This window comes from Nicotiana sylvestris, chromosome 1 (assembly GCF_000393655.2).
Source record: "Nicotiana sylvestris chromosome 1, ASM39365v2, whole genome shotgun sequence".
In the NCBI taxonomy this organism is placed as follows: Eukaryota; Viridiplantae; Streptophyta; class Magnoliopsida; order Solanales; family Solanaceae; genus Nicotiana; species Nicotiana sylvestris.
The window spans coordinates 157,915,189-157,987,277 of NC_091057.1; the positions used below are offsets into that span (position 1 = coordinate 157,915,189).

Here is a 72,089-nt window from a genome sequence, read left to right on the forward strand (position 1 = left end):
TCAACCTCTCCCAACACCCAATATTCCCATTTTTGTGGGACCAACATCAGCCCCTTTGCAAAGAACGACCAGTGAGCCATTGTTTCAGGCTCACGATACACAATACTATCCCCCGAGCCTACATTTCATGCTCCCGAGCCACAGACTTACAATCCACACTTGGAAGTGCCGGCAGAGATTGAGAAGCCGGTCAAGGCCCCTGAACAGGATGAGGTATTGAGAAAGTTCAAAAGCCTGGAGCAGTCTTTCAGGAACCTGCACGGTTTGGGCAACCAGGTCAGCGTAGCATACAAAGATCTATGCCCTTTCCCAGACGTCCAACTCCCGGCTGGGTTCAAGATGCCTAAATTTGATCTATATGAAGGGCACGGTGATCCCATGGCACATTTGCGGGGATTCTGTAGCAAAATGAGAGGGGCAGGCGGCAAGGATGAGCTGCTGATAGCTTATTTCGGCCAAAGTCTGAGCGGATCTGCACTAGAATGGTATACCAGGCAGGATTCCAGTAGGTGGTATACTTGGGACGATCTGGCGCAGGCTTTTGCAGGTCATTTCCAGTACAATCTCGAGATAGTCCCTGACTGTCTCACATTATTAAGAACTGGGAAGAAACCCGGGGAAAGTTTTCGCGAGTTCGGGTTCCGCTGGAGAGAACAAGCAGCTAGAGTCGATCCTCCCATGAGAGAGGGAGAGATGGTGGACTATTTCTTGCAAACATTGGATCCAACCTACTTTGGTCACTTGGTGACAACAGTTGGAAAATCTTTCAACGAGGTGGTCAAGATAGGGGTCATGATAGAAGAGGGTCTGAGGTCTGACAAAATCTTGAACTATTCGGCACTCAAAGCCACAACCCAGGCTATTCAAAGCGGCACGGGAGGTGCGCTGAGAAGAAAGAAAGAAGAGGTTGCCACGATCGAGGCAGGCAGTTGGTCCAGGGCTGGCAGGCCACACTACAACCAACCCAGACCTCACAGGTCAAACTACCCATACAACCCACCACAAAATTTCTATCCACCTCGAGAACCACATTATTCCGTACACCAGGCCCAAGCATACACTCAGCCTCCGGTTCGCCCGCAATGGCGCGCGTCGGCTCCCCAGAACATACATGCACCACCACAAAACACCTGCCCTCCACCGAGGGCGTATAGAAACCCTTCAGGGGCAGGCTTTCGGGGAAATCCAGATGCTAGGAATGACAGGTTGCGGAAACAGAGAACTTTCACGGAGTTGGGAGAAACCTACACCGCTTTGTTCCACAAGCTGAGGCAATTGGGTTTGGTTAGTCCTGTCCAGACTCGAGAACCAAATCCCCCACCTCAGAATTTGGATCGATCAATAAGTTGTGAATACTGCTCAGGGATGCTCGGGCATGACACCGAGAAGTGTTGGAAGTTAAGGCATGCCATACAGGATCTTATCGACACCAATAAGATCGAGGTCCAGACACCGGAAGCTCCTAACATCAACTAAAACCCACTGCCAGCGCACCACGAGACTCACATGATTGAGTTGGTGTATGAGGGAGGAGAATTGAGAAAACCCTCACAAACAGTAATGATGATCTAAGCCGCCCCGAAAGAAGTCTCAACCAGTGGGGGAACGAGGGTACAGTCCCAGGGAGAAAGCGTCAAGCCAGTAGTGATATTGGGAAAGAGCCCGTCCGCCATGACAAGCAAACCCGAGCCAAACAAGTTGGTATTATCAGGGGTTCCGCCCGCACCTGCTGTTGTGTTGAAGGGGGCATATAGAGAACTGGTCACCATAAAGCCGGTAGTCCAGCTGCCGATGATTGATAGCAAGGCTGTGCCTTGGAAATATGAAAAGGCGGTGGTGATGTACAAAGGAAAACAGGTGGAAGAAGTTAGTTGTGAAGCGCAAGGGCTGACTCGATCAGGTCGATGTTTTGCTCCGGTGGAGCTAAGAAGAACCAACCCAGTTGCAACCAAGAAACCTGTGTCCGAAGAAGAGGCTGAGGAGTTCCTGAGGAAGATGAAAGTGCAGGACTACTCCGTGGTCGAACAGCTGAGAAAAACACCGGCCCAGATCTCGTTGCTGTCATTACTGATCCATTCTGAGGAGCATCGACGGGCTTTGATGAAGATATTGAACGAAGCTCATGTACCCAATGAGATTTCTGTAAACCACCTGGAAACCATTGCCAGCAAGATTTTCGAGGTGAACAGGGTAACATTCTCAGATGATGACCTGCCAATGGAAGGTACGGAGCATAATAAAGCTTTGTACCTAGCTGTCAAATGTGAAGACTCGGTGGTAACTCGAGTACTGGTGGATAATGGCTCAAGTGCCAATATTTGCCCACTATCTACCCTGAATCAACTAAAGATTGACCACGGAAGGATCCACAAGAACAGTATCTGTGTCCGAGGGTTCGACGGAAACGGAACAGCCACTGTGGGGGATGTTGTACTTGAACTAACCATCGGTCCAGTCCTGTTTGCCATGGAATTCCAGGTGTTAGACGCCACAGTATCTTACAACCTGCTGTTAGGACGACCATGGATTCATGCAGCCAAGGCGGTGCCCTCCACCCTACATCAGATGGTGAAGTTCGAGTGGGAAAGACAAGAGGTCGTGTTACACGGCGAGGATACAACGTGCACCATGGGCGGAGCCATTATACCTTTCATAGAGACCGCTGATGACAAAGGTCCTTGGGTCTACCAGATTTTCGATACAGGGTCGGCCAACAAAATTTCTGAAGGAGAAATCATCCCGCACCCTAGGGTAGCTGCCGCAACAGTCATGATGGTCTCAGAAATGCTGGGTAATGGATTTGTGCCAGGAAAAGGCCTGGGAGTCGAGCTTCAAGGGATTGTCCAACCTGTCTCCCTTCCTAAAAATCTGGAAACTTTCGGATTGGGGTTCAAACCAACCGCAGCAGATAGGAAGCAAGCGCGAAAAATGAAGAAGAGGGTCTGGTTTCTGCCTAAGCCGGTGCCACGTCTCTCAAGGTCTTTTGTCAAAGCAAGTGCCAGGGGGTCACCGGTCCCGAAGATTCTAGGACCAGTGATCGGTATAAATGAGGACCTAAATCAGAGTTTTGAGAGGCTATTCGATGATGTCAGTGTGGTAGAAGCTGGAGAAGGTTCCAGCAGAACAGAGATACAGTTTGTGGGGCCGGAGGCCAAGACCAACAATTGGACAGTTACTCATCTTCCTGTCCGAGGGGAGTCTTGGTAGTAGGCTTTGATTTATGTTTTGTGTGTTTTGTTTTGTTCGGATTATTCCAGGGTGTAATCCAAATTTTACTTTTGTTTTGTAAAAGTGTGAACCCTTTTATCCCGTAAGTTTAATAAAGTTCTCTCTTTTTGTCCTATTTTAATTTTTGTTTTGTTCTTTTTCTTTCTGAACAGTTCTCTTTTTACTGGTTCTAATAACATAGCATGCACAGCGGATCTTCGGCCTAGTCTAATAAATCAATCTGAATCCGACTCAATGACGCAAGAGTTCGTTTGTGACGATGAATCTGAATGTGACGAAGGTGAAGCCTTCGAAGAGATAAACCGAGAACTGCGCCAATTTGAGGAAAAACCCAAACCCAACTTAAATGACACTGAGGCTGTGAATCTAGGAGACGTTGATAACATCCAAGAAACCAAAATCAGCATCCACATTGAGCCGAATGTCCGGGAAGAATTGATCAAAACCCTCATGGAATTCAAAGATGTTTTTGCATGGTCATATGATGATATGCCTGGATTAAGCACCAATTTAGTGGTTCACAAATTGCCCACTGACCCGGCATACCCTCCGGTCAAGCAAAAACTAAGGAAATTTAAAACAGAAATGAGTGTAAAGATCAAAGAAGAGGTGATTAAGCAGCTGCAGGCGAAGGTCATTCGGGTCACTCGATACCCCGAGTGGTTGGCCAATGTGGTACCAGTCCCAAAGAAGGATGGAAAAATCAGGGTGTGCGTCGACTACCGCAACCTCAACAAAGCAAGTCCCAAGGACAATTTTCCATTGCCCAACATCCATATCTTGATCGATAATTGCGCTGGGCGCGAGATCGGATCCTTTGTAGATTGCTATGCGGGTTATCATCAGATCCTAATGGACGAGGAGGATGCGGAAAAGACAGCGTTTATTACGCCATGGGGAACCTACTGCTATCGGGTAATGCCGTTCGGATTGAAGAACGTCGGGGCAACGTACATGCGAGCAATGACTGCTGTGTTTCATGACATGATACACAAAGAAATCGAAGTGTACGTCGATGATGTGATCATCAAATCTTGGCGTCAGGGAGGACCATGTAGCAGACCTAAGGAGATTTTTCCAAAGACTCCGAAGGTATGATATCAAGCTTAACCCGGCCAAATGCGCATTCGGGGTTCCATCAGGAAAGTTGCTAGGATTCATCGTCAGTCGACGGGGGATTGAGTTAGACCCATCCAAAATTGAATCCATCCGAGATTTGCCACCGCCAAGGAACAAAACAGAGGTAATGAGTTTGCTGGGTAGACTCAATTACATCAGCAGGTTCATCGCTCAACTCACAGCAACTTGTGAGCCCATATTTCGGCTACTGAGAAAGGATGCTGCAGTAGGTTGGACGGCAGAGTGTCAGGAGGCTTTCGACCAAATCAAAGGGTATCTGTCTAATCCACCCGTATTGGTCCCGCCTAAGCCCGGGAAACCCCTAATCCTTTACCTGACGGTCTTGGAAAATTCATTTGGTTGTGTACTGGGGCAACATGATGACACAGGAAGGAAGGAGCAGGCCATCTACTATCTTAGCAAGAAATTCACAGTACATGAGGTCAAGTACACTCAACTCGAGAAAACATGTTGCGCCCTAACTTGGGTAGCTCAGAAGTTGAAGCACTACCTGTCTTCATATACTACTTATCTCATATCCCGTTTGGACCCATTGAAGTATATCTTTCAGAAACCTATGCCCACGGGAAGGTTAGCAAAATGGCAAATTCTTCTCACAGAGTTTGATATCGTCTATGTGACGAGGACAGCCATGAAAGCCCAGGCGCTGGCCGATCATTTGGTAGAGAATCCCGTTGATGAAAAGTACGAGCCCTTAAGAACGTACTTTCCCAACGAGGAGGTAATGCATACAAATGAGATGGAATTAACTGAGGAACCGGGCTAGAAGCTTTTCTTCGATGGAGCTGCAAACGCAAAAGGGGTTGGAATAGGAGCAGTACTCATTTCTGAAACAGGACGCCATTATCCTGTTACGGCTCAACTACGCTTCTATTGCACCAATAATATGGCCGAGTATGAAGCTTGCATTTTGGGTCTGCGCTTAGCTGCGGACATGGATGTCCAAGACATCTTGGTCTTGGGAGACTCGGACCTCTTGGTACATCAAATTCAGGGTGAATGGGAAACACGATATCTAAAGTTCATACCATACCGACAATGCTTGCATGATCTGAGCAAGCGATTTCGATCGGTGAAGTTCAAACACATCCCGAGAGTTCACAATGAGGTTGCGGATGCCCTGGACACCTTTGCATCAATGTTGCACCACCCTGACAAAATGTATGTTGATCCTCTGCACATCCAGGTCCGTGATCAGCACGCTTATTGCAACGCCGTAGAAGAGGAACCAGATGGCGAACCCTGGTTTCATGATATCAAGGAATACCTCAGAATGAGGACATATCCGGAACAGGCCATTGGAGACCAAAAAGAGCCCTTCGGCGTTTGTCGAATGGTTTCTTCCTCAGCGGAGGAGTGTTGTACTAAAGAACCCCGGATTTGGGATTGTTGAGATGCATAGATGCCAGTCAAGCCACAACGGTTATGGCAGAGGTACATGCTGGAGTTTGTGGACCACACATGAGCGGGTATGTGTTGGCAAGAAAGATCCTTCGAACAGGGTGTTATTGGCTCACCATGGAACACGACTGTATCACTTTCGTGAGGAAATGCCATCAGTGCCAGATACATGGAGATTTGATTCATTCTCCGCCAACAGAGTTACATACGATGTCAGCACCCTGGCCGTTTGTGGCATGGGGCATGGATGTCATTGGGCCCATCGAGCCGGCAGCATCCAACGGTCATAGGTTCATTCTAGTGACCATTGATTACTTCACCAAATGGGTTGAGGCTAAAACCTTCAAGTCGGTAACCAAAAAGGCAGTAGTGGACTTTGTTCACTCCCATATCATCTGCAGATTTGGAATCCCAAAAGTGATCATCACGGATAACGGGGCGAATCTTAACAGCAGCCTGATGAGGGAGGTATGCCAACAATTCAAGATTGCCCACCGCAATTCCACCCCATATCGTCCCAAGGCGAATGGAGCGGTCGAAGCAGCCAATAAGAACATCAAGAAGATACTGCGAAAGATGGTGGAAGGATCCAGACAATGGCACGAGAGATTACCCTTCGCTTTGTTGGGTTACCGCACTACTGTCCGGACTTCCATAGGTACAACTCCTTATTGTTGGTGTACGGAACTGAAGCTGTAATACCGGTGGAGGTCGAAATTCCATCCCTCCGGATTATCGCTGAAGCCGGGATTGATGATGAGGAATGGGTCAAAGCTCGATTGGAACAGTTGAGCTTGATAGATGAGAAAAGATTAGCAGCAGTGTGCCATGGTCAGCTATACCAGAAGAGAATGGCGAGAACATATAATAAAAAGGTACGCCCCAGGAAGTTTGAAGTAGGGCAGCAGGTATTGAAGAAAATCCTCCGACATCAGGTCGAGGCAAAAGGCAAATTCGCCCCAAATTGGCAAGGGACTTATATCGTGACCAGAGTGTTGTCCAATGGTGCTTTGTGTTTGACAGATATCGAGGGAAGATGTGTCAACATGGCTATCAATTCTGATGCAGTCAAGAGATATTATGCGTAATTTCTTTAATTATGGCAATTTTTGGTTCATTTGTTTGTATCTGGTATTTATTGGATAATGAGATGACGGAGGCAATTCTTTCTTCTATCCAAACACTTTAACCCTTGTTTCCCCCTTCGAGCCTTAAGTTATTCTTTCATACCCCTCTTTTGGAATCACTAATGGAAAAGACATGAAAAGAAAAAAAAAAGAAAAAAAAAGAAAAGAAAAGAAAAAGAAAAAAATGAAAAGAAGGAAAAAGAAAAAGAAGATAAAATCATAAGAAATACAAAACCGTGGGAACTACGTTTGACCTGATTCCTCAAAGAGGATACGTAGGCGCCTCACGGCTCGGTCATAGTGTGCATCATAGTGTATATAGGATGCATAATGTACATAGTGTTGCATAATAGGCACAGTGTGCGTAACGCACGTAGCTCAACCTAAGTGTAAAAATAAGATTCCCCAAGCAAGAAAACTGGGGCAGAGGTTATGTTTTAAGTTCCAACAAAGGTTTGATTCCAAAAGTTGTAGCACATCACCCATCAAATTATTTTCATTTTTATAGCCTTTCTTTAGCCCCACACCAAAACCAACATCAACGTCCAAAAGACCTCCCGATCAATGTCCAAGAGATGCCAAGTCAGGCAAATAAGGCCGAGAATAATACACCGATCACCAGCAAAGAAGAGGATCGTAAGACTGGGAATGAATTGATGGTCAAAGGAATCTCCAGAAGAGAGGGTCGTATCAACAACACCCCGATTCCTCGAAAGAAATAAAATGAGAGAGTCTTATCGGTGAAAACCTTCACAGGCACCGAAAGGCGACGTAAGATGAGGGATATAAAATGAGAGAGTCTTATCGGTGAAAACCTTCACAGGCACCGAAAGGCGACGTAAGATGAGGGATATAAAATGAGAGAGTCTTATTGGTGAAAACCTTCACAGGCACCATAAGGCGCCGGGAGATGAGAGAAAGAGAGAGTCTCATTAGTGAAAACCCCTCGAAGGGCACTATGAGGCGACAAGACAGATCAACAAAAAGCGACCACATTCGCAACGAAATGGACACTCATTTATCATCCCCAGCAAGTCAGACCGATATGAATAGACTGGGTCGGGAATCTATGGTGCACGTCATGATCACGGGGACCAGTCATGTCCTCCAGATAAGTTCTTCTGAGTTTCTTCTCCCACCAAATATTGGTTCAGAAAGATTTTCTCCTTTTTCTATCTTTTATTTCTCTTCCTAAAAATTTGTCTTAAAAGGGATTTTTTTTTCAAAGCTTACTACCAGAGACCGAAGGGGAATTCATCCAATGCAGGATAACACAAACAGTCTTAAAGGCCGGCCCCAGGCAATGCAATGATCGTGCCTCGTAGTTTTTGGAGGAAGTAAGCTCCAAAGGGAATGGTTTCGGGAGTAAAAGCAGATTCCCACAGCATGTGCTTAAAGAGAAAGCAGAAAAGGGAACAAATTGAAAACCAGCCCCAGCAGGCTAGAGACCCCCAGCAGGCAATTTTGTCCACTAACCAATTATGGGGACATAGAGCAAGAAAAGGGGAAGAGAGGAAAAATCATCCGCCGGAAAGGCACCCTCTACCACCACGATTAAAACTAATTAAATCCTTTTGTCTGCTGCAGGAAAACAAAGGATTGATGATGGCAGCGAGATGCAACGCCAGGGAAATCACCAAAAACCGGGGCAGAAAATTTTCTGCCGATTGTCAAAAATTTTCTCGGAAGAACGGGGAAACAATTTCAAATACATTTAAGTTCTAGGTCGCCCACCAGTATAATGCGGGAATACTTTTAAGTTCTAGGTCACCCACCAGTATAATGCGGGAATACATTTAAGTTCTAGGTCGCCCACCAGTATAATGCGGGAATACATTTAAGTTCTAGGTCGCCCACCAGTATAATGCGGGAATACATTTAAGTTCTAGGTCGCCCACCAGTAAAATGCGGGAATACTTTTAAGTTCTAGGTCGCCCACCAGTATAATGCGGGAATACATTTAAGTTCTAGGTCGCCCACCAGTATAATGCGGGAATACATTTAAGTTCTAGGTCGCCCACCAGTATAATGCGGGAATACATTTAAGTTCTAGGTCGCCCACCAGTAAAATGCGGGAATACTTTTAAGTTCTAGGTCGCCCACCAGTAAAATGCGGGAATACATTTAAGTTCTAGGTCGCCCACCAGTAAAATGCGGGAATACATTTAAGTTCTAGGTCGCCCACCAGTATAATGCGGGAATACTTTTAAGTTCTAGGTCGCCCACCAGTAAAATGCGGGAATACATTTAAGTTCTAGGTCGCCCACCAGTATAATGCGGGAATACATTTAAGTTCTAGGTCGCCCACCAGTATAATGCAGGAATACATTTAAGTTCTAGGTCGCCCACCAGTAAAATACGGGAATACATTTAAGTTCTAGGTCGCCCACCAGTATAATGCGGGAATACATTTAAGTTCTAGGTCGCCCACCAGTATAATGCGGGAATACATTTAAGTTCTAGATCGCCCACCAGTAAAATGCGGGAATACTTTTCAGCTCTAGATTTTGGAATCAGTAACCCCACCTGAAGGCGGAAGGTTACAACAGAGATCCCCAAGCAGGATACAATAAAATCCCCAGCACCAAGAAGCAGAAGGCTGCAAAGGCAAGCGCGCAATTCAAAAGGAAGAAGGAACGCGTCTCAAAAGAAGCAGTTTGGAAACGCTATAGCATGCCCAACATAACAATTTTGATGAAGAAAGTCATACCACTGAAGAAACCATTGAAAGGCTTAAAGAAGAGGGCCATGTTCCCAGCAGATCAAGCGAAGTGATGAAAACTGGCATTCAGAAAAGGCAAAGGACCAATATCATCCCCCAAGTTCACAAAATAAAGGCACCGGAGGAAAGCGTTAGCCAACAAGAAAGCAAGGCAACAAGAACAAGTTGAAGATAGATGATATCTCATACTCTAGCTTAGCTTCTTGTTTTTCCTTTCAGAACAATGTAACAAGGAGATCAGTGAGCGGTAGCATCCTACAGCAGCATGCAACAGCGCACAATAGCAGCGAGCACTACAATCACACGGTAGTCCCAGCTACCAAAATTTTCCGAACTACATTGACCTGATTCCTGCTCAGCCCAGGATATGTAGGAAACCTCTGAAGCAAAGGTTCGGTCAAATATTTTTCAAAAATGCTTCACACGGAGTACTCGGACGAGCAAAAATTGCCCGCTTTATCTTTGCGCGAAAACCCTTCGTGTCTTCGTGCAAAGAGGGGCAGCTGTAAGCACGTGATTTTTGCTTCACGGACAATCGCTCCAAAAGAAAACAAAAATAGTGACCAATGACCTCGCTGTACAAATTTTCATTTTTATGACATGTACTGCTGGTCATTTGTGGTTTGGCCCATGTTGCATTTGATCTTACCAATCAAAATACAAAGTATGTCTGTCATGGTAATCAAACCGTAATTCTGTCGTTAAAAGAAAATTCAAAATATATGTGCATTGCCCGTTCTAGGTTGTGATTTAACTTGCTTAAACATTTTAATTTGGCGTGATAATGGTGTTGAAGTGTTACATTGTTGTTTGTTTTAATTTCATTTGTTTGATCATTTATTTGTTATTTTTCATTTTTTGTTTAAAAATAGAAAACAAAAGAAAAGAGTGAATGAAAATCAGTTTGGGCCCAAGAAAAAAAACAAAAATAGGCCCAAACCAGCACAAGTCCAGTCCAGATTAGGCCTGCCCTGACCACCTCCCGAAACGACGCCGCATCATGCGTCTGATCTGAGCCGTTCAAACACACCGATCCAATGGCCCACCTCAGCACCCGTAACCCGACCTGTTTAGCCGGTCCAACCCAACCCATCACTTAAACCCAAACGACCCTGTTTTAATGCCAAACGACCTCGTCTCACCCCTCACCATCAGATCCCAGCCGTTGAGATCAGATGATCTAACGGCCTGGATCCAATCCTCTACGCCATATATAAGCCTTCCCTCACACCCTACGCCCCCTATCCGAACCCCACCTTTCCCCATTTTCCTCACCAAGCCCTGAAACCCCCCGAAACCCTAGCAACCGCCCTAGTTTCCCTTTCACCAGAACCCGGCGGCATGAACGCCGGTGACCACCTCCTGAACACCCTAGGACCCCCTCACTCTCCTGAACATGGATCTATTACCCCCTAGCCTCGAATCTCCTTCCTTCATCTCGAATCTTCATTTGAAGATTCGAGTCGAACCCGGACCTATACCAAACCTCACCATCTTCATACCAGACACTCCCCTGACCCCACTCGCGACCAAACCAGGCTTGGTTTGGTCCGAATCTACCCACAACTCTTAGAATCTCAAATCTAAGAATCCAAATCCTAGAACAGGAATAGCCTTGGAAACCGGCCAGTCTTATCAGAGTTTGAGGTCTAATAGACCTTAATCAAGGTGTTCTCGTGTGAGAACACCCTGATTAAGGTTTGTTCGGCCTCAAGGGTTCAAAGTTGAGTCAGATTTGGGTCAATTTGGTTTGGACATTTTTCGGTAAGTTTTTCTTTTCCTTTTTGTTTTATTCAACTGCTAATTAAGTTGTCAGCATGTTTCGTTGTGTTTGTTTGTTATTTTTGTTATTTTTCATTCGGATTTCTTCCATCTCTGTCAAAGACCTTTTATTTGGTCGGTTGATTTTCTATGTGTGTTCTGAATGTACTCTGAGATATACATGTTCGATTAGGATAGTCGTCGCATAAATAATTCATATAGGTTCCCAGTGATTGACCAAAGTTGTCCGAAGCCCTTTAGGTCCCTATATGTATTTGTTTATATGAACGACTGATTGTTACCTGTTATAATTAGTATAGTCGACTTGATAAATGTCGTCGATTAACCTCCTACGACTGAATGTTCAAATATTCTAATTCGTACAACTTCACGTAAGTGAATGAACCTGTTGATTGTTAATTGGATGCTTGACATTAGCTGTGACTACTAGCTCATAACTGCATTGTAAACAAATTAAAAGAATCAGGTTAGGGCAGTCTTGAATTGAGCTTTCAGAAGTTCAAAATGCCCTGATGCTGCAATGGATTTAAGGCAGTAATAATCAAGGTTAACAAGGGTAGTCTGGGGTTCGAGAAAAGCAGGAAAAGCTTATTTTAAGTGAGCTGACAAGTAGGGTACTAATTTAGGATTAAACTAATGCAAATGGGGAACAAGACACAAGAGTATGGGGGTTTAAAATGAATACTTAAATGAACCCATAACTCTTGATTAAAGAATAAGGCCAAGCGTGGGGAACAAAATGGCTGGCATCAAAAGATGCTTAGGCATGGGATTTAATAGGGATGGGCAGTCTGCAATTGGGAGGATCCAGGCAGCTTGACTGCACTGATTGTTTGGCTTATAAATAGGCTATTTCAGAACTTAGAAGGGGCTGGAAATTTTAGTCTTGAGGAGAGGTCTTGTGAGTTGAAGAAAACTGGAAAAAAACAGAAGGAAATTTCCAGAAATATTGTAATTGAACACTGTCCAAAAACTGCACAAAGAAACCAAGTTGGTTATCCTAACTGGGATTGTTATTTGTTCCATTAAAAGAAGTCTGTGTTCTTCTGTTGTGATTGTTACTACACTGAGCTTTCTGTGTACTGTTGGTTTGAGTTTTGACTATCGGAACTGTAGTGGTTATTTGTTGAGCTTTTGGGGTTATTGGGATCACTGGATTGCTGTTACATTCAACATTCTGGGCTGTTGTTTCCTGCTCTGTTTTTCTGGGATTGTCTGTCCATTGCTCGATCACTTGTTGAGCTTCTCCATTGTGGCTGTTTTGGTTGTTGTTGTGTTGTGTTGTTTACCTGCTGTTGTGCTTGTTGTGTACCACTCAGCTGATCATCTTTCTTCTTCTTTTGCTCCTCTATACTAGGTACACAAATATACTACCACTGTAACTTGAAAGGTTTGAGCATGAATGTAAAAGAGAAGATCTGTAGATGCTTATATATGCATAGACTATTATGTTAGGCCTCATATAATGTATAATAGTTTACATTCTTGTTTTGGATACTGGAGATAGTCCTCATGCCTAATAAATGTCAATGTATGGTAGTTGAATGTTAGACTGTGTATATAGGTTGGTGATAAAAGTATGCCCAATGCATTAGGTTGTATCTTAGATTTAGCTTACTGGTGTAGTATAATTCTGTAATGTATGCCAAGCATTAAAATCGTACACTACTAGTTAAGTTCTTTCCCTTCTGATAAACTGCTTCATATAACTGGTAAACCATGTTTTAAGATAAAGAACACAGAGCTTGCAATCTCAACCTCACGAAGGTCGAACCCAGGTCGAAACAGACCAAGCAGGCCCGCATCGAACAAACAATGGCCCAGGTCTGGTCCATCACGCATGGGCTGGATTTGGGCCCTTAATTTTTGCTCGGCTGACTGTGTACGTGGCCGTGCTTCTGATCTTGCACAAGCACTCGGAATTCTGTTATAGATAACTTGCAAGCATGTTTAACTAGGGCTATCTACTATTTTCAATTAGTAGAGACAAGCGCGACAAGAAACGTAGTTGCTATAGGATATCCCTTTAAAAACAAGGATGAGACGAGCCTCGTCGAACAAAATGTACAAAAGTTGCGGGGCCCTCTATTGTATGTATATATCAAAGTATTTAGAATTCGGGACGTGCCGTTTAGCGAATTTCACGGCCCTCCCAAAATAATAACACGATAGTTTCTTTAGGTGCGTATTTAATAATCTATTTTCTTAAACTTGGGTGTGCATTTCATGCGACCCAAATCCAAATCCCAAAACGTCAAATAAAATATGTTCCGGATTGTGGGTGCATTTCATGTGACGCAGTTCAAAGACATGTTTTTTTTAGCGATGTTCGCATTCCTAAAAAATAATGATAATAAAGCGGTAAAAGATAAAATTTGCACATGGTTCATAATTGTATTTAAAATCAGATAAATAAGCCGAGTATAACAGTTGAGCGACCGTGCTAGAACCACAGAACTCGGGAATGCCTAACACCTTCTCCCGGGTTAACAGAATTCCTTGTCCGGATTTCTGGTACGCAGACTGTAATATGGAGTCATTCTTTTCCTCGGTTCGGGATTAAAATTGGTGACTTGGGACACCCTAAAACTCTCAAGTGGCGACTCTGAAATAAATAAACCAATCCCGTTTCGATTGTCCTTTAATTGGAAAAAACTCACTTGTGCCCGCGCGGGTATGAAAAAGGAGGTGTGACACACCCCAAGCCAATCGTTCTTGGATTTTGTCATCAAAGGCTTGGATATGCGGTCTTTTTATGGGCCTTCTGGGATCGGGTTCTGGTGCATCATCCACACGAGATCTTTTCTCAAACCACCTAGCATAACCTGGATCTATCTCACCTCTTGCAGGATCTGGAACTTGGGTATTATCTTTCAAGTATCGACAACCATTCCAAATCCGCTTGATTAAAGCCTCAGGGAGTGTGGCTTCGGGGTGTATCTCAATCACTTGCACACTCAAATATTTATCATCAGGCACCACTTGGTATCTCCCTAGCTGTCTTAAAACTCTTTGTGGCGCATACGGCTGGACACTCTTCAAACCCAACAGCAACAAATAACTCTTTTAGGCCAACATGTGTATTACCTCTTTTACTGGGAGCCATCCCAAAGTCCACTCAATTTGATTTGCAATTAAGATCTTAGGTGGGATATCCAGGCTTCCACCCCTTCTGGAGATTTATAATCTTTTGTTCTTTCTTCATAACTCTCAATTAAATTATCCCTGCTCAGACCATATTGCATGAGCTTGGGGTGATGTCGAAGATGTTTAGTCAACCACATTTGCAACAAAATATTGCACCCTTCGAAGAATTTTGCTCTGGACTTACACAAAGTCAATGCCCGATAAATGTCTGAGAGAATTATCGGGGCAAGAGTGTGATGCTCTTTGGTAGTGAGGACTTGTACGACTCTGGCTATGCGAATATCAATCGTCCGCTCTTTGTTTGGGAAGACCATGATTCCCAGAAAAGCCACTATGAAAGCAAAACGACGGTGAATCTGCCAGGTGTCCTTGCTTTGTTTGTTATTAAGGCCCTTTTCATGAATTTCAAATCCATCCGGCTTTCCGAACCTTGAATATAGGAAGTTGAAAGAACAACACCCTTTAATAACGTTGCTTTTTCTGATTTGATTACTGATATTCAGAAGACCAAAGAATCGGTGTACAGAGGGAGCCTTTGGAAATATGAGATTCTGGTTTCTCAAATCTCCGTCAAAACCGGAATATCCAGCTATTTCTTCTAAAGTGGGAGTAAGCTCAAAATCAGAGAAGCGAAAGACATTGTGAACAGGGTCCCAAAAAGTCACTAGTGCCGCAATCAAATCATCGCGTGGTTTAACTTTCATAATATCTGTGAGAGCTCCCAAATACTTAGTGACCCATTCCTGACCATCTCCTCCTAATTCATACCACCACATCTGAAGCTAAAATAGAAACTCATCTACATCTGTGAATGGTGGGTTCTGGATAGTGCTCATTTTGTACCTGTGAGTGATTTTAATTTTTTTTAAAAAATCAAGACTCATTTTGATGCAAAAATCATCACTATTTCTAAAAAAATCATAAAAATATCCTGTTTTGTCAATATGGCCTTTCATCACTTCGATGAAGAAGATTTAAAGGTTGTATTTGCTAACCGGCCAGAAATTTTGAAAAATGACCAAAGGTGGCTGTTCTTGCAAAAATGGCCTTCCGGCGCCCTTTTGGGGATATTTGACAAAATTTTGGACAAGAATGGCATCACTTTATTTATGGCAAAACAATGACATTTATGCACCCACATTTTTGTGATTATTAAATTTTTCATTTATTTCTTTTTTTTTTCAAAAATAGTTGGGCCCGATGTGGGTTGCCTACGTATCTCACATCCGGTGAGAATCAAACTTACGTAGTTCGTAATAAAAAGACCACTCTTAAAAGAAACACAAAATTTTTCTTCTCTTATTTTTTTTTAAAAAAAAATTCGGCATAATTTCAATATATTTTGGAAATTGGTTTTTCAAAAATAGACAATTTTCTCTCTCGGTTCTCACATTGATTTTCTTTCTCTAACTTTCCCCTTATAAGCCGGTCAACATGCAAAACCAAAATAAATGAATGCACAAATAGCAAGTAAGATACATCAGGATGGTCTTTTCATTTCGGGTACACCTGTCATAGACAGACCCAACCCCTGTGTTGAGTCTCGAAAGTCAAATGCATATGATGCAATCAAACGTTCCTACTAGGGATCTGACATGAAGCTGAGTTATTCTAAGTGTAAAACTTGGGGTATATTGTTCTAAACCCGGCTTACCCAAGCGGACAGCTCGAGCCGAAGTGGAGGCAACGTACCGGGAGCACGAAAGTCTATCCGGCCTAGTTACTTGACCCAACTTCATTCTATTTGGTATGACTTCTAATAGAAAGGTGGGCTACGCGCACGTGTGCACCATAAATTCAGAAGACTCAGAAAGAGGAAGGGTTTCGTAACAGTTTATATACAGTTCACCAATATCAAAACGGTAAAAAGCAACACTTAACACATTAGGCCCAATCATGTAAATAAAATCAGATAATAAATAAAGCCAATATAACAGTTATTCTGAGCTCGAATTCTGAACCCTGAACCAGAAGTTCTGGGTTCTCGTCCCCAACAGAGTTGCCAGAGCTGTCACACCTCCTTTTTACCTACACCCCGGAAGGATATAAGGGAGTTTTTTTTAATTTAAGTGACATTATTCGAAATGAGATTATTTATTTATTTTCAGAGTCGCCACTTGGAATATTTTAATTAGTGTCCCAAGTCACCGATTTATTTTAAATCCCAAGTCAAGGAAATTTCGACTTTCCTTTTTTAAGTCTGCGAACCAGAAATTCTAGATAAGGAATTCTGTTAACCCGGGAGAAGGTGTTAGGCATTTTCGAGTTTCGTGGTTCTAGCACGGTCGCTTAGCAATTTATACTTAGCTTAGTAAAACTGTTTAATTACTGGTTTTAGAACCTATATGTGCATTTAACTTTCACCACTTTTTAATTAAGAAAATTATCTTGAAACGGGTCACGTGCACGTGTACCCAATGACGATAGTTCATTTATTAATACGCGCCTAAATCATACTAGCGATTTGTGAGTTATTCGTTTCCTATGTTTGATTTAAGGTTAGGATAGATATGGAATTATTAAGCCCAAAAAACTTCTTAGTGAACTTAATAATTCCAAATACCTTATCCAACGTTATTTTTTGTTCTTTTCCCCCTTTTTTCTTTTAAAAAAAATATTCCTACTAAATTAACACTTGAAAATTTTCAACTTTTATGGATAAGTGATAAAGAATTGTAAACGCATTTCTTTAAAAGAAACTTACTATAATCTTATAAAGAAAATTTATTAGTTTATGGTCTATTCACAAGAATGATTAAAATATTTAACCGATTTATGACTTAGGGATACTATAATTATTTCGTCCACGATTAACGATGCTCTATTATTATTTAAAAATTTGGCCGAAGTTGCGCGAACGCATACTCCGATTTATTTTAAAAATCATAATTATGTCAAGCGAACATGTACATAATCACAATAATACATTGAACGTGCCTAAAACAAACTACGATCATTTGTTATTTTATATCTAATCATAAGAAATTAATACGAAGGCCATAAATTATTTGTGCTCAATTAAACAGCCTGTGAATTGCAGCAAAATTCTTTTAGCATTAACCTCACTAATAGCCAAATTCAAATACCCAAGCATCACAAATTAGCACAAGTAAAGATTATACGATAAAAAAAATCTCGACGCATTGTTATTATTCCATAAGAAATAAACTTCTCGTAGCATAAAGGAACAATTCTAACTTTTTAGAACAAACACACCGAAAATGAAGATATGACACCCCTTCAACACAAAATTATTTACATTAACACCGTCAATTGTAAAGATAGGACGCGGATGGTAAATTAAGCTTTGCGTCAAGTAAGAGCTAAGTATGACTTAAAATTACTAGCCTAAGTCATGTGAGCTTGAGTAATTATAGCCGACTCCAAATTAACACGGGTAATGGGATACAAATGAACATGCCAGACTTTCGTCCATTTGAGCGCAACAAACGATTTAAGCCAAATTCGAGAGAATGCCTAATAAAAATGCATAATATCAGAATGATTTATAGTATTGATGTGAGTCCTATTTTCATCTCAAATCTGGGCTCAAAAGGGAGCCCAAGTCAAGTTGTAAATGCTACTGGCCTAATGATTTCTAAGTGGCTTGAATTAGGCCCAAAAGAAGGCCCAATTCGACAACTATTATGCATTGACAAAAAAAATAGGGATTCAAGGTCGAATTCCTTCAGCAGCACAAACAGTATCCAAACTCAAGATTGAAGGACACCAAATTGACTTACAACACACGAAATGGTCCAGACTTAACTCAAAAACAACCATGAATACTCATTTAATAATTAACCCAAAGCTGACCCTATGTGAATCAGTTAAAATCCATGAGACATACACATATTCGTCCACTTAGCCTCCAAAGTTAATTGCTTCAAAAAGAACGAACAACTAAACAGCCAGGAGAGACTCAGAACTAAACCCAATAGCAATTCTATAAACTAATCTGATAAACATTAAAAAGAATCTAATTTACCTTACACTAAATGCATTCACAAGCCTATCATAAATGTATCAGTATGAGCTTATTAGTAGTTTTAGCATGGATATCATAGCTAATCATGATTCGAATCAAAAATTTAGACAAGAAAATAGACAATTGATGTCTCAGATAGTTTATAACTTAACAGAATCACATGGATTCAGCTGATCCATATTTGACTTGAATATTTTTAAGATCAAATACCTATTATTTCTAGCAGAATTTAATCACAAACATGCCTTTCATGGCTCAAATAAATCTTCACTACAGCAAATGATAAATGGTCCTTAAATCACACGGAAACTAACTAAGAAATGAAATGAACTACAACGCAGTGTCAAATAAACGAAGTACAACACTAGTTGGAGCCATATTCTGAATCTCACTCTTTCATTTCATACATCAAACATGACTGCACATATTTAATAGAGCTCAAAATATAGTACCTGGATATGAAATGAACCAAGGAAGCGAGGTCAGTGATCATCAACAAAAGCAGCAACAAAACAGCCCAGATTTAGTAAATGAAACCAGAAAATCGATTCAAAATCTAATGGAACAATGGTCTTCAACACAGCTTGATAAAAAAAAACCTTCCAAAACTAATATCAAATCAATTCAAATCCCTTTACTGAACATTATTGTTTGCAGAACTTAAATGAATCAAAAACTACTAAAGCAATGGAACAGTAGGGAATTCCGAGCTGTTTTTTTTTTGTAATTTTCTGGACTCTATCTTTTCAAAATCTCTGTATTTTGCAGCATTTTTCAGAACACATTCTCCTCTTCCTATTTTTTCTTGCTTTTTCAGAATCTCTTTTCTCTTCTCAGTATTTCAGAGTATCAGAATTTATGTATTTCAGAGTATCAGAATCTATGTATTTCAGAGTACCAGCCTCTCCTCCCTTTTCTCAGTGTGTTGTTTCCTTAAATAGGCAATGGGAAATGCCCTTTGGATTCACAGAGTGCCCTTTCAACATTTAAAAATTCGATTCCACTCAATTCTTAAGGTTTTAGTTTATTCAGTAGTGAAATCTAAACCCTACCACTATAGAAACTTCTTAATTAGGTGACTACCACTTTTTATTAAACAATTCTCAAGTTATCCTTACAACCCTGAAACTAACCCTGGAATCAAAGCCAACATGGGTCAAGTTGACCCAATTCAGAACCCATAAATCTGTAATCCCCATTGAGCACCATCTCATTTCAAACAAAACAAGAGACTTTTGAAAGAAACAGGGGCGAAGGAACAGATAATGACGAACTAAATAATAGAAACTAATGAATTAAACATGCTTTTAATTAATCATGTAATACTGACGGACTAATAGGTGAGTCTATAATGAAGAAGAAAGGCGGATACAACAAAGACTAAAATGAAATTAAAAATGGCAAACAAAATCATGCAATACCAGTTTAATGAATAAAAATACCTAGCAAAAATGGCCAGCTTTGAATTTCTTCTTCAAACTCTCGATTTCGACCGAAAGAGATCTCAATCACGTGTTCTCAGATGAAAATACATGACTGAGGTCCATTTTGGTCTTAATCATCACCAAATCTACCGATTCTGGAGTTTTGACATTTTTAGGTCTTATCTTCGATCCAAAATTTGACGAGTTTGGGGAATATTCGAAGGAAAAGAGTCATGGATTTGGAAAGGAGGGAGCAAGGGGGTTCTAGGGTGTTATTTTGGTGGTGAACGGAGGTGGTGCCGCCACCCTAAGGCGGTGGGGGAATGGTGGCGGCGTTAGGGTTTGGGGATGGCCTCTGAGAGAGAGAGGGGTGTGAGAGAGAGACGATGCAAAGGGGGAGGGGTCTGAGGGGTTTGGGTATTATAAAAATGAGGAATTAATTGGAGCCGTTGGATTAATGGAAATCAATGGTCCGGATCAATTAGGAAGGGGAAAACAGGGTCGTTTGGAGTTTAATGGAGATCGGGTACGGGGAAATAGGTTGGGTCGGGTAATGGGTGAAGCTCGGGACCGTTCGATCAAAGGAGATCGACGGTCCTGATCAAAACTTATCCAAACGATGTCGTTTAGGTGGCAACGGGGCTGGACCGGATTGGGACGGGTTTGGGCTGGAGTGGGGCGGGTTTCAGGTGTATTTGATTTGGGCCTCTTGAATTAAATTGAATTTTGCCCAAATTTGATTTCCTTCTCTTTAATTCTTTTTCTTTTCTTTTCTTCCTTTTTTTTCAAAAAATTAAAACTAAAATCCTAAATTAAATTGTAAAACCAAATCATCCTATCAAAAATACTAATTAATTCTAAATAATAATTATCCCAAATATTATTTACCAAATCAAAAAAAATCACGAAATTTCGACATTAAACACTAAAAATGCAAAATACGTTATTGTTTTTTCATTTTTTCATTTTTGTAAAACAACAATTCACTTAATTAATCTAAAAAATGTAAAATTAAATCCTAAATGCAGATACTATATTTTTGTATTTTTAATACATTAAACATGTACACAAACATATGCAAACAATCAGGAAAATAACATAATAATTCCTAAAAATAACACATAATTAAAGAAAAGACCTAATTTTGGGAATTCTTTTGGAGTAATTCGTATGAGGCAAAAATCACGTGCTCACAGCATGTTGAAAACCCTAATTTCTTTTGGGTCTCATTCGAGTTCTGAAGTTGTTTGTTAGATGAGTACTTGTTTGGTTAAGTTCTTGTTTGACTTATTTGTTTATCATCTTTTAAACTCGATTATTATTGAAGACCCTAAGTCTCCTTGGTCTGAAACTGTTTGTTTGAGCATGCACTTGATTCAATTTTCTGACTCTCTCTTCTTTATGTGACTTATCTGATTCCGAGTTTTACTATCTTCTAAACTCGACTTGAAACCCTAACTTTTCAAAAGGTTTCCTCACTTGTTACTATAAGGCCTTTACTTGTTTGACTCTCTTCTTCACTTTGGCTATATGTGTGAGCCCTGACTATATACTGAACCTTATGCTTATTTCTACTACTATTGTATGTTGCTTCTTTTGCCAATAGGCTTGGCCTCGCATGTCTGATGTCTCTGTTCACTATGTTTATATACTGAAGTGCAGAAGCATGTTTCTTCCTTGATTGATCTTGATCTTGTGACTGATTCCAAAGCTTTTTCTTTTATGAACCCTAATTTCACTCGCCTGTTTAAAATTGATTGATTCTTTTCCATTTACTATAATATTTACCTTGCTGAATCCTTTCCAAAAATAAGCATATTTTCGTACTCAAACTTGATTGTTCACTGCATGCTTTTACTACCCCTTTTATGGCAATAATCAATCTACTCCCAAACTGATTTCTTTCCTTATTTGAACCTGTTACTACCTGTTAAACAGTGATTCCTTAATTAAAGGGAATCACTTGTATAATTGATTCTAACTATTGATTGTTTCCATATTTGTATTAAAACTTTACTTATTACCTTACTTTTCACTCGTTTTCAGAAGCTATAAATACCCTGCATCCTTTTTCTTTCAAACACACGAACCATCTGAGTTTAGAACACACACTTCACTCAAAACTCTCTCTCTTTCTCTGTTACTACTTGTGCTTACTGCTTTGTCTAGCTGGCTGAAAGCCAAGGCTAGGCTGTGGAAATGTGCTTACTTTTCCTTTCTACATTTGCTCCTTACTGGTATGTCCTAATTAATCTTCGAGCATAAAAAATAACATGTTTATTTAGTTGTTTCCTTCACTCTTGCTAGTTTTTACTTATACTTATGCAATCAAGTTTATTACTAAGCATGTTGTAATCTGCTCCCTCCCCTTCTAAATTAATGTGTTCCCTTATGTATGTACTTTGTCAGTCACTTGATTGTTTGATTTACTGACTTATGAATACCAAACCCCATATCCCCTTATGTGTTTGTATTCCTTGACTGGTTTATGGGCATGCCAACATCATCTATTGATGTGTATGTCCAAACTTGACTCCTCCTAGGGTCATATGCTCCATGCAATCTATTCCCAAACCCCTGACCCCTTTGTGCAACTGTTGATTCTGCTTTACTACTACTGTTTTGAAATCACTCTTACCCCTTACTATTCTCAACCCAGTTTTAAATAAATCTCTATTTCTGCACTTCCACTATACTCTTAGAACTTAGGTTTTGCCCCTCTTGTGTAAGCCATGCCTCGGGACCCATGAGCTCCCTCTGAACTTGGACACATAAGGCCTGGCCCTTCTACATTGCACTCATCTCTATCTGGTTATGCAAACCTGGGTGTAACCGCTGCCCGGGGTCCCTTGAGACCCTTAGGGAACTTTGACACACCCAAGTCTGAAAAAGGCTTTGAAACAAGTGGTGCTTGAGGTGGTTTATTCCATAACTCAGAGAGGAAGTCAAGAATCATACTTCCTCTAGTTGTAACTTCTTCTTTTATACTTTTTTGATGTAATCCATTATTTGATCTGTAATAATTTGTAATAAACATCGGGGTTGGCTAGTGAAAAGAGGATAGGTAATTATGCATGTTTAGTTATTAGAAGGGTAGAAAACATGTCTATAGGACATGTTTTAAATTATGCATATTTAACTCTGCATTTAGATAACATGCCTATAGGACCTGTTTTAAATTCTGCATATTTAACTCTGCATTTAGATAACATGCCTATAGGACCTGTTTTAAATTCTGCATGTTTAACTCTGCATTTAGATAACATGCCTATAGGACTTGTTTTAAATTCTGCATGTCTTATTACCACATTTAGACACCATGTTTTTGGATCTAAACGGCTATAATCAGACATCATGTCCATAAGGTTAAAATCAGTATTTTCCTTTTATAGAAATCATGCCTATAGAAATTTCAAGTAATTCCTGCCTGTTTCATTTCACGTTCAACTAGATATTATGTCTATAGGAATTAGAAATTAGCAATAATAGATATCATGCCTATAGAATCTGAAACCAGTCTAATTTAAAATCAGTTTAACTCGTACTGTTTTGAACTAGTTTTAAACAACCTACTCTCCTTTTATTGATACGGTTTAGAAAGCATGCCTATAGAATTTCAAATCGTTCGTTTTAAAATTGTCACTGTTTTGCTACACTCCTAATCAGTAATATGCATCAATGTTTATAGGATCTCACCAAACACACTTAGGCAAGCCTTAGGTGACAACAAGAAAAATTGAATCCGCCTTTGTTAATTAGTAACTGCTACAACCAGCAGGCAGGCCTGATTCGGACTTCTTATCTGAGTTATGTAATAAACTGGTCTGCCTCAACAATTAAAACTCCCTTTGCCTTAGTACTTTAAATTCAGACCCTGATTGTGTTTAAGTCATGTTATTTATGTGTTTTGCTTGAGGAGGTATACATGAGCCTCTTAGTTGTTTACATGTTTCCCCCTAATGTGCAGTCCTATATGTTTTCGTATGTCGCCTTAGCTTTTTTCACCTTTTGAAACCTAAAAGTCAACCTAATATCCCTCCCCTTTAGGAATAGTAGTCCTAAGTTTCTCCGGGACTAATAGGAATGGGACGGGTAATAGCATGCAATAGTGGTCGAGACCAATCCGCGCTTTAATACCTTAACAGGGTGGGAAGGGTAAATATGGATATGATGACCGGTGCGCTAATACTACGTGTATCCCCTCTTCTGAGGAGTGTCATACAGGGTATCACATTGATGTGATCCATATTATAAATAAACCTAGGGCCCCTTTCCTTTTTATTTGCAACTTCTTTTCAAAAATCGTCTTTTAATAATTGTTATTTCAAACTCTTGTGTGTTTAAACTGAAATCCCCTACTATTTGAGCCTATACTCGTCTATTTGCTAAATTGCTCAAATTCACAAAAAACTGTCTGGCCGAGAACCACACTAGTGGATCCTAAGGGGTACCTAACACCTTCCCCTTAGGATAATTTCAAGCTCTTACCCTATCTCTGTTTATCAAACAAACTTAGAAGTGAACCTTATGGGTGTCCCAATGCACCTTAAATCATTAGGTGGAGACTCTTCAAATGCAAAACTCAGTTCCCAAAAGGAATGAGTTGTCCTATACCAAAATATCATAAACCCGATTTTCCGATGCAAAGAGGGAAAAAGGGGGCGCGACAATATAGAGATGTTATAGAAAGGTCTGACTGTATAAGTTATTCCGACACTAATTATCCCAACCCCTACAAGGTATAAGTTATTCCAGTACTAATTTTAATCCCGAAATAATTATACCAAGTTTGCTAACCAAACAAAGTATTAAGGTGATATTAAATTTTTATATCATCACTATATCTACTTATACCTCATATCAAACGACCCCTTAAAGTAGACTGAACACTAGTGTAAGGAATCATCCTTTTCAAACTTGGGTAAGACTTACCAAATGATGATCTTGTTAGGAATAGTAATCTAACTGGAGGTCTTCAGCTGTCAAATAAACTGATTTTTGCTCATACAAACACCATAATATGAGTAAATAACACCTGCTGTTCAAGAACAGCCCCCAAGTTAGTACATCCAGTATTTTTGAAGTTGCATAATGTCAGCTAATGCAAGTTCCATCATACAAAAGTTGTCTTTCCTACTATAGATGAAATTACTGCACACGCGTTTCCCTCCGAAGAAGCTATTACGCCTACTGCCTGATGGTGACGGATTTGCTTGTCAAACTGCAAGTGAGGTGCACAGGCAGTACACATGTCGTTGCAACTCTACTTAATCTACAGGCTCTACATCTCAGCTTTGCTGCTTAGCCATAAAGTCTCTACTTGGCGTTCACACCAAAGCAGCCTACTTAAGTACCCTGCAATCTTCAGAATTCCACCCTCTTGTACAAATTTTACTCTTATATACGCCAGCTCGTATTTGGAGATATCAGAGTTATAGGTGATTCAATCGATGGCTCGTCTACTATCTAGTTACTCTGGTTGAAGCCGGACATGCGGGCAAGGCCTATCTGGTTCTCCTCTTGTCCATAGATGCTTGAGATCACCTCTTTGCTTTCCCAGCGTCAAAAATGTGCCTACCATGAGCAATAACAGATGTTAAAAATGATGAGCACTTGACAGAGAAAATGAAAAGCTTTTTCTTGTTTACCTAAAATATTGAAAGAGGAAAGGGATGATAATATGGGAAATTCTAGGTCAACTTCTGAAAGAAATGCCCACAAGGAGAGCAAGGAAGAAAGGCAAGGCTGCATGGAGAACTTATGAGTAGTAGGTGAGACCACCGAGAAATTATCTTCTTATACATTTTAGTTCTTCCTTATTTGCCTGCTACAGTTACACATACTGCACTTTGGTGCACCTATTTGTCTTTGAAGATTGGAGAGGAAAGCCATCTGTAACATCTTTAACTACCTTTCTCAAATTACCTTTTTCCTTCAAGGTTACAAAATATTGTCCCGTTTCATATGATTTTGGACAATCACCTCATGAGCTAACTTTTGGGGTTGAATTAGGTCCAATATCCTCTTTCTTTATATGGTATTAGAGCCAAAACCAAAGGTGTAGTCTCTCCTCTGTATTCCTCATTCTTCTCTCTTAATACCTCTTCTTTTCATTCCTAAACTTTTATTTTTTTTTAAAAAGGTAAAAGGGAAATCAGAATCCAATTTGCAGAAAATTGAAAACTAAGGTTCTCAGACCCAATGTTTAGTTCTTATTTCTATTCCATGAGGATCACCCTATGTGTGTTTGTGGTGGTAGATTCTAATGTACGGTGTTAGACTCTATCGTTACAATAAGATGTTATAGGTTAGTCTGCTCCATTACAATAGCTCTTTTTATGCTTCTTGACAGTCTTGTAGCATACCTAGTGTAAATGGAACAATGTAAAGCAACGCAGGTTGACCATGACCATCCATCAAATTTAGAGCCACATATGTCGTGAGCAAACCTGTAAAAAAAAAAAAGAAATTAACAGTCAAACAGAAGCTAGCACCAGTTCTAAACCTTGAAAAACACGGACCAACAGTACCAACAGATGCTTCTAATGCATCATATACAATATTTTGGCTGTTTACATAAAACTAGTAACTTCCCTTGACATGTTAAAAGAGATACATATCAAGCTCAAACACTAACAAGAATAGCACCCCTCAAATTTTTTCTACACGTCAATATTTGTTCTCGAATTATTCACTAATAGTAGGAATAAGGGCAGAAACTAAGCATCATTACTGCAGTTCATCACTTAACCAGGATCAAGTTGCACAATTCTGTGGAACAGTCCAGGCTATTTCTGACTGAACAGATGAAGGGAAGGGAGAGGGAGAGAGATGAAACATAAAAAAACACCAACAACAGTGCAATTCTATCCACAACAAGAACACGGTGTTCACTTGGTCACAATCAAAATAACATGTCAAATAAATAAGCTTATCCCATTCTCTGAAGAACTCATCATACCTAAACCATAAGCAAACATAGCCCAAAGGAAGTAGCCTTCTCGAAGTTTCTTATTACACAGCCAGTCGTACCTGCAACAAAGCACAAAAATTATGGGAAAAGAAAAATCTCAAAAAGAGGTACAAAGCTTTTGACTGCTATAATTGTTCGAACTTGGAAGAATTCACCATTTAAATGATAACCAACATTTAACCTTTCCTTTTAATCTTAAGATTAACTTTCTTTCTTTATTCTAATAATGGTGGTGTCTAGGCCAACTTGCGTGCAACTAACCTATTTCACCAGGTTAATCTTAAGATTTACTTAAATTGCTCCTCAGAAGTGTCCGACATGGAAGCATTTAATTATGCAACCATGAGTCTCACATAGGCATCAATAGGGGGGTCAATTCCTTCCATCAAATGTGTTAGAGCAATGCTTTGAACAGGCTCTTATTGGAGAATGGAATAATAGTATACTGAAAAAAATTGAAGTCTTCAAGACATATAGGACTTGATGGAACCATATTAATGGAGAGCAAATACAAGTTTCATTCAGCTCAATGGTCAAACCTTAAGGAAAATGCTACCAGTAAACCTGGTAAAATTATGTCGCCAAACCCGATGATACTGTAGCCACCCCAAGGATCAAACATCCGTGGAATTTTCAGTAGCATAGGAATGCCATCTTCTCCACTTTTATCACCGCGTGCAACCTATACAGGAGAAAGGGATCATATTTCCGGAGCAATAGTCCTTTGTAGTTAGCAGGGTAAAAAGTACGCAAACGAACATAAAAAAGAATACAAACAAACAAATAAAGAGCTTACCACTATCATCACACTTTTATGAAACAACGGTTTGGAAAGAAACACCCAAAAAAGGTCATACAATAAAGCACAGCTTAGAAGAACTGTTCCCACCTGATAAAGTCAAGGAAAATAAGGGATAATGTCAGAATGCCAGTACTTGTGATAATCTTTGGACTTTTCAGCAAGAACTCAAGTCTAAGAAGGACTGATAAATCATCAGACTAGAAGATTATCCTGAACCAAACTATTAGCTCTTACTGTTGCTTGTTTATTGTAGTTGTTTGGCTGCAGGACAAAAGATAAACATGATAAACTGCAGAGAAACCAGGAATAAAGCGTTGTTCCGCTAGGAGGAGGGAAAAAAAGGCAACTACAAATGACGAATTCTATAACCCACCATCTCAGCTTTCTAAACATCCTCTGCAAAATCAATGGAGCAGGTCGCTGATCTGTTTATCACCCATTTAGGGGCTCTAAACTCTAAAATGATTTACATTCATAACCATCTGGGAACTGTACATATTTGGTAAGCTTCTTGAGGTTGAGGGAAGATTTAAGTTGAAGAAGGGTAATTTGTGATTCCTTAGTGGTAATCCTACGTATTTCTTATTGTATAAAAAAGGTCAGTCAAAGATGAACAGCAACTTTCTCCGCGCACTCTCCTCCTTCCTTATCAGTTAATGACTATAACAAAGAAAAAATAGATTTTCCACCAAAGTCCAAGGTTGACTTCTACAGTGTTTAGGTTTGTGAGGAGCTCTTATCTACTTAACAGTTGATATAAAACGAACAGGTTACCACATTATGGAAGAATTTGCGCATCAACAATAAAATTTCAAGCAGTAATGGGAGAAGGTCCAGGAATATACCATTTTCCTAAAGCCAAAACAGTACATAAAACTGTCCAGCTATAACGCAATAAAAAACCAGCAGCATGAATTGTTTTACCTTGAGGTTGGGAACTTGCACAATCTGGAGAACGGTGATGATCAATGCAATACCCTAGTAAAGAGAGATTGTCAATCCATTAACTTGGGTCAATACTAATATGAACAAAAATAGAGCTTTCCAATTTTCAAGATACTCTCATTTTCTTTTCTCTTTCAGGCTGGGGGTGGGGTGGGGCTTGAGAGCTTTCTCTAGTGTCTAGATATATAATTATACATATTGAACGGAGTGGTAACCAAAGAATAAAAATTGATATCCCAACACAAACATATGCCTAACACACCCCTATGTTGCAGGATGAACAAAAAACATATTTCCAAGTGTCTAGAAAAGAATAAAACGTTAGATTTAATTCGTTAAAGTTTTTACGGAAAACAGGATATTTCAGCAGTACAGTAGGTCCAAAAGAACAAAAAGAGAACGGAACCTGACAAGTCAAGGAAATGTCACCCAGAAAAAGACCCACAAACCAATATTGCTCTTGAAAACCAAAGATGAAAAGAGTCCAAGCACATAGGTAGGTCAATTCAAGAGCAAAGATGTACCAATATGCTGACAATAGAGCAAGCAGACTTTCCATTTTTTCCCTCACAACCACGTCTGTAAAGACATACCTACTGACTTAATCGAGAAAAGTACATGTCAACTCTTTTTAAGCATATCATGTCATCCTTAAGGCAACAGGTCAGGTTTGAAACTGAGAGAAAAAGAAGGAAATGAAAGAGACACAAGCAACTGAGATGATATTAGACGAAGGAAAATTACAATATTGTAATTTGTAACAATGCTTACGAGTATATCTTGACCTATCCAAGCAAAGGAGATACGACGGTAAACTACCCACAGAACTGCAAAGACTATGCAGAATGGAGAAATCGCCAGCGTCAGATATGAAACAGGCCCCAGAAAAGGAATTTTAATGAAGGACTCTCCAAAACGCTCAAACCATCTGAAACTATATAAAATGAATGTTAGCTACACTTCTAAAAACCAACTAGCAACCAAAGTCATGGTACGTAAAATGAACTTATACAGTATTTCAAAAAATAAAAATTTAGTAGCAATGACTAACAACAAACAAAATTGATGACAAGGGGATCATAACGCACCACAATGAAAGAGCACACCCTAGGTTTTCTGAAAGAGTACATGGTGATCTGTACTCTACAACGAATGATAAAAGAAGAAAAGAAGGATAAACAGCATGTTTGGCATTGCTCTGTATTTTACAGTGTACAGGGAAGGTCTAAGCCACAGTTACTTTCACCAAAGCATGCAAAACTGGAGCCTTACTAACCATTACTCTGATCTTTTTCAAATAAATCAATTCCTTTGGGACCCTGCCGATCAACTCTTTTTCCTATTAAAAGATCAGCCCTCTAGCTATGTGTTTTCACATCAAGAATTATTTGCAGATGAAGAAATGTCAAAGCAGCTTCTTACTTCCCAAACAGATCCTCCTACGTCTATATATAAATGTTGGTTTATCAAGATTACGAATGAAAAGCACTTTGAATTGTTGATTTATCGTCTGCCCATTGGGCAGTAACGTGTAATGTTAGGGCTTCATATCCACTATTAAAAATGATTTGAGATCACTCTAACTAATTACGCTTAAGGCCCTGAATCCTAGATATCATGCTGGGTTGGGGATGAGTTACGGGGCGTAAAACAAAAAAATACAGAGATTGGGCAGTAACGTGTAATGTTAGGGCTTCATATCCACTATTAAAAATGATTTGAGATCACTCTAACTAATTACGCTTAAGGCCCTGAATCCTAGATATTATGCCGGGTTGAGGATGAGTTACGGGGCGTAAAACAAAAAAAAATAAAGGGATTGGGCAGTATCGTGTAATGTTGGGGCTTCATATCCACTATTAAAAATGATTTGATATCACTCTAACTAATTACGCTTAAGGCCCTGAATCCTAGATATTATTTTAAAGAGACCTAAAATGCTATGGTATAAGTTGATGAAACTTGTATTGGTTTTTCCACACACACCTAGCTATTTATAGATCGATATTGACTCTTGGTCTTACTTGGAGTAAAAGTGTCGTGCTGAATTTCTGAAGCCAAAAAGAAGAGTGCAGAGTGCCAGTTGGAAAAGTAAGATTAATGAGCATGCGTATCAATCAAGAGATGTTTTCCTTTGTTTTCAGTTGGACTATGGATGATGCTCAGTACGAAAATATGCGGTTAGTTATGAAATCAGCCAACCCACTCAAACCTTCACATAATACAAAAGGGGAGATGTTTATTTTTGCTCCATATTTTACCCCTCTAAGCAAACATTTGAAACTACATATTCCAGTCTATTCCTCTTCACTCTAAGGTCCATTTGACCATGCAAACGTTTCTGGAAAGCTTTGCAAACTGTTCTAGTTTGTGTGGTGTTTGCTTGAACAGTTTGTCAAAAATGAGTTTGAAATTTATTTTTTTTATTAAATCCAGTAGGCAACAAAAGTTCTATAAAACAATTACCCAAACATCTTTTTTTTTTATTTGATAGGTAAAATTATCCAAACATCTTTTGATGAAGATGTTTGGATAATTTTACCTATCAACTCAAAAAAAAAAAAGATGTTTAGTTCTTTCAGAAACTTTTTCTGCAAAACTTCTTGAAAAAAGCTACTCCTGGAAACAGTGCAAACGTGGTTTTGCTTAGTAGAGCATTTGATGCACTGTAGCTATGAAGGTAACAGACGAATAACACCAATAAGATACCTACCATGATAGCAAAGCGACCAAACAAGTTTGTAAACCCTGTAAGCACAATGCAAAAAAAATGTTAGCATGCACTTCAAAAGTTGTCCACATGGAGATAGAATGATCAAAACTTCATTCAATCCATTCACGTCTTCTCTACATATGACTAATGTGCCAGAAAGTTCCTAACTCAGCTGGAAGAAAGTTCCTAGCTCAGCTGGATTAATGAAACTATGAAAGGGATCACCTGCGGATGGAATTGAATTGGAGACAAATATGAAAGGTATTGAGAGATAAAAATGAAAAGGTTCTGATTTGCCACTTTCATACTTAGGGCGTTATTATTTGCATAAAATCTTTGACTGCTATCCTTGAACTAGGGCTCTTTCTTTTGGTTTGACATACCTCAACACCCCCAATGGAGAACAGAACCACTAGAACCTCTATAAACCAGGAGGACATCAATTTGTAAAGCATAATCAAGAAGCAGGATGCAACCACCACGAACAGAACTGCTGATATAATGCTGATTTCCAGCACAACACCGGAACGAGACACCTCCGTACCATTGCATTCATTTGAGCCATCCTGCGAGATCAAAATACATATTTCAACCAAACTGTTAAGGAAAGATGCAGTGAGTTGATTGCTTCAAAATTGCAAAATGCACAGAACACTGCAAAAAGAGCAGGGGGAAAAAAGACAGAGAGAGAGTTTTGTGACTTTACTTTTAAGAGCTTGTCCTGCTCAATTGCAGCTTCTCTGGCACGCCATGCAGACCAATAAGAAGCACACAATATGGTAGCAACAGCCATAAGCCATAAAAATACTTCAGCTACATCCACTGTTGGGCGCTTTGGAGAGTAAAGCTGCACAGAAACTGAAAGATGGGAAATCTTTTAGTCACTGTTTCGGAAACAAATCAACAATAATAGAGATCGTGTCAAACAATGCAGAAGCCACATAATGCAGTCAGCCAACTAAGCAGATAAATCTATAAGCAGTGTCCTCCAACCCTTCCCAAATATACCTACAAAAGAACAAAATGCAACAAGACCCACCAGAAGAGCTGTTTCCAAGAAACTGTATCAGGCTTGTGCCAGCATGTTGTGGGAGCATAACAGCAGGGATACCAATGTCCAGGTCAGGTTCATCGGGTTCACAAACCATCTTGAAGAGCTCTACAGAGCAATGAGAGAACCAAAGTTATATGTAGCCCTCTGCATGTGCATATCAACACACTGTAATGATGTTCCAGGTCAACACCAGAAACGATCACTGACATTTGATGGTAAGGAAATAGTGTTAACTGTAACAAAAATTATAAAGTGACTGCAGTTCAACAAATAAATTGTGACTGTTGGTTGGCTAGTTGCAGTTTGCACAAGACCATCAAGAATGAGCCAATTCATATTGGAACATGGAAAACAGTACAGATAATACTTAGGAAGAGCACTTGAACCTGTTTGGTTGTTTATTATGAGGATAGCTGAAGCACCAGCATCTTCTGCAACGTTTGTTTTGGTAGTGAAACTGCAATTGCCTCGGTGCACCAGGATGGCCTCACCAGTGAGCTATCACATATTAGAAACCTAAATGTTGAGTTCGCTATACAAATGACAATTGTCTTGAGGTTACCACATATGCTTTGAACAGGAGAAATAAATGTGAACCAACCGTATTCCTAGGTTTGCTACAACAATCCGGAGGATCTGCAAAGGCCAGCCTTGTCTGATTGGCACGCTTCTCCTTTGATTCCAATGTCGGGCCAAATCGAGCCCCAACACCAACAAACTCTGTTACTTCTATACCATCAACCCAAATTGGAATTTTTACCTATTTGAGGAAACACTATTCAGATAATTTTAGATAATATGTCCAATTACTACCATGTGACAAACACAAAGAGACTCCAAAATATTATATACAAGTAATAAAACTTTTGACCAAGCTATAACTGAATTAACATCTAAACTGCATTCTGCTTCCACGTGATACTGACAGAACCAACCATAACACTAACTCCTGTTATGCTAGGGAGTTTGTCAAACAAGTTTCACTAAGAGGAAAGGAGAAAACACAATTTTCCAAATATAACACCCCGAGTCCCCAATTTATCCTACATCTATGTGACAAGACAAGGAGCCTTTTCTTCCAAATAGCATGGCACATATGTATGGAACAACACTATGACATCTGGGCATTTTCTTTTGATAACGAAAATGTCCAAGATGTGGTTCAAACCCCCGACCACTGTAAGTAAAACAACCAGCACGCTACAGTGTACTTTTTACTATGACATCTGGGTTATTCATGCCAGTTCATATAATGATGAAGGAAAATAAATTACGGTCATGCTAATTGCTATACAAGAATATGTAAATTCCCACGTGTTCTACTCCACCAGAGTTCTGCACAACTCACTGGATTTAATTAAGGTGTACTCTCTCAGTTCATTCCTTTTAAAAGTTTTTTTCATTGGATCTGGTGATCACGCCACAGGCGAACTGATGATGGTAAAGCTGCCTCGTTTGCTTGTAAAGCTGAATAATATTAAGGAAAGGGCAACAATCGTACTAACTTTTTTTTTACCTCTACTGGTCCATCATAGTCTTCAATCCAACTTATCCGTTAGGCCACCCCTTGGGTGCTAACATCATAGTTCACTTTCATTGTTCAGATAACATCATAGTTCATTTTAATTTGTTTAGATTCTAATACTATTAAACACGTCAGCAGAAGGATAGTTCCTTTGTCTAAACAAAGTAAAATAGAGAGTTAAATGGTCTAATAGCAATTATGTCATTCGATAATTAATGACATAGGACAAACTCCAAGCTCTAAAAGATTAAAAAAAGCTAACTTGACCTAAAACATGAAAAAAAAAACAATGAGTTATACATTGACAAAACACCAGACAGAGATACACAATCAATCAAATATGCTTCAAATGGTTCAGCTAATTGAATTTTCTACATCTGTTTCACTCTATTCGGTCAATTTCATGTAAGTACTAAATAATGCAAGCACTCAAGAGAGCATATTCCAAACAAATGGAGAAAACCAAAAAATGAACTTTTAGCCAAAAACATAAACAAATAACTCAATCTTTGAGAAGTAAAAAAAACAGTCAGAGGAGAGTGAGAAGATTACCAGAACAAAATTATTGTTACAACCAGGGCGACTTGGAGCAACACTATCCTGATGAACTATATCACCTCCACTGACTAAAGAAGTACAAACCAAAAGTACAACAATAGCACCACAAATAGAACAGTTGAATTCCATGAAATTCAAGAACCCTAGAGAAATTGTACAAATCTTGGAGATCAAATTTGGTAAAGGGTGAAATGGGTGTTGTTCTTTTTTATTATTCCCTTTGTACTTTGGTGGAAGATGGGAAGAGACATGGGAAAACAAGAAATGAGAAAAAGAAAGATATATTCAATTAAAGTACTGTTTGGTTTTTTTTCTCTTTTGTATTATTAAGTAATGAGTTGTTGCTTTTTGCTTTGTAACCGTTGATCTATTCTTTTAGCTTTCTGTTCTTTGTGGGTTTCCCTACTCTCGTTAATGACGCGTGGATAGTACGTTCTTGAAAGTTGTTGACCATTTTATGACACTTCAATTTTGTAGTGGAATGGAACCTTTCATGTTCTCTGTCGCAAATGGTATATTTATATGGTGTTGTCAATTCTTGATCAAAGATGACTTTGCCTTTCAGATTTCCAACACCGACAATTTGTTTTAGAAGTGTCAAAGTTAGCTCTCTTTTTTTTCTTTTGACCAGAATCTTTTGTAAATAAATTTAACCTTCATTCTAGCTTTTTCGATCAATAACGTATAGTTGAATTAGATTCCAAAAAGCGAGTGAGAATAAATGTGACATATTAAGACAAGATCGGATTATTTAATGGAATGTTTAAGCAAATCTTTCAGATCATCGGAAAGACAAAAAAGTCTATACGACAAACTTCTTTGAATTGAAATAACAGATACAGACATTATTCTTTTTAACTTATTCGTTAAGCGATTCATAAATGGATATAATTCCAAAAGCAGAATGGGAATAAATGCGACGTAAAAACGACAAGGTCAGACTATTTAGTGGAATATTTAAGCAAATCTATTAGATTATTAGGAAGATGAAAAGGTAAATAGGACAAATAAGTGAATTTCAAATAGAGATATGAATAACCTAATCTTCTATTTATGTGTTATTTATCTATTTTTATTTTTTAATGTCAAGATTAAACAACCAATAAGTTTTTGAAAATAAGTTATTTCATTTCCCATAAGGAAGTAACTATAACAAAGGATATTCGCTTCACAATACGAGTTACCCTAAGAAACAACCTAATTAATATATATTTTGATATTCCCATACTTTAGACAAGTAGGTGATGACAATCAAGTTACAAATACTTATATGACCTAACTACTATTAGTATACTGCAATTATTGCATTTATAATTTTTGAACAACTTCTATATCAACTTATACGTGTGTATATCTTTGGTAATTATGTTTAATCTTAAATCAAACAATATTACCATTTTCTCTATTTTAGATTGGCAAATCATAGAAAATTGCAATGAAATAAAATCTCACAAAATACAACAAACAAATTAGAAAATCATTCGTGGTTTCACAGTCTAAATTTGTTCATACTTACACATGCATGGCTTAATCTTCAGACAAGCATATGACTACTGGCAGGATCAACCAGGTAATGTTCCTCATTGACGTTGGCGTCGCATGCATGCATGGCCGACCCAAAGGGCACGTCCAAGTCCAAGACGAGCACGACTGTCATTCGTAAGGAGCATTCTTTGGACAGATATGAGCCAATTAAGACCTCATGCCCATTGCCTTTACCGAATCTAAAAGTCCGAGCATTCTGGTCATGGACCAAGACATTGCACGACAAAACAAGGATGACGTGAGACACAACTGCAGCTTTGGTTCACCCTGCATATGGAATACGAGCGACGAAAGGCAACCGATTGTACTTGATAATGCATGGGCATTAGGTATGCAACATAGGAAACCGACGCCAAACAAGCCTAATTATTTGTACTTGTGCCATGACTAAGATAGCATGCGCGCTAGGACGTCGATGCGCACGCAGGATCCAACCTAGCCACACAAGTTGAACACCACTCGCGTGGTTGTTCATCCTATTTCTGGCACTACACAGAAGACTCCAAACAAAGGAAAAGGATTGCATGTTGGGCCAATTTAGAAGATATGTCGTGTGTCTTATGTCGTAAGGATATTGACCGTTTCTTGTTTAAGTGTGACTATGCAAAAGAAGTATGGTCAAAGTTGCTGAAATGGCAAGGTATCAATAGAAGTGTGAGTGACTGGCAGACTGAAGTTACATGGGCAATTGGTCATGCAAAAGGGAAAACTGCCAATCAGGAAATCTATAGAATGACCCTGGCTGGAGGAGTGTATCACGTTTGGCAAGAAAGAAATGCAAGATTCTTCAAGACACGACAGAGGACTGCTGATCAAGTGACAAAACAAGTGATATGGAAGAAACATCAGAGAGCATGTTGACGAAGTAGGCTAGATAGACATATGGAACTACTTAATTTCTATCCTTAAAAGATATTTGAGGAGTAATTACAGTTTTGGATTGTTGCCCCAAAATGTCCAAACTGCATTTTTTCCAGAGCTGTACATAATTTCGAGTGGTAATATAAAATAATTAGTTACCAAAAAAAATTAAATTATAAAACTAAGTAAAGTGATATTAAGATGATCGTTGATTTCCTAACAATTAATAATTAGCTTTTCAAAAAGTTTTGTAAGATATACACTTTTGGAGGAAAAAAAAAACTTGTTAGATTGAATTACCCTTAAGAAGATGCATCTTTTATGAACATTTACTTGTCAAAACATATTTATTTTATTATTTTCAAATACTTTTGTTTTTCAATTTTTTTAAAATTCAGTCTTTCTATTACGTACACAAAGAAACCCTGTGTCTAAGTAACAAAACTGTCTCTATCACATTTTTGTTGTGACAAACTTTTCAACAGAATTATTGTATCCTTTTCTAATATTGGAACTAAAAATTTGGCAATAAGTCATTAAAGCTTCTTTTTCTTTTCGTTTTATGAAAAAAACTTCTCACTTTATTACGGATAGCTCAGAGACGTGTAGTATAAGGAAAAAGGGGAATAAGTTGAAAGCGCGTATATAAGAAACTAGGGTTACCGGCTACGAATGGAACCGGTAAATTAAAATTTCCGTATAGACCGTACGATAAGACCAGCACCATAAAGTAATGGGTCTTTGGCTTTGGTGATTAGATTCAGGTACCCGGTCTTAATCACCTGTGCTCAACCTCACGTGGCTCACCTTATTCCTTGCTCCCTTATTGGTTCACAGTCTTAGTCAACTTCAATGAAAGTTACCTGAATTTTTTATCCCCGAAAAGCTACCTGAATGATATTTTATAGTACTAGTACTAGTATTAAAAAGGAATCAAAACAAAGACGGTAAAGTAAAGACAAGTATAGAGAGAATTGATATATTATTCGAATTCAAACTGATGTACATAATGAACTAAAATCTCTTCTATTTATAGAAGAAAGGAAGTTGTTGTGTAAGCTGCTACTATACCAGATATGGATAATCTTCTACTGAGAGTAATGTTTATCCATAACAGAGTACTGAAAGGATAAGCTCATTGTACCAGGTATGGATAGTCTTCTACCGGAGGTAATATTTATCCATAACGGATTATCGAAGGGATAAGCTTATTATAACCGGTATGAATAATCTTCTACCCGGGATAATATTTATCCATAACCGGGTACCGAAGTGATAAGCTTCTTCAGGAGGCTTATTTCCAATAGACTACTAAATAGATAAACATATTTACGGCGGAGTCTCATATGGATAAGCTTCTTCAGGAAGCTTATTTATAACGGGGTACTAAATGAACATCCATTATATAATATATTCATAACACTCCCCCTTGGATGTTCATTAAAAGATAATGTGTCTCATTAAAACCTTACTAGAAAAAACCCCGTTGGAAAAAATCTAGTGAAGGAAAAAGAGTACACCTATTTAGTAATACGCATTGCTGACTGCCTCATTAAAAACCTTATAAGGAAAACTCTGTGGGAAAAACCTTAGTAAGGGAAAAAGAGTATAGCGCGTATTTTACTCCCCATAAAGAAAACCTTTTTTCAAATATTTGAGTCTCTGCATTCCAATCTTGTATACCATATTCTCAAAAGTTGAAGTTGGTAAAGACAATCTGCTGGATTGTCATTTGAACTAATTTGATGCACATCAATGTCAAAATTTTCCTGAAGATCATGTGTGTAGAATAATTCTGGTGAAATGTTCTTCGTTCTATCTCCTTTTATAAATTCTCCCTTTAATTGGGTTATGCATGCAATATTGTCTCTGTATAATATGGTGGGTCTTTTATCACATTCCAACCCACATGTTTCTCGAATGAATCACTGATCTCAATCTATGCGCTCCCTGCTTGCCGGTTTGAGATCGGGCTTTATGAGGATCGGATAAATAACCTGGATTTGCATAACCAATACGATATGCAGCATTTTTGTTAGCATTAGCAAGATAAATAAGTGTATCATCTACATCGAGATAGAGTATTTCAGGACCAAGGAGTTCCTCATCTTCTTCTAGAGGTTGGAACAGATCCTTATTCACTTCAAGTGATTGAATATCCATTGGTGTACTTAATGGGTACACTTTGTCCATGTAAAAACATTTTTAAGACTCTTTTGGAGCTCTTCTGGAGTTCCAATAAGATTTATGCCATCAACATAAATAATAAGTATAACAAATTTTGATGACATTTTCTTTATAAAAATATATGTACAAATAATATCATTTATCTAACCTTCTTTCAGCAAATTTTCGTTGAGCCGATTATACCACATGCGCCTAGATTGCTTTAAACTGTACAAAGATCTTTGCAATTTGATCGAGTTCATTTTTCGAGACTTTGAATTATATGCTTCGGGCATTTTAAATCCTTCAGGGATCTTCATATAGACTTAATCAAATGAGTCATATATGTTATGTCTTGCATTTAAATGGCATGACATCTCAAAGTGCCTGGACTACAGGTCTGATCCTCACAATCTTTTACAATATTGTGCACTATATTGTATCAAATATATCGTCGACGATCATTTTGTATCGGTTCCTAAGCAGTATAACTTGTTGAGATCTCATAACTTTCTTTATTTTCAGGTACCTGAACTTATATCCCCAATCATCTTTGGGAAACATATCTTTGTGTATGATGGTAGAGAAATTAATCATATACCACGCAACAAAAGATAATAAAAGTATTTGGTTTCTGATCCTAAACCAATTGTGAAGGGAGGACTTATCATATATTGTTCGTCTGATGCATACAAATGCTGCTATATGCAATTTAGTAAATCTTAGACCAACACATGAAGCTTTATTCTCATAAGCAATGGTTTAGCCATTAATAGGAGGTATTCAATACTAAACCAGCTTGGATATAAACCAGCATTATCAAGATGAACTGTTTTAATTTCATAATCTGAAAGTTATGCTCATAATTGAGAAAAAGCAATCTTAAATGCCAAACTGCAGGTTGACAATAAACATACATATAGTCATCTTATATATGCATTTATAGGTGATTCACATGATATGTGAATAAGCCCATATTCACCTTTTATATATTCCAGAATTCAGGGGTCTTAGTCCTAACTTTAGCCGGTGTAATATTATGAGAACAAGCAACACAAGAGAATTCTTGAAGAATCTTCTGGTTCTTCAGTATATGCTTATCAGAATTCTCAAATAGCTCATTTAAAAATGAAAAATGAAAACTTCAAGTTTATCATGGCATGTGCTATCTCTTAGTAAACTTCTAGTTTACTATGGAATAAACTGTTGCATTAGTAAACTTCTGATTTACTATGATACATGATGTAGTACAAATTGAAGAATAAAGCGGATAACTTCTCACATACATATTATTTTACCCCCTATGATTGTAGAAATATAAAGATTTTCGATCATTCAATCATTTGTAGTATCAATATGATAGCCACTTGTATTAGTAAACTTCAGGTTTACTACAACATATGTTTTGACCATAATCATATAATATGAATGACATTTTTATATAAACTCTTCAAGAGCCTTCATTTATTATCCACAATCTAATATTTATTGGATACTACTGGTGTCATGTGTGTTCTAGGCAAATAGTTAGCTCTTCAGGAGTTGTTGATACATTTTGTACTATCAAATATTGCTCAAACACTTCTGGTATCATGAGAGAAAATCACAATCAAATAAACAATATAAAACAATTGTTTAAGCAAAAGAAAACTCCTCTTCATAATATTTTTCTACTTCGGGAGGCAATTTCAATTGTGTTATTTCTTCAGGAGCAAATTTAAAATACGAAATATATATTCACTCAATTATATTACCTCTTCTGGAGGTGAATTGTAATATATTTACATCAGGATCGCATTCATATTTACCAGATTTATTAATATTGTCACATTCACTTCAGGAAATTGATTAATATTATCAAAAGTTCTCATCCTTCAGGAAATCGAACATAATTATTTGAATGTGCATTAATCACATCAAATTGTGATGATTCAACCTCTTTTAAAATATTCATTACTTCAGAAGCAAATCGAGGCGTGCATTTAATATAGAGAATATTTATGTAGCTTATCTTCAATTGTAACCATAGAAAACCTAAATTATCACTTCTGGTGATCATAGGCATATACCACTTTTGGTGGTTAACAAAATATAATTACAATGAGATATACGAAATATAACCACTTCTGGTGGTTATATATTTCTTGCAAACTCTGCTAGAGTTTAAGTTGATCTAATAATGTTATCCATATTCTTCAAAATGACATAAATAAGATATATTATAGTAAACATTATTATCAAAGCATAATTTTTATTTATGTACAACAATTACATAACCATACTATCTATTACAAACAACAAAAATTAAAATATTTATATTTCTACAGATTTACCACCGATTACATGACTTGTTTCTCCTTCTGGGAGTGCAAAGTAATCATCTACATCCAAATGCATGAAGTCTAAATTATCTTCAGAAATAAAATTTGCTTCAGCATTTTTCTGTCTTCTTCAGGGAGGCTTGATAAAGTTCAACCAGGTGCTTTGGCGTATGGCAGGTACGTGACTAGTGCCCTTTTCCTCCACATCTATAGCATGCATTTTCTGCATTTGGTGCTTGCACCGCTTCATGTATTTGTTCCTTCCTTTACCACTGCTAGTGGCGAGGAGGGTTCTTTGGTGCATTATTATTACTATGATTAGAGTTTCTTCCTCGACCACGGCCATGACCATGACTGGGGCCACGACCTCTTCCACGTCTAACTTGGTGGAAGTTCATCTCATTCACTTCGGGGAATGGACAAGAACCAGTAGGTCGACTTTCATGGTTTTTCATTAATAATCCATTATGTTGCTCGGCTATAAGAAGATGTGAGATAAGTTCAGAATACTTTTTAAATCTCATCTCTCGATATTGCTGTTGCAGGAGCATATTCGAGGCATGAAAAGTGGTAAAAGTTTTCTCCAACATATCATGATCAGTAATATTATCACCACATAATTTCAATTGAGAAATAATTCTGAACATAGCAGAATTATACTCACTGATAGATTTAAAATCTTGTATCCTTAGATGAGTTCAATCATATTGTGCCTGTGGAAGAACGACCATCTTCAGGTGGTCATATCTATCTTTCAAATTATTTCACAATATGACTGGATTTTTAATAGTGAGATATTCCATTTTCAGGCCCTCATCAAGATGATGGCATATGAATATCATTGTTTTGGCACGGTCTTGGTTTGATGCCTGATTTTTATCCTTGATGGTGTCTGCCAGACCCACCGCATCAAGATAAATTTCAGCACCAAGCACCCAAGACATGTAGTTTTTGCCCGATATATCCAGGGCTACAAATTCAAGTTTAGAAAGATTAGACATTATATAGAAAAAGAAAGTTCGTACCTCAGATACTTTCAAAGTATTTGCTCGAGATGGAAGAGTCTCGTGCTGATAATATGTTATAAAATAAATACTGTAAAGTAAATACAAGTATAGAGAGAAATTGATATATTATTCGAATTCAAACTGATGTACATAATGAACTGAAATCTCTTCTATTTATAGAAGAAATGAAGCTGCTGTGTAAGTTGCTACTATACCAGATATGGATAATATTCTACTGGGAGTGATGTTTATCCATAATGGAGTACTGAAAGGATAAGTTGATTGTATCCGGTATGGATAATCTTCTACCGGGGGTAATGTTTATCCATAACGGAGTATCGAAAGGATAAACTTATTATACCCGGTATGAATAATCATTTACCAGGGGTAATATTTATCCATAATCGGGTACTGAAGTGATAAGCTTCTTCAGGAGGCTTATTTTCAATAGACTACTAAATAGATAAACATATTTACGGCGGAGTCCCATATGAATAAGCTTCTTCAGGATGCTTATTTACAACGAGGTATTAAATGAACATCCATAATATAATATATTCATAACTGTCACACCTCCTTTTTACACACCTCGAGGGGGATATAAGGGAGTTTTTTTTAATTAAAGTGACATTATTCGAAATGGGATTATTTATTTAATTTCTTTAGAGTCGCCACTTGGAATATTTTAATTGGTGTCCCAAGTAACCGGTTTATTTTAAATCCCAAATCGAGGAAATTTTGATTTTTCTTTTGAAGTCTGCAAACTAGAAATTCTAAGTAAGGAATTCTGCTAACCCGGGAGAAGGTGATAGACATTCCCGGGATCTGTGGTTCTAGCACGGCCGCTTAAACTATTACAATTGGCCTATTATACGATTTATTACATGTGTTTAGCCTATGGTGCATTTTTAACTTATTAACTGCTTTTAACTATTTGAAATGCTTTTAGGAAGATTCAACGTCATTTAAAACATGCTTTGAACCCCACCACATGTAATGCACCCGCGGTTCTCGACACTTTCTATTTAACATTGTTAAGAAAAAAAATTGGGTCACATGAAATGCACACCCGAATTTAATAAAGGAAAATCAATTTAAATGGCATGCCTAAGCAACTACGAAATTTTAAATTAATAACAAGGTTTGCGAGATCCATGAAAAATTCAATTGATGGCACACCCCGATTTTTAAAGAGTTAGTAATAATTACATGAGGGTCATGGGTTACTTAATGAAAATGACACACCTCAAATTGTCTATAAAAGCTAGCTAACTTTGTGAGGGTCATGAGCTTAGGGGTTTTATTTGTCATGGCACGCCTCAAATTATTCCAAAGGATTGCACTCTAACTTAAAGCAAACTACGGATGTTCATAATTTGATTTCTCTAAGAAATGTCCCCTTCCGACCACTTTCCAATTACACTAAAACTGGGCATCCTTTTAGCATAATTCTGCTGTTTTGTTGGCTATACCACTTGCTAAATGACCAAAACTTAATAACCCAACCAAATATCAAATTCCAGACAATCAAACTTAAACTATTCAAATAACCAAAGCCTTCAACAAATAAACATTTAAATCCATAAAAAACTAAAGTATTAAGCAACTAAAGATCTGGACTGTAGCAAATACTAAAAAAGTTGAGAAAAATTGAAATTGGCAAATTACAGACTTATCTATTTGCTAAATGAAGAATCATCAGTGATGTTCAAATTTAATTTCAATACTCATCTCTCATAACTAGAACAATGAGCCATATACTTATGTAATAACCACGCTAATTAATTGTGACCTATAACTAAACACAACAAACTAAAACACTAAAAAAGTTTATTCATCATCCACAAATCATATGTCAACTGAATTCAATACTCAATTTGTAGTCCATGTATGCCTTGCTGCTTCAGAAATTACGTATAAAAGGAATTGTTTCAATAAGGAATCCTTTAATCAATTTTTCAATAACCCACCAACAGAAACGCTCACAAAGAAATATTCATTCAAGTCATGACATTTCACACTAAACCAAGATCTGGAAAAAATACATAAGAGAACATACCTAAACAACAAATCAACGAAAAATCTGAACGGAAGAGAAAACTTCAGCAGTACCAAATCGGAGGAAGAAAAATTCGACCCAGGCGAATCAATCCGAAATCAGCAGCCAAACAAACACGACTTCGATTTTAAATTGTTCGAATCCAAACTACGAAGCAATCTACCAAAAATCTACTGTTCTTCCATTTTTTTTGATTCGTGAGTTTAAGATCTCCATTCGAGTTTTCCAACTCTGTTTCAGCTGTGCACATCCAAAAAGTGAGTGAGGGAGTGACGCATTTCGCTGACTTCCATGGAGATGGGAGGTTTATCCACTCATGGCTGATGCCATTATTGAAAAAGAAACAGAGAGAGAGGTGATGAGAAGAGATCGACGGCTGAGCTCTTAGGAGTGAGGGAGATGGAGTAGCTGCTAATGAATTTTTTATACGTTTTTGGGGGGTGTTCTCTAGGATTTTTCTCCAGTGAAGAAGGAAGAAAAGGGGTCCCTTTTAGAGCTGCGCCATTTCCTGTATTTGCTAAGGGTAAGGGATCTAATGATCTGATCTTTAGGTTATTAGAAAGGGGGTTTTAAGTAGAGGGGATTTGGGCCGGATCATTTTAATTTTTGGGCCTGGGTTGGACAGATTTTGGTGCCATTTATTTGGGCAGGGGAATTAATTGTGAGGGGAGGAAATCTTTGGGCTGAATTAAAGATGGCCCAATTCCGAAAATGAAATCCCTTCTTCAATTTTCTTTTATTTCTAATTTCCTTTACTTTTCATTTTTTTTCTTCTCTTTTTTTTAATTAAAAATCCTAAATTATCTAAAAATGTGAAATTGAACTAATTAACTAATTATAAAAATTGTAAACATTACTTAATTCTAAATTAAAAGAGGAAAATCGATAAACTAAAATTAAAAGACAAAAAAATGTAAAAATGAGCTATTTTTTGTGATTTTCAAATTTTTATAAAGCAAATGGTTACTAATTAATTTCAAAAATATAAAAACAAATCCTAAATGTAATGCATGATATTTTGGTATTTTTTTATGATTTAAATAAAACTTAACCATGAACAAAATGCAAACAATTAAATAAAAATCCTACAAAATCCTATAAAATGGCAAATAATTGGAAAAAATCTATTTTCTTTGATTTTATAGGAGCAATTCATATAGGGCAAAAATTACATGCTCACAGCTGCCCCTCTTTGCTCGGAAACACGAAGGGTTTCCGGGAAAAGATAAAATGCGCAATTATGAGGGATTTTTGCCCGTTTGAAACTCCATGAGAAGCATTTTTTGAAAAGAGCCTGACCGAACCTTGCTTCAGAGGTTGCCTACATATCCTTAGCTATAAATGAATCAGGTCAATGTAGTTCTAGAAATTTTGGTAGCTGGGACTACCTGGAAGCTGTGATTTCACTGTTGTCGCTGCTGCGATTGCTTGCTGAACTCCTTATTACACCAAAATGAAAAATAAAAACTAACTAGCTAAGTGTATCAACTACGAGTTACAAGACTCCTATATATAAATCTCTTGAGGCTTAATCTTGAGTCTTGGCTGGTTCTTGTTGTAGACTGCGATCTGAATCTTGATGCTCATCAGTTGTAACCACTGGTTCACTCTTCAGCTTTGGATCAAGGCGGGACACGCGAAGCCTGTGACTTCAATCATATCTTGAGCAGTCCGCATCCTTCTCCACTTCAGCACTTTGAGTTCATTTCTTTTTGCTCTTTTTCTTCTTTTCTTTATTCTGGATTGAGACTCATTCTTTTGATCGTCTCGAACCCTGTGCCTTGAGGTCAAACCTGCTCAAACACCAAAACAAACAAACGAACGAAATTTTTCTTCCCCAGTTTTCACTAGAAAAATTTCGTGAGTTATTTGTAACTAAGATCTAAACTATTTTTTTTAAAGCGATAAAATAAGGATTGTGTGTTTTAGGAGAAAAAGATTAGGGAATGGAGCCATATATCTAAAAATCTCAACTAGGGGTTGGAGCCCTATGTTGGCAAAAGGCGACTATGGGATGGAGACCCTACGTCTAAAAATCTCAACTAGGGATTGGAGCCCTATGTTGGCAAAAGGCGACTAGGGGATGGAGACCCTATGTCTAAAATCTCAACTAGGGTGGAGCCCTATGTTGGCAAAAGGCGACTAGGGAATGGAGGCCCTATGTCTAAAAATAATCTCAACTAGGGATTGGAGCCCTATGTTGGCAAAAGGCAACTAGGGAATGGAGGTCCTATGTCTAAAAATAATCTTAACTAGGGATTGGAGCCCTATGTTGTCAAAAGGCGACTAGGGGATGGAGACCCTATGTCTAAAATCTCAACTAGGGATTGGAGCCCTATGTTGGCAAAAGGCGACTAGGGGATGGAGGCCTTATGTCTAAAAATAATCTCAACTAGGGATTGGAGCCCTATGTTGGCAAAAGGCGACAAGGGAATGGAGGCCCTATGTCTAAAATCTCAACTAGGGATTGGAGCCCTATGTTGGCAAAAGGCAACTACGGGATGGAGGCCCTATGTCTAAAAATAATCTCAACTAGGGATTGGAGCTCTATGTTGGAAAAAAGGCGACTAGAGAATGGAGGCCCTATGTCTAAAAATCTCAACTAGGGATTGAAGCCCTATGTTGGCAAAAGACGACTAGGGAATGGAGGCCCTATGTCTAAAAATCTCAACTAGGGATTGAAGGCCCTATGTCTAAAAATCTCAACTAGGGATTGGAGACCTATGTTGACAAAAAGGTGACTAGGGAATGGAGGCCCTATGTCTAAAATCTCAACTAGGGATTGGAGCCCTATGTTGGCAAAAGACAACTAGGGAATGGAGACCCTATGTCTAAAAATCTCAACTAGGGATTGGAGACCCTATGTATGGAAAAACGTAAAAGATTGAGATTGGGGATTCTGAACTACCATTTTTAAATTTTATTCTTATCTCTTTTTTTTCATTTCATTTTCCCTCTTTTTTTTATTTCACTGAATGAGTAAATGCGGGAAAAAACTTGGAGGGGACTTCCCTTTTTATGGATTATTGCTGCAAAGCTGTTTCTAGCACGTGCGCATTTCTTTTTCCTTTATAGTTGAACCTGCTTCTTGCACGGTTGCTTTGGATTGCACCTGTTTTATGTTTTCAAACAAAGAACAATTGTTAGTTTGAAACGGTAGTTGGTGTTGTGGCATTGATTATCTCAATCGCTTGATCTTAGCCCAACTTCTTTGATGAAGATCTCAATTGAAACTGCTTGTTTCCTGGGGACCAATTTCATTTTAGGCCCTGAGAACCTCTGATTTTTTTTTCCAGATTTTGCCATGACGGTTGGTCGGTGGAACTCAACCTTTTCGACTTTATTTTGCCTTCGTAGGCTTTTCCTTTCTGACTTCCTTTTCTTTTTTCTTTTTTTTTTCTTTCTTTTTTTTTCTTCTTTTTTTTCTTTGAAACATTGGGGAACTTTTGGCTCCTCAAATTTTGCTGCAACGGCTAGTCGCGTGGGACTTAACCTTTCCAACTTTATTTTGCCTTCGTAGGCCTTTCATTTCTGGCTTCTTCCTTCCAACTTTAATTTCAGATCATTTGGGTACCTTGGCTTTTCAAAACTTTTGCTGAGATGGTTGACCACGTGGGACTCAACCTTTTCAACTTCATTTGCCTTTATAGACACTTCGATTTGATTTTCTCCTTCCAAGAGTTTTCAATTCCGGAGCATCGGTCGCCATGGCCAGTCGAGGTCGACTTGATGCACCTGGTGAGGTTGGGTGCTTTTTTTTTGCACATTGTCTCGTGTCAACTGAGAACCCTGTAAATCAGTCTTACCATCCTTTCTTTGTCTTAGTTTCGGAACATAGTTAGACCGAAAGGGATTCAAAGAAAACAAACAATGGAATGGAGAATGAGTTTAAAACAAAAAGTGTCCCTTTCAGGGAAAGGAAAGAAAGACTTATCTGGAGTACATGCGGACATCAATGAACATGACATGCCTTTTGGAATGGATGCCTGATCTGTGTAAACCGTCCGACCCTCAGAAATTCATCACAATTTTTTGCCTCAAAATCGAGAAACCTTGGCAGGACTCTGTCGGTGCTGATGGCTGTGAGGATCCTCTATTCGATCAGGGGTGCCTTTGCGGGTTTTCACGAGCTGACCTCCCTCATTTCTCTACTCACCATCGCCTTATAGTGCTCTTTGCAAGTTTTCACTAACAAGGCTCTCTCATTTTGATTTCTTTGCTTACTGTCGCCTCACGGTGCCCGTGTGGGTTTTCACCAATAAGACTCTCTCATTTTATTTTTCTCATTTTGACTATATTGGATCCAAGTAGTTGTATTCTCTGATCCTTGAACATTCTCACCGATTGATTGGAAGGACTTGGACAGGGTTTGGGTAAAAAGGATTTGGATTGAGTTACAACTTTGGAACCTTTTGGGCGGGATCATCGTCGAACCATTATAACATCTACCCCAGTTTCACTTTTTGGGGGACTTTGGATTTTGTTTTGGTATGACTGAACCCCAGAGAGAGGGTGCCTACGTATCATTTTGGAATCAAGTCGAACGTAGTTTAGGGAACTTTGTTTTTTATTTTCTTTTGTTTTTTTGTTTTGTTTTGTTTTGTTTTCTCTTTCTTTTTCCTTTCCCTTTTTCTCTCTTTTTCATTTTTTCATTTCATTTTCTTTGCGTTTCTTCCCCCCTTTTTTGCATATTTCTTTTCTTCTCCTTTTCATTTCTTTTTCTTTTTGCCCCTTTTCTTCCTTTTCTTTGTATTATTTTTTCTCTTTTTCTTCTCTTTTCATCATTTTTTTTTTCATTTTTCATCATTTTTTTCAATAACACTTTCAAGTTCCAAAGAGGGTAATCAAAGAAAAGTAACCAGCTCAAAGGGTTTGCAGGGGATTGATAGTGTATGGGTAGCGAGAATAAAAGTCTTCTTCATCCCAACCGGAGAACATTATTGTTATATAGAGGATCCAACATAGTACCTTTTGACTGCACCTGCGTTGAGGGTTGTTTCAGGATTATTTCCTTTGATGTTTCCCAGGTACGACGCTCTCTTTGGCAGTACCCTTGTTACCATGTATGGATCTTTTCAATCTGGAACAAATTTTCCTTTAGCAGTTCCAACTCTTTGCTTTATTTCCTAAAACTTATCTTCATTGCAATCTAATTCTTGATTCATTATTTCGAAGTCTGACAACGTTTTAGGATCTGGGCAAGAAGTCTGCAAGCATGTCATGTTATTCAAATCTGCATTTAATAGAACTAAAAAGAGAATAAGAAAATGACAAGATTAAGAAAGGATACATTCATGGACAATGAAATACTAATTTCATTTGATTTTTGATTTTTGATTTTTTGATTTTTTTTCAAAATTTGAAGATAGAAGGGTTTACATTGGAAAGTAAGACATTAAAGTAAAACATCCGGATCACACCCTAAGATAATTCGGACGCAGAAAGGATAGCAAGACTGGCTACCGAAACTCCAGTCTAATTGGGAACTTTCAGGCTTGGCGACCATTTTTCAGCTTTTCTTCTGTTTCGGCAATGGATGCAATGTCCTTTAGTGCCAGATCAAATTCCTCAGCTTCACAAATCATTCCGACTATTGGCCCGATGTTGTGGGCAGGCAACAGATTATTCATCACATCAGGAGCTTTCTCATCCCGAAAAACGATTCTTTCAACTTCAATCAAATCTTCAACTGCCCTTTTGAGGGTCCAACAGCCCTTTGTATTGTGTCATACTGCTCCAGAGTGGTATTCACATATAGCATCAGCTCGGTGCGAGGGAAACTCGGGGTTCGGCCGGTTCGGGGCCACTGGCTACAATAGATCTAGCCTGATTAACTTTTGGAACAAGCTTGAATACGATTGACCAATAGGGGTGAACTGATTCTTTCTAAAAGGCTCTCTTGGGCGAGGATTGTATTGGGGAACATCTGGTTGGAGATTATATGAAGCTTGGTAAGGATGGGCATTTATGGAAGGTAGAGCTCGGTTTTATGTATAATGTTGTGGCAATGTGTAAGATTGCCCGCTCATCACCGCATAGGGAGGCGATGCCACGACATAGGCAACATCTTGAAGGGGATAATAGTGTGGTGGAACGATATGAGGCACATATGATTGGCTGAATGCCTTGCGGGCCCCCCTCGAGCTTGAAACCATCATGGCTCCCTCTTCACTCCCATTTATGTTCATCAAACCCTCTGAACCATTATGAGCAGCCTGTGATGTGGCCTTAAAAGCAGCATGACTCAAGATTCGACCTGTTTTTAAACCATTTTTAACCATCTCCCCAATTTTGATAGCCTTAGCAAATGGCTTTTCCATAGCAGACATCATGTTCTGGAAATAGTCTGCCTCTTGGGCCTGTAGAAAGACCGTGACCATTTTAATTTCATCCATTGGAGGCTTTACCTGGCAGCTTGCTCACGCCATTTGACAGCATATTCGCGAAAGCTTTCCGCGGTTTTCTTTTTCAAATTGGACAAGGAGTTTCTGTCAGGAGAGATGTCCACAATATATTGAAACTGGCGGACAAAATCTCGAGCCATATCATCCCAGACATGCCAATGAGTAATTTCTTGATCCGTATACCACTCAGAAGCGATTCCGGTAAATCTTTCCCCAAAATAGGCCATTAGCAGCTCCTCTTTTCCACCAGCACCCCTCAACTAGTTACAATATCGTTTCAGATGAGCGACCGGGTCTCCATGCCCGTCATACTTTTCAAATTTTGGCATCTTGAAGCCAACTGACAAGTGGACATGGGGAAACATACAGAGGTCAGAGTATGAGACACTCTTCTGGCCACTCAGACCTTGCATGTTTTTCAGGCTTTGTTCCAGGCTCTTCATCTTCCGAGTCATTTCCTCTTGCTCGGGATTTTTAACAACCTTTTCTTACTCCATTGAGAGATCATATTGCAGAGGTTGAGTGGAAGAATATAGGGTCACATATGCTATTTCTGACTGAAGTTGTGGACCCTGAAATGTAAACATTGGAGGGGGTGCCCTTGAAGCCGGTACCTGGGGGCGAACCACAGAAGGCATGTTAGGATCATTGGAAGATATTGGAGGATGCCCGCGTGGGATAAGCGGGTTGGGCACAGGGGCATTGGTAACCTCACCTGACCTGGGAATTAACTCAGGGAACCCAGGGATTGCACTTGGCGGTTCCCTACCATTAGACCAGGCGTCCCACATTTTCAGTATGCGGAGACGCAACATCTTATTCTCTTCAGTAGCTGCTGATTCTAGCTGCAGAATAGCCGATGCTGGGCTATCCTCAGGACCGATGATTGGTAGATTGCTTGCGGAGACCATCCGTGCCTTTGGATTTTGTGAAGGAGGGGAAGCTAGACTACCAACAAAACCAACCATCAAAACCTGGCTAGTTTGCACATCCAACAACCTTGTTAGTTTTGAAACATTTAACATATAGGAAATCGCACGTTGTGATGCAATGCACCTAACAGTTAAACGCTTCTACTGTAACGGTTGCATGTTTCATCCCGACCTTAACTAGCCCTTTTCACTCTGTACCTCTTTTCTTCATTTTTGTCTCTCTTTAATCACTCTTGATTTTTCTTTCATCTCGCCGCTCTTTTATTTTTGCTCTTTTTTTTTGTCATTCTTTTATTTTTTGTCACTCTCTTTTCTTCTTCTTTTTTTTACTCTTTTCTATATTTTTCACTCAATTTATTTCAGTTTATTTTATCACTCAACTAATTTTATGGCTATGATCGAATCCGATAGAGATTGCCTACGTATCATGACCCCGCATGAATCAGATCTTGCGTAGTTCGGTAAGATTGGGAATAGAGTAAATAAACTAACTCTTTTTTTGTTTACTTTTATAAAACTCAGACCATGAAAGCTTTAAGAAAAAGAAAAACATATTTTTTTGAATTTTTTGTTTAGTTGTTTTTTTTTGAATTTTCGAAAGAAATGTTTTTAAAAGAAGAAAGGAAAGATATTTTCTTTTGGATTTTTTATTTTGATTTTATTTTTATTTTTGAAAGAAAGACTTCTAAAAATTCCTTTGCTTTTTATTTGAACTTTGGGAATTTTAAAAGTAACAGAAAATATTTTTGTTTGAATTTTCATTTGTTTTCTCTTTTTTTAAAGAAGAAAGAAAATATTTTTGGATTTTAGATGTTGCCTCTTAATTTCGAAAGAGAGACTTTTAAGAAAATATTTTGAATTTCTGAGTTTTTTTATTTATTTACAAAAAGTACTTCTAAAGAAAAGAAAAATATTTTTGGACTTCAATTTTCAATTTTTTTTTGACATTTACGAATGAAATACTTTTAAAGAAGGAAAAGAATATATTTTTTTAGATTTTTTTTTTGGAAAAATACTTCAAAACAAAAAAAACCCGTATGAAATACTCCAGAAAGAAGGAAACTACTTTTTTTTGAGTTTTAAAAAACTTCCCTTTTTTTGAATTTTCTAAGGAAAGATTTCTAGAGGAAAATATTTTTGGATTTTTGAAAATTGGGGTCGGAACCGATGAGGTTTGCCTACGTATCTCACATCCGGTGAGAATCAGACCCGCGTAATTCGGTCAGTTTTGATTGAACAAGTGAATCATGGCGCTTGAAAGTTTTGGCTTATTTTGAAATGACTTTTCTTTTTTAGAATTTCGGTAGAGTTTCAGAATTTTCTAAATACCTACTTCTCCCCTTCTTCTTTTTTTGATTATTTTTTTAGATTTTCTTTCCCTATTCTAGAAGTCGGTCAACATGCAAGCCAAAACAAACAGATGCTCAAGTAGCACGTAAGATGCATCAGGATAGTCTTTTAATTTGGGTACACCTGTCCTAGATGGATCCAACCCCTGTGTTGAGTCCCCAAAGTCAGATGCACGTGATGCAAACAAACGTTACTACTAGGGATCCGACATGAGGCTATGTTATACTAGGTTTAAAAACCTGGGTGTATTGTTCTAGACCTGGCTTACCCGAGCGGACAGCTCGAGCCGGGTGTCACGACCCCAACCCCGGTCATGATGGCGCCCAACACACTGCTAGGCAAGCCCGACCATTCAACAATATTATCCCAAATTCTTATTCAGATTATAGATAAATATCACAGAGAATTTACTAAGTCATTTCATTCAAGTGTATAATTAATAATAAAATATGCAGAAGTTCAATTAAAATACCACACCATAACCCAACAGAATCCGGTGTCACGAATATGAGCCTCTAATACAGAATATCTACCTATTACAAGTCTGTCTAGGAAAAATACGGAATAAAAGATAGAGATACAGGGGAGAGATCAAGGCTACAATCGCCATGCAGCTACCTCAATACTCCCGGATACTGCCTGCTCAGCTAAACAATTCCTCACTTAGCCTGTGGTGTACCTGGATCTGCACGCAAGGTGCAGGGAGTAATTTGAGTACTCCGACGCAGTGAGTAATAAACATAAATAAAGGCTGAGAATAAGAAATCATGAAAAAATTACAAAGTAAACTATAACTGGCAGTTTAGAACAACAAATAGTGAAGCAACAAGTCAATTAAGTCAGAGTACCAAATACTGAGACAGGTATAACAGATAAAAAAACAAATGAATGAGTGCAATGCAATGCATATGATGGTACACTCTAGTACCCACTGCGGCGTGCAGCCCGAGCCATCCATTATTTATCGTCGACGGCGCTTACTAGGGGTGTGTGCAGACTCCGGAGGGGCTCCTACAGCCCAAGCGCAATATCAAGCCATCTCGTGGCATCAAATTTAGGCCCTCGACCTCATATCAATCTCAGTATAATCACCCAGGCTCTCGGCCTCAATATCAATATAACACTGCTGTGGCGCGCAACCCGATCCATGCTCAGTCCAGAAATCATCATAAGCCCCTTGGGCATTTGTAAAACAGTAGTTCTCAGTCCGAAATATCATTTAGAAATATCATTTAAGTTTTCAAATCTTAGAAAGATGGCTGAGTTTGCAAAACAGTATTTAAAACCTTGGACTGAGGTCAAATGATATGCAAAATATGCAAAAGCAGTGATATCAATCCCTGAAGGATTCAAATAATTGGCAAGAAGCCCAAATGTAACAAATAAATCTAAGTAAGTATGATTCTTAATTTAGTTCAAGTAGAAAACACGGTACAAACATCTCTCGGGACGGACCAAGTCACAATCCCCAATGGTGCTCTACCCCACGCCCGTTATCCGGCGTGCAAGTCACCTCAATATAGCGTTACGATGTGAAATTCCGGGGTTTCAAACCCTCAGGACATCATTTACATCAATTACTCACCTCGAACCGGCTAATTCTCTAGCTCGCGATGCCTTTGCCCCTTATTGACCTCTGAATGCCTCGAATCTAGCCATAACGATTCGATTCAGTTAATAAAAATTATAGGAATTAATTTCATATGGAATTCTATATTTTCCATCAAAAATCCGAAATTACACTCAAAATTTGCCCGTGGGGCCCACGTCTCGGAATCCGGCGAAACTCATAAAAATCCGACAACCATTTCGATACGAGTTCAACCATACCAAAATTATCAAATTCCGACAACAACTCGACCTCCAAATCTTAATTTTTCATTTTTGAAAAGTTTTGCAAAAACTCCAATTTCTTCCATTTAAATCTGAATTAAACGATGAATATAACCATGTATTTATGAAATATAATCACTTTCGAATATAGAACACTTACCCAAGTCGAAGTCCTGAAAAACCCATTTGGAATCGCCTAAATCCGAGACTCAAAACTCAAAAATGAGTAAAAATGGCTAACTCTCGTGTTTAAGAATCTGTTCCAGGCAAGTTGCATTTGCCAATTGAGACTTATAAATCGCATTTGACACATGCGATTTATCCTCTGTCCCAGAAAAATAGCATTACCAGCCTTCGGTAAATCAATCATAACTTTCTGTACAAATATCCAAATAATGAACAGTTTAATTTTCTAGAAACTAGACACCAAGGGCTACAACTTTAATGTGTTGCTCATCACCCAGCTCCTTATAGTTGGCGAGATATAAGCTCCCAAATTTAGCCCCGTGAAACAAAAAATTCTGGAGATTTCAAAACAGCTTTACCAACCCTTATTAAATCGATCATAACTTTCTGTATAAATGTCGGAATAATTAATGGTTTAGCTTTATGGAAACTACATGTTTTGTAAATTTATAGATACCTTATGTATTTTGAGATATAAGCTTCTGAAATAGGCTCCACGATTGCACAGTTACTGTCCAAGACAACTTTTGCAGCAGAAAATTCCAGCAATCCTTTTATCTGATTTCCATTCCGTTAACCTTCTGAAATCCACCCGAGGCCCTCGGGACCTTAACCAATTATACCAACATGTCCCAAAATACAATACGAACTTAACCATGCGATCAAATCGCCAAAATAACGTCATATACCACGAATTAAGTTTTAAAATCCAAGAATTCCTTCAAATTTCATAAAACATCAAATTTTCCATTTTGAGTCCGAAACACGTCAAACGACGTCCATTTTCAACCAAACTTTACAGAAAGTGATTAAACCATATATAAGACATGTACTGGGCACCGGAACCAAAATACGGGCTACCATCACTTTCTAATCAAATTTCATTTCTATTTTCCTTAAATATTTTCAGAAAGTAATTTTACTCAAAAATTTATTTCTCGGGAATGGGACCTCGGAATTCGATGATTCTTGTTCCTATGAGTCACAAATAATAATACGAATATATCCCTTCAGTCGAAACTCAATTCAGAGCTCATTTGCTCAGTTCAATACCCATTTCGCTCGTTAAACAATTAACTAATGTTTCGCGTCAAAAACTCAATCGCGACTTGATGAAATTAGACCAAACTTTCCAGATCACTCCTATAATTCATTATCAAAATTTCAGAAGTCTCAAAATCAAATTTCAATCTCTAGAACTAAAAATCGACCTTTGGATCATTACATGCTCATAATCAAAACGCCAAAATCTTCCAAAAACTCTTCCAAAACATATCCGAGCCTCATGGGACCCCGACCAAACATGCCAACATAACTCATAACATCATTTAAACCTGTTCCAATCATCAAAACACCTCAAACAACATCAGATTACCCAAAACTCATCGAATTCAAGCCTAAGTTTCCAAAAATTTTCGAAATACACTTTCGATCAAAAACCCGACCAAATGATGTCCGAATAACCTGAAATTTTGCACACACATCAGAAATGACATAACGAAGCTAGAACAACTCTCGGAATTCCATTCTGACCCTCGGATCAAAATCTTATCTATTAACCGGAATTCGCCAAAATACTCACTTCGCCAATTCAAGCCCAATACTACACCGGACCTCCAAAACCACTTTCGATCACACTCCTAAGTCACAAATCACCTCCCAGAGCTAACCGAACTGTTGGAATTCACATCCGTGCCCTCTAACTCATAAGTCAACGTCCGGTTGACTTTTCCAACTTAAGCCTTCTCAAAAGAGACTAAGTATCTCATTTCTTATCAAAACCACTCCAAACTAACTCGATCACATAAGATACGGATAATAAAGAATAAAGAAGCTGAGAATGGGGAAAACGGAGCGGTAACCCATGAGACGACAGGTCGGGTCGTCACATCCTCCCTAACTTAAACAAACGTTCGTCCTCGAATGTGCCCAGAATTGTCCCAAAAGCCAAACAATCGCTTAGTAACCTCGCCAAGCATATACTCGGGGGTGATCCCACATCACCCTATCTCATATAGGTCCGACAACACATTGTAACTGAAATTTTGCAATCCAATCTAGCCCATAATCCATAGGATCACGTTTCCACTTTTGAAATCTTTCATATGATCAGAATCCCACATTTATACTGTGAATAAGCTCGAACAAGCTGTAATAACCCACACCTGCAACCTCAGGTGCTATTACATGATAGACCACATAACTCAAATGCTTGTAGTGATAAGTCCTAATCACAGCAGCTGCACACAACACCCGAATGCTGATAGAAAAACTCTTATCAACAAAAGTCTTATCTCACACTTTCATATGCTGCCAATGATAACTAAATCACGCGGTAAACCATAACCATTTCCCATATCAACCAAGCGAAATTTGATGTCTAGTACCACAAGCGAATAATCATGCCCATGGAGAAGTACATAATACAATGCCATACCAGTAAACCTCACTATTGCACCATCCGGTTACCCCAGAAAGGGAAAATACCTCAAAGAAGAGAGCCACTTTGCAAGTTCCACAAGTACTACCCCAACGATATGCTATGAGCTCGTCAATCACAGTGGAACCAAGATACATGAATATAATAATAATAACCGGCTCTCCTATAGCTCACATTGACATTAACTTCACGAGCAACTTAGTTGCCAATAACATAATCCACCTGGCACGGTCACAGACCTCCAATCCAAGCATATCATATAGAAGTAATCCAACAAGTACACATGTATATTCTAAGTGAAACAAGATTCTCATGCTCCTGGACTGGCATAAATAACACTCTATATCATAGGCATGAGCAAACTGCATTGTCATAGCTCAAATCATCAAGTTAACACAGAATTAGTAATTACCAAGTTTGTTCTGGAATTTAGCATCTTGGAAATCTCAAGTATAGTCCAGAGTTACGAATACGAGAAATATTATACCTTTAAGCTCAATATCCCACTCTAGGAATATCATAGCCTACGTATCTTCCGAGCATGAATATTGGCTCGGTGCTTGCACACAGGTTCAAACCTCACATATATCCGCGCTCACAGCGTATAGTTATCACCATCAATTATCTCGACTAGTGCATCCAATGAGTTAGATAAAATACTCTCCTCAACATGCCACAATCCCAAAATAGTATATTTTTTAGAATTCCCCGTCTCCAAATTCATAGATCACATAAATCACTGTAACTGATCACAACCTCAGCACCCAATTGACTGACACATCCCTCAAGTACGATCATCCCAAGATAATTATTTTCAAAAATCTTTCTAAATACATAACAAGATCGAAATATTGGTAGTCGATCAACCAAGTGAGCGTTGAAACGCCAATAGACATCTGTTAATCAGAATGTAATGTGCACCCTTCTCAGGCCTTGCCGAGCAGTTATAACATTCAATCTAAATATCTGAAACTGACTACTCTATCCAGAATTCATGACCTTTTCTTCAAGAATGAACGGCCACCTCGTACATGAAAATATTAAACATGCACAGCATACCACGTCTATTATGCCATCATTTTGCAAACACAAGAATATCATTAGAATTTCCGGGCTATAGGAAAATTACATTCCGGCAGTTAGAAATCTTCTATTTGTTTCCATTTAGGAGGGGTTCATAATATACAATATGTTCCGCGCACCGGTAGAGGATATCCGGCTCGAACCATGGTAAAAACCATCAAGAAAACTTTCAAATTTGTTCGCACATAACCAAGCTATCAATACGAGGCAAAGGGTACTTGTTCTTCACTGTTACTTTATTCAATTTCCTATAATCAATGCACATTCTCATTGTGCCATCCTCCTTCTTCACAAATAAGACTGGTGCACCCCAAGGTGACACACTAGGCCGAATGAACCCCCTTTTTTTCTAGGAGTTCCTGAAGCTGCTCTTTCAATTCCTTCAGCTCCGCTGGTGCCATACGATACGGTGGAATAGAAATGGGCTGAGTTCCCGGCACCAAGTCGATACCGAAATCAATATCCATGCCCGCCAGGTCTGCAGGAATTACATCGTGAAAAATCCCTCACAACTATGACAGAATCAATATTAGGGGTCTCAGCTCCAACATCTCGCACAAAAACTAGATATGACAGACAACCTTTACCAACCATACGCTGGGCTTTCAAGAAAGAAATTACTCTGCTAGGAACATAATCAGTCATACCACGCCACTCGATCCACGGTACACCCGGCATAGCCAAAGTAACTGTCTTAGCATGACAGTCTAGAATAACATGACACAGAGATAACCAATCCATGCCCAATATAACATCAAAATCCACCATGCTCAATAGCAATAGATCAACTCGGGTCTACAAACCCTCAATAATCACAACACATGACCGGTACACACTATCCATAGCAACAGTATCGCCCACCGGGGTAGATACATGAACAAAAAAAGAAAGAAACTCCAGGGGCGTACCCAAATAATGAGCAAAATATGAGGACACATAAGAATAGGTGGAACCAGGATCGAATAATACAAAGGCATCTCTGTGGCAGACTGGAACAATTCCTATAATGACATCATCTGAAGCAATAACATTTGTCCTTCCTGGAATAGCATAAAAACGGGCCCGGCCACCGCCTGATCGACCTTAAATCTCCGTAAGCCATAACTGACTCACCAACACGCCTCAAACTTGAACCAATATAGCACATAATTGTGCAATCAACTTAATTAATAGCAAACTCCCCAACTTGGCTCAAAGCCATAGATCAAAACGCACTCAATAATTCACAACGCATATACTTTATTGCTGCCGTAATACCATAGTGAGATTAAACTCACTCCTTCATAATCTTGTGGAAACACGAATCATCTGGAATTTTAACTCTTCTGCAATTCTTGCATTCACTCACACAACTGTTAAGCCCACTCTTTAGGTGGCCCAATTTAGATTTCAATGCATATTCTTCACTTGTAAATGAGATCTTCTAATAGACAACATAAAGATCACACCACCTTAGAACACTCCTCAGGAGATAACCCATTTGCTTCACCTCCAATTAACATTTTTGTATACCTTCCACGGTCATACACATTACACAATCACTTAATCTTCCTGAGTCTAAGCTCATACCGTAACATGAAATTTACTTCACTCCAAAAAAAAGACATGAAAAGATACTCCACGCGCCCATAACTCGGGGCTACACATCTAATCACAATGAAAATCAAACACTTAATAGTTCATCTATCATCCTGCCGCCCTTCCTCGTCACTTCCAAGTCATATAGATACATCTCATAGTACTAACATACTCTTTATGTAGCTATCTAACCATCATTCCTACTAATAGGGACAATACCAGACATATAAGTTCAAAACACTTGCTCGCACAATTAGCACCTCGGTGCTCAAGCCATAGGCAAAGATCCGTCTTCAAGTCCCTCGAACTAGCCCAACATCAACTCACAGAGGTCACATCTCTCCATTCGATCAGGGAATCACAAGCCATCAAGGCACATCTAATACTGAGAGCTCATGCACGCATACGAACGCGTGGAAGGAATTTCAAAAGTTTCTTTTCAAGATGAATCAAGGACGCACGATAAGAATTCAAGAATGTGAAGTTTTCCTAAAGGTTCTGCAGCCTCTCGAGGATAAATACAGACGTCTTCGTACCGATCCGCGAGACTCTACTAAACCGGCTCATGACTCGCGAGACCAAGTAACCTAGGCTCTGATACCAACTTGTCATGACCCCAACCCCGATCATGATGGCGCCCAACACACTGCTAGGCAAGCCCGACCATTCAACAACATTATCCCAAATTATTATTCAGATTATAGATAAATATCACAGAGAATTTACTAAGTCATTTCATTCAAGTGTATAATTTATAATAAAATCTGCGGAAGTTCAATTAAAATACCACACCATAGCCCAACAGAATCCGGTGTCACGAATATGAGCCTCTAATACAAAATATCCACTTATTACAAGTCTGTCGAGAAAAAATACGGAATAAAAGATAGAGATAGAGGGGAGAGATCAAGGCTGCGAACGCCATGCAGCTACCTCAATACTCCCGGATACTGCCTGCTCAAGCTAAACAATTCCTCACTTAGCCTGTGGTGTACCTGGATCTGCACGCAAGGTGCAGGGAGTAATGTGAGTACTCCGACCCAGTGAGTAATAAACATAAATAAAGGTTGAGAATAAGAAATCATGAAAAAATTACAAAGTAAACTATAACTGGCAGTTTAGAACAACAAATAGTGAAACAATAAGTCAATTAAGTCAGAGTACCAAATACTGAGACAAGTATAACAGATAAAAAAACAAATGCATGAGTGCAATGCAATGCATATAATGGTACACTCTAGTACCCACTGCGGCGTGCAGCCCGAGCCATCCATTATTTATCGTCGACGACGCTCACTGGGGGTGTATGCAGACTCCGGAGGGGCTCCTACAGCCCAAACGCAATATCAAGTCATCTCGTGACATCAAATCTAGGCCCTCGGCCTCATATCAATCTCAGTATAATCACCCAGGCTCTCGACCTCAATATCAATATAACATTGTTACGGCGCGCAGCCCGATCCATGCTCAGTCTAGAAATCATCATAAGCCCCTTGGGCATTTGTAAATTAGTAGTTCTCAGCCCGAAATATCATTTAGAAATATCACTTAAGTTTTCACATCTTAGAAAGATGGTTGAGTTTGCAAAACAGTATTTAAACCCTTGGACTAAGGTCAAATGATATGCAAAATATGCGAAAGCAGTGATATCAATCCCTGAAGGATTCAAATAATTGGCAAGAAGCCCAAATGTAACAATTAAATCTAAGTAAGGATGATTCTCAATTTAGTTCAAGTAGAAAACACGGTACAAACATCTCTCGGGACGGACCAAGTGACAATCCCCAATGGTGCTCTACCCCACGCCCGTTATCCGGCGTGCAAGTCACCTCAATATGGCGTTACGATGTGAAATTCCGGGGTTTAAAACCCTCAGGATATCATTTACATCAATTACTCACCTCGAACCGACTAATTCTCTAGCTCGCGATGCCTTTGCCCCTTATTGACCTCTGAATGCCTCGAATCTAGCCATAACGATTCGATTCAGTTAATAAAAATTATAGGAATTAATTCCATATGGAATTCTATATTTTCCATCAAAAATCCGAAATTACACTCAAAATTCGCCCGTGGGGCCCACGTCTCGAAATCCGGCGAAACTCATAAAAATCCGACAACCCATTCCGATACGAGTTCAACCATACCAAAATTATCAAATTCCGACAACAACTCGACCTCCAAATCTTAATTTTTTATTTTTGAAAAGTTTTGCAAAAGCTCCAATTTCTTCCATTTAAATCCGAATTAAACGATGAATATAACCATGTATTTATGAAATATAATCACTTTCGAATATAGAATACTTACCCAAGTCGAAGTCGTGAAAAACTCCTTTGGAATCGCCTAAATCCGAGACTCAAACTCAAAAATGAGTAAAAATGGCTAACTCTCGTGTTTAAGAATCTGTTCCAGGCAAGTTGCATTTGCCAATTGAGACTTATAAATCGCATTTGACACATGCGATTTATCCTGTCCCAGAAAAACAACATTATCAGCCTTCGGTAAATCAACCATAACTTTCTGTACAAATATCCAAATAATGAACAGTTTAATTTTCTAGAAACTAGACACCAAGGGCTACAACTTTCATGTGTTTCTCATCACCCAGTTCCTTATAGATGGCGAGATATAAGCTCCCAAATTTAGCCCCGTGAAACAGAAATTTCTGGAGATTTCAAAACAGCATTACCAACCCTTATTCAATCGATCATAACTTTCTGTATAAACGACGGAATAATTAATGGTTTAGCTTTCTGGAAACTAGGATGCAGGGGCTACAACTTTCATGTTCTGTAAATTTACAGATTCCTTATGTATTTTGAGATATAAGCTTCCGAAATAGACTCCACGATTGCACAGTTACTGTCCAAGACAACTTCTGCAACAGAAAATTCCAGCAATCCTTTTATCTGATTTCCATTCCGTTAACCTTCCGAAATCCACTCGAGGCCCCCGGGACCTTAACCAATTATACCAACATGTCCCAAAATACAATAAGAACTTAACCGTGCGATCAAATCGCCAAAATAATGTCATATACCACGAATTAAGCTTTAAAATCCAAGAATTCCTTCAAATTTCATAAAACATCAAATTTTCCATTTTGAGCCCGAAACACGTCAAACGACGTCCATTTTCAACCAAACTTTACAAAAAGTGATTAAACCATATATAACACCTGTACTGGGCGTCAGAAACAAAATACGGGCTACCATCACTTTCTAATCAAATTTCATTTCCATTTTCCTTAAATATTTTCAGAAAGCAATTTTACTCAAAAATTCATTTCTCGGGCCTGGGACCTTGGAATTCGATGATTCTTATTCCTGTGAGTCACAAATAATAATATGAATATAGATCTTCAGTCGAAACTCAATTCGGAGCTCATTTGCTCAGTTCAATACCCATTTCGCTCGTTAAACAATTAACTAATGTTTCGCGTCAAAAACCCAATCGCGACTCGATGAAATTAGACTAAAATTTTCAGATCACTCCTATAATTCATTATCAAAATTCCGGAAGTCTCAAAATCAAATTTCAATCTCTAGAACTAAAAATCGACCTTTGGATCATTACATGCTCATAATCAAAACGCCAAAATCTTCCAAAAACTCTTCCAAAACATATCCGAGCCTCATGGGACCCCGACCAAATATGGCAACATAACTCATAACATCATTCAAACCTGTTCCAATCATCAAAACACCTCAAACAACATCAGATTACCCAAAACTCATCGAATTCAAGCCTAAGTTTCCAAAAATTTCCGAAATACACTTTCGATCAAAAACCCGACCAAATGATGTCCGAATAACCTGAAATTTTGCACACACATCAGAAATGACATAACGAAGCTAGAACAACTCTCGGAATTCCATTCTGACCCTCGGATCAAAATCTCACATATTAGCTGGAATTCGCCAAAATACTGATTTCGCCAATTCAAGCCTAATTCTACACCGGACCTCCAAAACCACTTTCGATCACACTCCTAAGTCACAAATCACCTTACGGAGCTAACCGAACTGTCAGAATTCACATCCGAACCCTCTAACTTATAAGTCAACGTCCGATTGACTTTTCCAACTTAAGCCTTCTTAAAAGAGACTAAGTGTCTCATTTCTTATCAAAACCACTCCAAACTAACTCGATCACATTAGATACGGATAATAAAGAATAAAGAAGCTGAGAATGGGAAAAACGGAGCGGTAACCCATGAGACGACAGGTCTGGTCGTCACACCGGGAGGGGGCAACGTACCGGGAATACAGAAACTTCACCGGCTTTGCAACTTGTCCGAACCTCGTTCTAAAATTGGGATATGACTCTAATAGAAAAGAAGTCACACGAAGTGCACACTTCCCAGATGATTTAGAAGACTCAGAGAGAAGAGGGTCTCGTAACAATTTATATACAATTCAAACAATATCAAAGCGGTAAAAAGCAGCATTTAGCACATTAGGCTCAACCATGTAAAAATCAGATAATAAATAAAGCCAAGTATAACAGTTATTCTAAGCTCGAATTCTGAACCCCGAACCAGAAGTTCTGGGTTCTTTTCCCCAGCAGAGTCGTCAGAGCTGTCACACCTCCTTTTTACACACCACGAGAGGGATATAAGGGAGTTTTTCCAAGTAAAGTGATATTATTCGAAATGAGATTATTTATTTAATTTCTTTAGAGTCGCCACTTGGAATATTTTAATTGGTGTCCCAAGTCACCGGTGTAAGCACGTGATTTTTGCTTTACGGACAATCGCTCCAAAAGAAAATAAAAAATAGTGACAAATGATTTCGCTGTACAATTGTTCGAGTTTTTCGTGACATGTGTTGTTAGTCATTTGTGGACCTGTCCCTTTTGCATTTAATCATTAACAAACAAAATACAAAATATGCATGTCAGGGTGATTAAACCATAATTCGGTCAGTAAAAGAAAATTCAAAAAATATATGTGCATCGTTCGTTCTAGGCTTTTAGTTAACTTACCGAAATATTTTTGTGATAATTGTGTTAAAATGTTGCATTGTTGTTGGTTTTAATTTCATTATTTTATTGTTTGTTATTTCATTTTTGTTTTAAAAGGAAAAAAATAAAATAGAAAAAAAACAAAAAAGAGGGATTGAAAAACGGGCTAGGCCCAGGAAATAAAACAAAAAAAATGGGCCCAAACCAGCACAAGTCCGGTCCAGACCAGGCCTGCCCAGGCACCTCCTGAAACGACGTCGTTTCAGGGACGGTTAATCTGGGCCGTTCATTCCCATTGATCCAACGGATCCAGGTCCTCCTTTAAACCCGTCAACATGACCCGATCCAATCCCCTACCCGGTTTTAACCCACTATCATCTCCCGAACGACGTCGTCTCTCCTCAATAAGTAGATCCTGGCCCTTGATCTCAATTGATCCAATGGCCAGGATCTAAACCCTCAATACATATATAAACCTAACCCCTTACCCCCACGCCCCAAGCCACACCCCCCCTTCAGCCACTGTTCACCATCTTCCCCAGGACCCCTTTCCTCTCAAACCCTAGCAGCCTAGGTTTTCCCCCGTGAGCCCGGTAACCACAGTTCCGATGACCACCAAAATAACATCCCCGACGCACCCAACCATCCTGAACATGAATCCGTTAACCTTTCACCTCGAATCAACCCGTAGCTTCTCGAATCTTCCAACGAAGATTCGAGTAAAAACCAGATCTACACCGATTGACCCCAAACTCACACCACGGCCCCTCCTGACCTCCCTCACCCCCTGAATGGCTTAGGTTCCGTTCGAATCTGACTGGAATTGAACGGTTCCCAAATCGAACCTCAAGAGCCCTAGGATTCAGATCTATGGGTTTTTGTCCGAATCAGTGTCAGGATCAGGGCCTAGCAGACTTTTACCGAAGTGTTCTCAGTTGAGAACGCTTCGGTTAAAGTCCATTAGACCCCAAAATCACCTGGCCCGAGTTCGAGCATTGAGTCAGTCTTAGTTTCAGGTCCCGGAGGTATTTTTCCTTTTATTTTGTCATCTTAAACTCTATCTGTCATACATGTTCTGGTTTGTTTTGGTTTCTGACTCGTCTATCCCTGTGTGTACATTTTGAGTTTAAAGTTGATTTGTTTGTTGATTTTGTTGGTTGTTCGATGTATATTATAGTTCGCGTAGTCGTTTAAATAAGCATCGTCAACTAAATTCACTTGAAAGATTAGAAAATCAGGAGTTGCATTTCAGTATTGATTACTATGCCTGTTTCTTGTTGGTGTTCCTTGTATCGACATGACCAACTTGTACCCTTTAATTGGCACCCACGTTTGATTAAATTGGAATCATTGGTTTGAATTTAGGCTGAAAATTGATTGTTAACTGTGGAAAGCTAACAGATTCACCTGAAGGCAGCATTGAGTTTAAGTTAAGTAGTCAGTAGTTAGCTGAAATCAAAGAGGTTTATATACTAATTATTAAGAGTTATGGTAATACAGTGACATGCAAGGTTAAGGGTAGTTTTGGCATAGGACAAAGTCTGATTAGGGGGTTTAACTTAAGAATATGTCAAGTGTTAATTAAAATACTATTAACCTAATAACAATGGGGAACAAAACATAAGAGCATGGGTTCAAATGAATACTTTATTGCACCCATAATCCTTGATTAGAGCAATAGGACAAAGCATGGGGGGCTGATTAAGTTTACCGAGAAAGATGCCTTTAGGCATGGGGAGTTAAGGGGTATGGGCAGATTGCAACTGGCAGGATCCAGGCAGCTTGACTGCACTGGGTTGTTGGCTTATAAATAAGCTGTTGCAGAACTAAAAAGGGGCTGGACTTTTAGCTTTCAGAGAGGAGAAAACAAAAGGCTGGAAAATTTTTAGTCTAAAGAGAGGTCTAGTGAGTTCAAAGAAAACTGAAAAACATAAGTTAGTTTCCAATAAACATCGTAACCAAACACTGCTTGAAAGTTGTATAAGAGTGCATATTGGTCAAGCTGTCTTGGCCAAGTTCTGTTGCTTGCATTGACTGAGTTGTTTGTGGTTGTTGAACTGGTGGTTTTACTGCATTGAACCCTCAGTTATTGCTGCTATTTCCTTACTCTTTCCTGGGATTGCTGGTTTGGTACTCGACTATCTGCTAGTTCTTTTGTTCTGGGAAATATTGTTGGTCGTCTGAGGGTTGTGGAAAACATTTGGTTTGGTTTGTTGCTGTGCTGTTGCTGTGTATCTGCTGTTGCTGTGTTTACTTCATACTGCCCAGCTGATCACTCCTTTCTTCTTTGTCCTCTATACCAGGTACACAATTACACTACCAATGTAATTCGAAAGTTTGAGCAATGAATGTAAAAGAGAAGATCTGCAGATGTTGTTTATATAAATGTACTGTTGTGTTGAGTGTCATGTAGTGTCTAATAGCTCACATTTTGGGATACTGAAGGTAGCTTACAAGTCTAGTTGATGTCAATGTAGGGGATCAAATGATAGTTGTATATGTATGCTGTTAGATAAATGTGTTCTCAATGAATTAGGTTGCATCTCAGATTTAGTTTACTTTGCAGTATATGCTGTAACGTATGCCAAGCATGAAAACTGTACATCACGGGTTGAGCTCTTCCTTTTCTGATTAATGGTCTCACATAACTAGTAAACCACCTGTTAAGACAAAGAACATAAAACTTGCAATATCGAACCCATGAAGGTCGAATTCGGGTCGAAACAGGCCAAGCAGGCCTGCTTCGAGCAAGCAGTGGCCCAGGTTTGGCCCATCACACATGGGTTGGATTTGGGCCCGTGATTATTTATTCGACTGACTGTGCACGCAGCTTCGGTCCTGATTTTTTAAAGCATTTCCGAATTCCGTTACAAACAACTTGCAAGCATGTAATTAATTAGGACTATCTACTGTTTTCAATTGATAGAGACAAACACGACAAGAAACGTAGTCGCTATAGGATATCCTTTTAAAATAAGAACGAGATGAGCCTCGATGAAAATAAACAAAACGCGCAGATGCGGGGCCCTTGATAAATGTATATTATTGAAGAATTTAGTTTCCAGGACGGGTTGTTTAGCAAATCTCACAACCCTCCTAAAATAACAATACGTTAGACTCTTTAGGACGCGCCTTAATAAATTTTACCTTCTTAAACTCGGGTGCACATTTATGTGACCCAAATCCAATTCTCAACGGAGTCGAAATGTGTTTCTAATCACGGGTACATTGATTGTGACGTGGTTCGAGATGCGTGTCCATGACGTTGCAAATTCATTTTTAAAAAATAAGAATGAGATGAGCCTCGCCAAATAAAAATACAATTTGCGGGGCCCTCAGTAAATATTTGCTTTAAAAAATTCGTTTAGACTTCGGGATGGACCGTTTAGTAAAATTCCACGGTCCTACCCAAAATAAATACGCTAGTCGCTTTAGGCTCGCCTTTGATAATTTAATTTCCTTAGACTCGGGTGCGCATTGATGTGACCCAAATCCAAATCTCAACGGAGTCAAAGTGTGTCGATGACCACGGGTACATTGATTGTAACGCGGTTCGAGATATGTTTTCACGACGTTGCAATTCTCGTAAAAATAATAATAATGACAAAAGCGGTTAAAAGATAAAATTTGCACATGGTTCATAATTGTATTTAAAATCAGATAAATAAGCCGAATATAACAGTTGAGCGACCGTGCTAGAACCACGGAACTCGGGAATGCCTAACACCTTCTCCCGGGTTAACAGAATTCCTTATCCGGATTTCTGGTACGCAGACTGTAATATAGAGTCATTATTTTCCTCGATTCGGGATTAAAATTGGTGACTTGGGACACCCTAACCTCCCAAGTGGCGACTCTGAAATAAATAAACAAATCCCGTTTCGATTGTCCTTTAATTGGAAAAAACTCCCTTGCACCCCCTCGGGTGCGGAAAAAGGAGGTGTGACAGCTCTGGCGACTCTGCTGGGGACTTTGAAACCAGAACCTCCGGTTCAGGGTTCAAAAATTCGAGCTTAGAATAATTGTTATATTTGGCTTTATTATCTGATCTTTATTACATGTTTTTGCATAACGTGCTAAATGTTGTCTTTTACCGCTTTGATATTATCTGAACTGTATATAAACTGTGCCGAAACCCTTCTCTTCTTACTTCCGGGGAGAAGCTCGCTGGTCGGGACTCCCTATTCTGTTAATGTCAATACCTAAAATAAGAAAGAGGACGGACCAAGTTACAAAGCCGGACGATCTCGCGGGTCCCCGGTACGTAGCCCCCTCCTCGACTCGAGTTGTCCGCTCGGGTACACAGTCTAGAACAAATACCAAGGTTTAAACCTAGTATAACGAAACTTCATGCCGGATCCCTAGTAGGAACGCTTATTTGCATCATATTGCATTTGACTTAGGGGACTCAACACAGGGGTTGGGTCCGTCTAGGACAGGCAACCTGAAATGGAAAAGACCATCATGCTGCATTCCTATCTGTGTTGTGCATTTATTTGCTTCGATTCCGCATGTCGACCGGTTCCTAAAAAAAAAAAGAAAAAAGAAAAAAAGAAGGGAAAATAGCAGCGTAGGGGAGATAATTACTTAATTTTGGAAAATAAAAACCAATGTCCAAGTAGTGTCAAAACCTTGCCGAAATTTTCCTAAAAAAAAACTGTCTTGTTTATTGAGAGTCATTAAAAAAAAAATATAAAAATTTTCTTTTATCACTCTCAAAATCAAAAAAAAAAAGAGAAAAAAAAAAAAAAAAAAAAATTTTTTTTTAAAAAAAAAAAAAAAAAAAAACTCATAATTCAAAAAAATGTGTTGTTTCTTTCGTAGTACCCCTTTTATGAATTCAGACTAAAGGTCCAAATTTTTCCTAAAAAGAAATATAATATAATCTTTATCTCTTTTCAAAAAATGTAAAAATACGCATTCTTGATTTCTAGGTTTATTCGATTTTTTCCCCTACTTTACGATATCCCCGAACTACGCCGGTTTGATTCTCACCGGATGTGAGATACGTAGGCAACCCTCGTCGGGTTCAACCCCCATTTTGCTAAAATAGCCAAAATCAAAAAATATGTTTCAAATTTTTAAAGAGTCATAAATAAGTCAGGTGATGCTGTTTTGACATGAATAGCCGAATGTTCCCGAAAGGGACGCCGGAAGGCTGACTTTGCATAAATAGCCACTTTTGGGTTTTGCTTAGCATTTTTAGACCCACACAGCCTTAAAATCTTCGTCCCCGAAGTGCTTAAAGGCCGTGTTCAAAGCTTGGTCCCCTCTGTAAAATATTTTGAGTCAGTCATTTTTGTTAAAATCACCTTAATAAATGTGCAGGATGAGCACGATGCAAAATGAACATTTTTCAATAATGACCAAAATCCCTATCAAGTTACGGCTATGGTGGAATGATCTAGGTGTTGAAGGGCAAAATGAGGTTAAGAAAAATCTGAAAGGTCTTGTGGGTCTGTTGGAAATCCAGCCTCGGGGAGATATCATAAGAGCTTTGGTTACCTATTGGGACCCGGCGCACAATGTTTTCCATTTCTCTGATTTTGAGCTCACCCCAACTTTGGAAGAAATGGCCGGATACATCGGGAATACTGAACTTCCGTTGAGGGAAAAATACTTGGTCGCCCCAAGAGTCGTCACGGTACATCGGTTCCTGGATTCATTGAAAATACCTAGAACAGTCCACAACCCGGATCTAGCAGCCGGATTCTGTACTCCATGCTTCATATATGATAGATACGGTCACGAGGGGGGATTCAATAATCCAATCAACAAACTGTGCAGCAAAGGAGTTCGTCAGAAGTGGGACGAGCACAGACGGGTGGCGTTCATGATAACGTTTCTGGGTCTTCTGGTATTTCCCAGGAAAGATGGAAACATTGATTTGAAGATATCTGGGGTCGTCAGCACTTTACTCACGCAAAGTGACAGTACTCTCGCGCCTATGGTGGTATCCGACATCTTTCGAGCTCTCACAGCTTGTAAAGCTGGGGGAAATTTCTTCGAAGGTTGTAACTTGTTCTTGCAGATATGGATGACCGAGCACCTTTGCCATCATTCCGAGATTTTGAGCCATGGTTCCCCGGAAAAGACCCGCATAGAAGAATCTTACGCGAGAGCCAAAGAGATCAGTTTGCCCGAAGGAGTCCTGGCTTGGACCTCGTTCTTTCAAACTCTTACTGCCAGCCAAATACAATGGAAGTTGGGATGGTTGCCCGTTGATGAGGTCTTATATATGTCAGCGGCTAAAACTCATTTCTTGCTGATGGGGCTTAAGAGCATTCAACCTTACGCACCCTGCCGAGTTTTAAGACAGTTCGGAAAATGCCAGACAGTACCTCATGAGGAAGATCTAAGCACTCAAGCAATTGAGATAAGTCCTAACGGACAGTTCCCAGAAGCAAAGATTCGCCAAATCTGGAATGAGGGTCAATATTTGAAATCAGATACTTGCGTGCGGGATCAAGCCAAAGGAGAAACGGCGCCAGGTTACCTTGCATGGTACAGAAGGGAACTCGAGCATGAAAGGCCAGCTAAGAGACCCCACATCCGGAATTTTACCGAATCATCACAAAAGCAGTGGGATTGGTTAACAAAAGAAAGAGGCTATTGCACCGAAATCAGCAGGTTAAAGCAACAAGTGGAAAACTTGAAATATGAACACAACGTGCAAGTTGCTACCGATCTGGGAGAGCGGAACAGGTTGATTCAAGAAAATGAAATGCTCAGAGCCCAGATCAAACAGATAAGGTTGGATGCAGATAGACAACCAAGGCGTCGATCGGACGAGCAGCTGATAAAAGGGCTAAAAGGTGAAATCAGGG

At 38.8% G+C, this 72,089-nt stretch overlaps 1 protein-coding gene and 1 long non-coding RNA gene across 2 annotated transcripts; both read right to left on the reverse strand.

Annotated features, from left to right (window-relative positions):
• Window positions 1-24,939: 24,939 nt before the first annotated feature.
• Window positions 24,940-34,801, reverse strand: LOC104233288 (signal peptide peptidase-like 4). The gene is made up of 14 exons (XM_009786666.2): window positions 34,524-34,801; window positions 33,048-33,206; window positions 32,833-32,944; window positions 32,432-32,551; window positions 32,099-32,250; window positions 31,776-31,958; window positions 31,393-31,427; window positions 29,451-29,613; window positions 28,659-28,712; window positions 27,729-27,821; window positions 27,472-27,614; window positions 26,921-26,991; window positions 26,325-26,408; window positions 24,940-25,533 (listed from the first exon to the last, which is right to left on the reverse strand). The coding sequence occupies exons 1-14, from the start codon at window positions 34,656-34,658 to the stop codon at window positions 25,430-25,432; spliced, it is 1,608 nt and encodes a 535-aa protein (XP_009784968.1). The 5' UTR covers window positions 34,659-34,801; the 3' UTR covers window positions 24,940-25,429.
• A 6,501-nt stretch (window positions 34,802-41,302) lies between these two features.
• On the reverse strand, window positions 41,303-45,015 carry LOC138888252 (uncharacterized). Its single transcript, XR_011405972.1, has 2 exons — window positions 44,489-45,015; window positions 41,303-42,392 (listed from the first exon to the last, which is right to left on the reverse strand). It is a non-coding gene; the product is annotated as an uncharacterized lncRNA (long non-coding RNA).
• Window positions 45,016-72,089: the final 27,074 nt, after the last annotated feature.

Bases quoted from the DNA above. Each gene is read 5' to 3' on its own strand.
- LOC104233288 (XM_009786666.2), bottom strand. From the start codon at position 34,658: ATGGAATTCAACTGTTCTATTTGTGGTGCTATTGTTGTACTTTTGGTT. The intron at 33,207-34,523 runs GTAATCTTCTCA...TTCCTCAAATAG, and splicing joins GTAACAATAATTTTGTTCTG to GTAAAAATTCCAATTTGGGT. The intron at 29,614-31,392 runs GTAGGTATCTTA...CATTTTATATAG, and splicing joins TTGGTCGCTTTGCTATCATG to TTTCAGATGGTTTGAGCGTT.